The sequence below is a fragment of the Solanum stenotomum genome, chromosome 6 (genome assembly GCF_019186545.1).
Source record: "Solanum stenotomum isolate F172 chromosome 6, ASM1918654v1, whole genome shotgun sequence".
Lineage (NCBI taxonomy): Eukaryota > Viridiplantae > Streptophyta > Magnoliopsida > Solanales > Solanaceae > Solanum > Solanum stenotomum.
In genome coordinates, this window is record NC_064287.1 from 38,322,633 (window position 1) to 38,394,721 (window position 72,089).

General features: G+C 34.2%; 3 protein-coding genes, 1 long non-coding RNA gene and 1 pseudogene across 4 annotated transcripts; 2 read left to right on the forward strand and 3 right to left on the reverse strand.

Moving 5' to 3' along the window:
* Nucleotides 1-724: 724 nt before the first annotated feature.
* LOC125869330 (65-kDa microtubule-associated protein 8) lies at nt 725-5,869 on the reverse strand. The gene is made up of 11 exons (XM_049549904.1): nt 5,691-5,869; nt 5,401-5,604; nt 4,304-4,561; nt 3,955-4,167; nt 3,557-3,712; nt 3,314-3,473; nt 3,077-3,228; nt 2,906-2,993; nt 2,590-2,663; nt 1,541-1,615; nt 725-1,309 (listed from the first exon to the last, which is right to left on the reverse strand). The coding sequence occupies exons 1-11, from the start codon at nt 5,772-5,774 to the stop codon at nt 986-988; spliced, it is 1,788 nt and encodes a 595-aa protein (XP_049405861.1). The 5' UTR covers nt 5,775-5,869; the 3' UTR covers nt 725-985.
* A 5,857-nt stretch (nt 5,870-11,726) lies between these two features.
* On the reverse strand, nt 11,727-16,330 carry LOC125868267 (small ribosomal subunit biogenesis GTPase RsgA 1, mitochondrial). The gene is made up of 5 exons (XM_049548894.1): nt 15,548-16,330; nt 13,856-14,077; nt 13,564-13,758; nt 13,252-13,445; nt 11,727-12,358 (listed from the first exon to the last, which is right to left on the reverse strand). The coding sequence occupies exons 1-5, from the start codon at nt 16,211-16,213 to the stop codon at nt 12,181-12,183; spliced, it is 1,455 nt and encodes a 484-aa protein (XP_049404851.1). The 5' UTR covers nt 16,214-16,330; the 3' UTR covers nt 11,727-12,180.
* A 2,885-nt stretch (nt 16,331-19,215) lies between these two features.
* On the forward strand, nt 19,216-42,319 carry LOC125869447 (uncharacterized). The gene is made up of 3 exons (XR_007446823.1): nt 19,216-20,463; nt 34,092-34,339; nt 41,827-42,319. It is a non-coding gene; the product is annotated as an uncharacterized LOC125869447 (long non-coding RNA).
* A 7,140-nt stretch (nt 42,320-49,459) lies between these two features.
* On the reverse strand, nt 49,460-51,576 carry LOC125869334 (BURP domain protein RD22-like). The gene is made up of 3 exons (XM_049549907.1): nt 51,478-51,576; nt 50,593-50,707; nt 49,460-50,478 (listed from the first exon to the last, which is right to left on the reverse strand). Exons 1-3 carry the CDS (start codon nt 51,505-51,507, stop codon nt 49,604-49,606), a joined length of 1,020 nt encoding a protein of 339 aa, XP_049405864.1. The 5' UTR covers nt 51,508-51,576; the 3' UTR covers nt 49,460-49,603.
* Nucleotides 51,577-70,167: 18,591 nt separating this feature from the next.
* Nucleotides 70,168-72,089, forward strand: part of LOC125868715 (cytosolic sulfotransferase 5-like) — a 2,044-nt pseudogene continuing 122 nt past the window's right edge.

The following is a 72,089-nucleotide window of genomic DNA, read 5'->3' on the forward strand; positions in this document are numbered from 1 at the left end:
GATAATTATAATATGCCTTTATTAACATAATGATCCATCATGAGCATCCAGAACTTGAAAGTAGAATGAATTCCTTGTAAAATGAGGTTCATATAGAACTCTAAGACGTTCATGTATCCCATTAATTCATTCAACAATGCCTTCTAAAGATATTCTGGACTGGATGCTGCCAACTCTGTTTCACCTTCGTTACTTTTTGTTCTATCTTGCATTTCTCCATGGAATACTCGACCTTCCGGGACAATAAAGAAAGCTTGTAGCCATCATTAAATTACTTATGTAAGCGCTTGCCTAGATGTGGTGTTTATCTCTCAAAGGGATGGTCAAGACTAAGTTGAACTTTTGTAAGGCTAAAAGAGCCAAATGTTTTAATTGTTTTCTTATTTGATGAATGATTGCCTGATTTAAGTCTTCCTAATGCAGATTAAAATGTTGTAAATTTCGCAAATGTCACTTAAACAACTCCACTTCATCAATGACTAATGAATAAAAAATGGTCTTGTTATGCTTTTATCTGTTCAAAGTAAAATCTACCAAAGAAGGCAGGTTGTTCATTCATACTCATGCTGCTGATTATAAGATACAGGCTTTTGTGATCTTTCTGAAAAGATCTCATGGCGTAGAAGCCAAACTGCAGTATTCCCCTTGCATGAAACCTATTGTGTAAGATCATCTTTATGTGCTTGCTCTAAGAAATAAGCATAACGGGATTAACGAAGTAGCCTTTGAGCAAAAACAAACAAAGAGTGAATATATTGATGCTTGTAACCAGGGAACTAGACACTCTACTTGGGTTTTTATTTGTACATACTCGCAGAAACTGCCCTCACTGTCTATTTGTGTCCTTTCTGAATAAGGTGACACAATTGTAGAAAGTCTAGACAATGTAAATTATCTTTTGCATGATTTTACTTTCCTATTAAGGATTTATCTGAATTTATCAAATTAGTGAACTCAAATAAATTCAAAATCTAACACACAAACTCTAAGGTGAAAAGGGGCTTGAAAATGATGAGACTACTGAAGCTGAATCATCTCCTGGATGAAAAGCAAAGCGACTACGGGAGAGGATCTTTCTGTGGTCTTCTTTCTTGGATTTCTTTAAAAAAGAAATGCTTTGCTGTGGTGTGTTGATGGGAGTTGATCCCAGCTGTTGTATACCCAAAGAAGACTTTTTATTCACAGGTGTAGCATTGTTGAACCCTCCATTCAGGCTTCTATCCGAAAGACGTTTGCTGCTGGTGCTTGGCCTTAGGACAAAGAGATTCTCTTGCCCAACCGGCACCTGATTCTGCACTTTCTTCATTTCCTGAAAGAACAACATTACATCTTGTAAAAGGAGGTAATGATTAAGTTTTGAGGTACACATTGTTCATTTATTTTATGTGAATGTTGGATACATTGGAACATTTCCAATGTATCTTGGATTTGAGATTTTGTTGTTGTTGAAAAGATTGGAAGTTAAATAGTGTACATAGAAGCTGAGAAAAGTGAAACTGTGAATAACAAAGGAAATTCTTTATATGGTTGTGGTGCTTACCCGTTGTCTTTGTTTCTCTTCATCTCTTTCTTTCCTTAGCAAATTATACTCTTCCAACATTGCAAACAGCGGTACCTGGGGGTCAGGCACTTCTGTTATGTAAGATGTGACTAGGTAATAATTGAATTAACCTATAACTGGATGGCCAAAATGGTTTACTACTTTCATTGCTTTCTCAGAGTTCAATTCTATTGCATTCAGATATCCCGGCAGTTAGAATATGGCCAGGTCACTTTAATTCTGTTAGCTAACCTTCATCTAGTTATTCAACATTTGGAAAAGATTTGTATGCATTCCTTATGTCTCTGTTGCAACACCAAATTAAAGGGCAATGTTGTTTATGTCATCTTTTTCCATGACTTGTTGTTGCTGGTCCTCCCTAGTAGCATTTCAGTCTTAAGTTGATGTTGTTTCTATTGATGAACATGTCTTATAAATAGGCGCAGTTAGTAACATCAGTTCTTATTTTCACCCTTTTTCTGAAAATATATTCGATTAAATTCTGCAATCATTTTCATTGCATCACAAGTTTCTGGCCAAATTACTTTGTTATTTCTTTTGAACCCAACATGGTTAATGAGGTCTATAGTTAATTCATTAAGATGCTTATGTTTGATTCTACTTCTGTTACGTTTTCCAATGCTTCTTAGTGATTCTTTTCACATTTAGAAAATGTTAGAAAGCAGGCATACTTTTTGTAGGCCGTTTCTTGGTGTCTACCAAAAAGATTGTTTATATTCTCACCAGATAAAGGACCCCCTACCTCTCTTATTTACGTATGCAAAAAGCGTATATATAATGATGAAGTAGACTAGGATTGAAGATGTTACTGAACTGTCATGGTGTTCTATACTATCAGCATTAGCTTCTGCATGGTCTAAAGGGATGAAAACTTAAAAAAACCATGGATAAATCCAAATCAGTTTCTCTTAACTTCAAATGAATGAATGATAGACATAAGCCCAATACTTCATATGAAACTATGAGTAATTCTTTGTACTAACCAATAAAAGGATTTTATTTGGGGATATGAGTTACTAAGTTCTTACCTCATCGTATAGAAAAGGTTTCTTTCTTTCTTCTTCCCAGCTTTTAGTCTTGGCTATCAGCATATCCACCAAAGCTGCAAATAAAACAAATAAAGAAGGCAACAAAATTAACAAATCCTTGATCCAGAATCTAATCAAGTTTTCACCTTTTACTGGATAACACATAATGGATCTGTCTAACTTGTAGAAGCACAATTTGGTTAATTGATTTAGTCATATTTTCATTCAACAGGTAGTTGTTTAAGTCACAATTATGGCTGCCCATTACTAGGCTGATATTGGTGATGGCAAGCCATTAGCAGAAATATTTTGATACCTGGTATTTTGTTAACCATGACTCTGGCCCGTTCTGCTCTTCTCAAATTCTTGTGAGCACCTCTGCTTACAGAATACCGGTTGTCGTCCTGAAAATATGGATGTTTAAGATGAACAGAGGTGATGAAACAAAGTAAATGGGCTACTGAGTCTCATAGGTGAAGGAACTGACCCTACTATACTCTTCTAACCATAGCTCCTCATCACGAGCTAATATCCATTTTTCTACCTTCTCCATTATAGCCTTCCTGCTAGATGCCTCTTCTTGTGCTTGTGTTATCTGTTTATTCATGCTGGTGAGGAGATCAGCATGGTCAATCTCCCCTTTTGGAGGTTTTGGTCAGTATCAATTTCAAACATAGTATGTCACCTTAATAATTAAAAAATGGAACACTTAAATTGGACCAACCAGAGTTCATTAGTTTCATAATACTTTCCATCTCTAGCCGTGAGGGAATTTCCATGTGGGACCGTTTGCATATCTCCTCAAGATCTATTTGTTTTCTAAGGAAAAGCTCTTTCATCTTGCTTGCTTTTAGCTGATCCAGTCTCCTGACTTCTGTCTCAGCCTTGGAAATTTTAAAAAAATTCAAAATCTCTTACCTCGTAGTACTGGAGGATAAATAATTTGTAATTTTATTATGTCACTGACCTGCTGTATTATGTCCAGAGTAAGGCTTCCAGGAGTGGAGATATCTTTTGATGACAACGATATCAAAGCAGTGACATTGGAGAACCTTGCACGGTCTTTCTGGGGTGTGTCCATGAGATTCCACAAGTTTGTCAATGATTTCCCTAGTTGGTGAAGCTACAAATACACACAGCATAGTGAGGAGAGTAATTTTGCTGATTTTATTGATCGTTTTGCCTGTACTTACAAAACAAATAAAGGACAGAATTTGCCCCACTTGAATTATGTTTCTTTACAATTTGCTTAGTCAGTGGCTTTCGAATACTAAGTCTGCAATTGTCATGAGTTGTTGGCTACATGAACCAAAAAAGAGCATACTTGTTTTTAGATAAGAGAATGTGCAGAGTTGATGAGATTACCTTTTCAAGCCGTGCTTTCTTATCTGCTTCTAATGACCGAACTGTGCTGCCAAGTTTTTCCAATATACTGTCACTAATGTTTTTTGACAGTCCAGATAACTCATTCAGGCTTGGATGAACCTTTGTAATGATCAAAGAAGAATCTGTTCCCAGCATTGCTGCTAAGCTCCGGATCATGCTAATGTAGCTTTCAACCTTTTGAAGTCTCTCGATCTTCGATGCAAGAACAGAGTAGTAAAAGGCAAAAAAGGGAAGAAGATAAAGGGGTAAACAGGAAATTTCAAAACCTTTCAGTTGATGGCATCTTAGCTATAGTGCCAGGCACAAAGGTTGAGTATCTCATTCGTACCTTCTCATTTTGAAGCCGCTGAAGCTCGTTCTGGTACTCTTCTAGTTTTTTTAGTGATAGATCATTCCCATGTACTAAAACATTTGATGACAAATCATTGTACTCTGATTCACCTGCTATCTCAGCAGAAATCTTCTGAATTTGTCCTTGTACAGCTCTGAATTGTTTCTCCCTTTCTTCTTTTCTAATTCGCATTTCTCTCAGAGCAGGTGCAATCGACTCTAGCTGTTCTTTTAGTGTTCCAGTCATCTTTTCTGGCTGCCGAATACAAATTCATTCCTTGTTATGTAAGTTCAATCACTGAGTATCTCTTATGCAAAAGATCCAGTGGTGTGTTTCAATTTTTAAAAAAGAAAAAGCATGTATATCCTCTCAGGTCATTGATCTAACTAACATCCTAGTCATAGTCATGTCATTATGCTAACAGATAGTAATACTATCTGTGTGGGTGCGTGCTCCTCGTTAGGGAAAGAAGGGGAAGGTGATCTGTTGTCTCATTGATGTTTGTTTTTAGACTGGTCCACCTTTCACCATGAGCTTTTGTCAATATATACATTTTCATTCGGATACTTTAGGAACTGATGTCCATTAAGCCAGTAGAGGCAAGCTACATTGCATAGATTTAGAGTTCTTTGGTCATGTTCAGCTCATATACATTTTCATTCATTCCTCTGACTGTACATCTGTCCTCCACTTCTTGTTTATTTGTGTGATTTTAGTTTTATTAGCATTCTTGATTCTGTATCAACTTATGGAAATGAATTCGCAAAATTAAGGTTAGCACAATTACTGAAAACTCACATTCTCTTTAATTTGACAAGAAAATGTTAGTACATGTTACCAGCAGTGGGTAATGGAAAGAATCACGAGGGTCGAAGCTGATACAGTAGCTCTTTTATCTGTGAATTACTCAAATAGTCATAGCACAGAAATATATAGCACGACTTTTAAATATATTTCACTGCTTCAATTTTGCTGATGACATTTTTAGATAGATTCATTACTGTGCTATATATTTGCATGCATGTAGAGGTGATCTCACCCTCTAAGCATCAAAATTTGATTAGCATGCTGGAAAAGGGAATTCAGAAAGTTACCCTTCCGGGGAGTGATCTTTCATCCAGTAACAAAAGGAGATGGGTGAATTCAGCTTCTGAATCTGCCAATTCTTGATGCAGTTGAGCTCTGGATATGTTTGCATTGTCAACCTTCTTTCTGTAAACGTCCAGGCACTCCTGTTCAATGTTCAGTAAGACCTTTTCTCTCTCAAACTGATCATCTCCAACTTCATCCCAAATCATCTGTCTTACCAATAAAAAAAAAAGTTCCTTTAGTCCACAAATGCACTTAGTAACATAATGATGCACACTATAATTAGAGAACATGCCTGTAATTCTTGCAGTAAATATCCGCATGATGTCTCGAGCAATGCTGAACTTCTTATTCCAATTGGCGTTTGAACAGATCCCATATGAAAAGATTAGCTACCAAGTGGAGGGAACTCAACTCTGGAGCTCGTCTTTCTCTGGTAATCAATTAAATTTTTAATGTCCTATAGAATAGATTTATGAGGTAATAAAAAAATGAGACAATGATGAATTGGGATCTTTGAGGTATGAAATAGTTGCTTAAAAGAAAAGGTTGGCCAGGTTAGGTGATGATGAAGCTTTGAGTTCAAGGGTTCCCTATGTTGTTCTATTCTGAAAGTTGTTTGTTATCTTATTTTTTAACTTTAAGAAAACAATATGCATTTATGTCTTTATCTGTCAGATATAGTTTCTCATTCAGTTGCAGAGAACTTAGATTGCACTATGTTTGTTCCTCCTGGAAGCTTTATCCAAACTTCATTCCTAAGCAATCTTTATCCAAAATTTGTAATGTGCTTTATGCAGTGCTGCAGCATATATTCGTCTGTGTTGGAACATGGCTAACACACTTTTTTTTTTAATTAACAGTGGTATATGACCAAGTATACGCGCACTTCAAATATTTCATTATATACATATTACCTCACCAAAATAGGTATTATACTTTGCATGAACACCTTGACTTTTTTATTAGACTTAGTAGCTATTTTAATTAGACTGTTGTTATAGTGTGATTGATTTCCTTCTCTTGGTTAATATCATTTAGAAGTACCTCCAAGCTCTCAGGGGTACTATGACTCTTAAATCAAATTGAGTATTTCACAAGAAGTATTTGAATGGAAAATCACTAACAATAGCAGTTGTATCAAGAAAATTTGACCAAAGTTGTTGATTGTATGTGTTAGAATATATAGAAATATGACTTGTATATATATATCCTATTTGGAGAAACACTGCCATATTGTGTTTATAAATAAGGCTCAGTATTATAATAATGTAGGTAAATAATTCAACAACATTTTTCTTCTTTATTTTTCACATGATATTAGAGAATTAAAGGGAATTAATTGTTCTGCGAATTTTCAACAATTTTAGAAAAAGAAAATTAGGTACTGTGCTATTTTCTAGAAATGTACTTTTCATGCGCCATTAGAAGTGTTAGATTCAACAACGATTAAAGTTCATGCGTCGATGCAGGTTATTTTTCAGTGAGATCTAAATCTTTTAGACAATCAAATTTCTATTTCTTATTGTTTTCAAGTCAAATTTCATAAGATGTTAGATTTGTTTGGATGTGATAAATCTCTTTCCATATTTTCGTGTACAACCCTTCTCGAGAATTTGAATATTGAGTCCCATGATTAATTCAGAATTCTAATCAATCAACTGATTTATTTATGTAAAAAGGAATACAATCAATATTTTTAATACGAACAAGTAAGAAGACATCACTACAAATAGCCTCAGTCACATAGTCTCATACCCTTAGATGATAAATCACTTTTTGTCAAATATTAGTATTTATTTCTTCCGGCTATTATTTTAGCCAATGAAATTCAAACCAAAGCAAAAGGAGTTGTACAACCTAACATGTCCTCTATCAATTTAAATTTTGTTTTTTATGTCCCTAAGTGTCCTTTTAATTTTGCATCAGTCAATCATTTGACTTGTGCATATTATTTTTTGTGAACTCGTTTGCCATATAGGACCGCAATACAAGATAAAAAAAAAAAATTGGTGTAGAATATGAATTACACAACCTTAAATATTTTACTTTTCCTATAACTCTTCCATAACATGTCTAGTTACAAATCTTCTAAACTTAATTCACAAACATTTGGGATATTCAAGTTTGTTCAAACTATAAAAAATGGTGCCTAGTTTGCCTAATATGTCCACATAGTCGTACCAATGTAAAAAACACAGGCACACTATTTTAGTATCTTTTAGCATGGTGTTGAGAATCATGCATGATTTATTTTTTTCTCAGTCCACTATGATATTTGGGATCCTAGAAGATTCAGTTCAACATTAAAATTTTATTATTTTGTTAGCTTCATTAGTGATTATTCAAAATGTATTTCTTCATATATGCTAGCATGGACCATTTGTGAAGCTGTAGTTGCAACTACTTGATCAATAGTAATGTTCATAGCAATGTTAAGTTTGAAGTACCTCAAAGTGCATTCAATTTCAAGATTAAATAGAGTAATATGATTTTCTTGGCTCTGTTTATCGAGAATACACGGAAGATATAACCTGAGAAATAATGATCACTCAATAAAATTTTATAAATAGTAATTTCAAAATCATACTTTACGACAAGTACGTTAAAATTATACCTTTTAAATTGATATAAAACGATCACTTTCAAGCACAGAACCTAATAAAATTGAGGTCTAGTCCCACAAAAAAGCATGGTAAGTAATTATAATTTATGCAAAAACTTACGCTTATAATCACTATTTCAAATGGGGATGTGTTGACAATAATTAAAAAATATTTTTGATTCATGACTATGATACGTTATGTTGCCTCAATAAATGAACTACAATTGAAGTTCCCTGGGTGATGAAATTCAAGCAAGTATGTCACTACTCAACTCATTCAGATGTGTTCAGTGTTCACTATGCACTATTGATGAATCCATTCATCTTCAACGCAATTAGAAAAATTTCACCAGTAAGTCTTTCTGACACTTGAGTGTGTATTCATTGAGCATCATCATAGTTCTATTACTAGATAGTTATTAGATAGGGATCTAAAGGCCTAAATTCCTGTTAATGATATTTTTTATAATCTTAACTTCTTTTGTCAAGTAAATTTTGAATTCCGATAAGTTTCTCAATGTTTACAAACATCAAAAGCAATCTTTACAGAAAAATTATTAATGCACAAAGATCAACACTATATGAAGATATAATGTAAAAAAAATTCATCATCCTCATTTGTGTTTTAGGTTTCACAGCCCTAACTATAAAGTTCAGGTGCAAATAATTAAAAAAAAAATTGTAATAACTTCAGAAGATTAATATCAAGAGAAATAATATAAACCTTGAATTAAGATTCTCTGTTGGCAAGAATTTATGTTGTTTATGTAAAATTAAAAATTCAAAAGGTAAGGACCCTAATAATGATTTATTCTCTTTGTTACGTGGATCGCCAAAAATGATCAATAATCAAAAGGTGATCAACCCTAGAGAAGTCGTCCAAGATTTTATTTTTAGTGGTAGAAAATAACAACTACCCCTAGTTAGACTTGGTCTTTGTCTAGCAAAAATATGTACCTTGAAACCTTAATTCGCATTGTCATCTTCAACGATAGGTTTAAGGTCTGTGATGCTCTATCCAACGCGGAGCATGGGCTCCACGACGTTTAAGTCATCTGTTGGAATGTATGCGTCCACCAGTGACCACGGGACCAGGTCCCTCAGCAGAATAACAGTGCAGAAAGTAAATATCACAATATAAAACAGGCATAAGATTTTTACGTGGAAACCTCCTTACTCAAGGGAGTAAAACCATGACCTATCTCACAGGATTTTCCAAACTGTTTTTACTAATCTTCTCAAGCAAAATTAAAACACAGTTTACACCACAACAATGAGATTAACCTCCTAATCTCACACTAAGTAATACAACGATTACTTAACCGAGCCTAAGCATATACCACACTGCCCACTAAGCTACCTACCTCTAGATAACTTAGACTTCAACTAAGCAGATACAACACTGCCCACTAAATCACCTACCACTAGATGACTTAGAATTTTGACTAAGCAACAACAATGTTGCCCACTAAATTAGTTTACCTTAACTGACTTAGACTTTTGGTAGAACAGAACGAAGATCTAATTCCTTTATAGATTAGGAATAGATTTACAATATAAACACATGAGACACAAAACTCTAAATACAACAAAGACTCTTCAGTACTCCATCTGGTCCCTTGTTGATATGAGCAATGTTCTTCCTTGAAGATGACCTTCTTTTCAAGCTTATGAATTTTCAGAGAAAATCCAAGTTTTTGTTTGCCAAATCTTAAGTTTGTGTTTTGTTGGAAGAGACTATATTAAAATGAACACAAACTCCTTGGGACTGCCCATTGGCTGAGAACCTGCCTCTCTGGAAGGACATGCACCTATCACATCAGAAGTGGCAGTTTTTCTGACAGCTGTCTTGTCGTCCTTTCACATACACAATCTTGCAGGGACCAGGTCTCTTGCAAACTTTTCTTGGTGAGTTCTTGAGAAGACTTGTTGGCTCTCTCTCCTTTTGAATGAATGACTTAATTTGTTGTTTGTCATGTTGACTAAGTCAACCATAAAGAGTTATTGACCGTTGGACAAACAACTACGTCCATTCTGATTGGTGTAGTACGCTGACGCCTCACCAACCTTTGACACGACCGCTTTACAGCTGTACCCTATTATAGATCTGGACGAGAGAGCTCAGCCAAGGACCAGGTCCCTGCATTTGTGAGACACTGAAACAGTTAGTCTCGTCTGCTCTTCCTCTTGGTGCAGTACACTGCGCTTTTCACCTACCACCTGACATGACAACCTTATAGCTGTACCCCATTTGAATTTGGATGAGAGCACTCTGCCAATGACCAGGTTCCTGCATTTGTGAGGATCATCAAAACACCTAGAATATAACATTTTCCCCCCTTTTTGATGATTACACACAAATATTTCTCACACTGAATTTATTCATTCATTTCACTATTAGCAGTCCCAATAACAAGGATCTCATTGTTAGATCCCTAAGTTTGTTAAATCATCAAAACTTCATATCAACTTTGAAATAACACCATCATATAGGCATGTAATTTACACCTTCTCCAAAGTTTGGTGACAGTTGGCTCATGCTTATTGCGCACAACACATACTTTCTTTTTACATTGCCTTAATTATTTTTTCTATTCAAAATGCTTTGATTTGGATTTTTAAAATTATTTTGGATTGATTCTTGTTGTATTTTGACTTGAAATATGTCTTATCATATATATATTAGCTTACCACAATAATTATGCTCAAAATACATGAATATAAGTGAATTTATTCTCGAAATATGAACATGAGTAAAATACAATACTTGGATGTATACGCGGTTTAACCTTCGTATGTAGGCTCTGTACTAACAATTTCTCTGAAGTTTTTCACGATTGAAGATGCCCCCTGTCAAATGATTTGCAATATAACTGTAAATAATCTAAAATCTGATCATTTATTGTGTTTTCTGCTTTTTGATCATTTAGACATCAAAATAATTAACTAACATAAAAATACAAAAAAAACATAGTGAAACAAGTCAAAGAATATTCATAACTCTAAGAAAATGACATATAATATATGATATTTTCTAGGCACATCAAATTGTACTACGGGTTAGCCTGTAACTCATCATTGCTATTTGTTTTAGTGATGACTTCTCAAAACGTGAACATGAAATGCATTTTTGAGAATCACTACATCAATTAATAAAACAAAATTCCCTTGACGAAATCATTGCCCAGGCAACAATTTTAATTAATTATTTTAAAAAAAAAAGAAATCGCTGTTCGGGCAACAATTTTCTCAAGGAAATTTTATTGTTTGACGGCGTTAATGAGGTTAAAAGTGAGCAGAGTTATCACTGATGGGGCATCAATTTGTCCGATTTGTTACTAAAGAAAACAGTGGTCTTTTATGCATTTTGGAAGAAAAGAGTAGCCCTTTTGGCTTCGAACTCCCATTTATGATAGATAGAAGATATATTTGTCCTTTTTCCTTTTTAAAAAATATAAATCCAAACGAGACCAAAAAATATATTAATTTAATTAATCAATTTAGTTCAATTTTCAATTTGAATTGATTTTTAGATAAACCTTGAACAGTCCTATCCTATCCATTTGTACTACTGCAATGCAATACGATCACTAATCAATATCTCAAAATAAGATACTTATTTTTTGCTATTTTCCCCAATAGGATGCCCTGCAACACTTACCAAAACAATTATTAGTGAGTTTCCAACCCAACACCAAGGGAAGTAAAACTTATTTGTTCAACATCCATTTGCCCGCTCGTTAGGAAACAATATTCAATCGAAAAAGATGATAGAACTCCAATATAGGGCTTCGTAATATCCTGAAAGGGGTACGATCAGCAACTTCCAGACACGAATAAAGGGTACCGACTATCACTTTTGAATACCCGGCAAAATAGCATTGCCAAATAATCACAGAAAACATAGATGGAAAAAATTGAGGCAGAAGGAAATGCATATCACCTTTTTTATCAAATGTACTGCACTACGTCGTTGTGAGAGCTTCCAAAGCATTGAGACACAGCGCCAGCCAGAACATTTGTTATCTACAACATCTAGGCAATCCCGTCGATCACTCTCAGCTTATGAACAAGATGTTACAGTAAAGTCACTATTTACAAGCCAAGAAGGATTCAGGTGTAAAGGATGCATGCATGCCTACTGAAAATTTTCAGAATCTTTTCAACCGTTTAGCTTTTTCTATTTATTTTCTTCCCTCAATGCTCTTAGAATAGGATTGTCATCCTCTAGTGTATCGTCTTCGTCATCGAGTTCATCTAGTAATGACTGGTTCACTCTTTTACGAGATTGTCTCCTATATTTCTTGGGCTCCAGCCGCGGTTCTGCTTGCACAACTCCCTTGTCTCCTACTTTGCACCTGCAAGATGTTTTACATAAATATTTATGTTTCTTTAGGAAGGGGGGTTAGAATGATTTGCATCACCTCGCAGATGAAATATACTTGCTATTTCAGGCAAATGGATTAACAATAGGATTATAGAAAATAAAATAAACGATTGAGTAGGGAAATGGAGCACAAAAAAACCATAATAGTAGGCTAGTCACTAAATTACAATACTTAAGTTTTACAGTACTGATGGACAAGAGGTACCTTTCCATGAATCAAGTGTTCAAGTACTCTGATGAAAACAAGTTCCCTTACATGAATAAGGAAATGCCGAACAACAACAAGTTTAAGCTACCAGCACAAATTTTGCCGAGGAAAATGTCCTTTTATTTACCATCTTTGATTTGTGAAGAAATGTAATCCTTCTCATTGGATTATGTGGTGTAATAATTAAAGCATATGGAATCTCAGTGTCCAGAAAATAATAATCTCAAGAAAGTGTAAATCAGCACTTCATTCTAAAAGTAACATCAGCAAAAATACAAATATTAAAACAGCAGGAGATTCAAGGATGGCAACACACTTTAAGAGTTTTCAGTGTGAGTTTCCTTTAATGGAAAAGCTTTACAAACGCCAATGCCGAATTTAAGCAACCCGCTATAAGAATACTTGGTCATCAAACATACACAGAAAATTTTATATCTCACATTCAATACTATAATTTAAAAAAGATATATAACATACTTTAAAGAACTCAGAAACACAAAGAACCTGATTACCATACATCTCTTGTACTTGACCGACTCATAGTGTTATTATCTCCGACTTCTTACTTTGTGCAGAAATTTTTAAGTTATACCTTTAGTTGTGTACAAGTGAATTGATAAATATCTCATCAAAGTATAAAGGCATTCCGAACGTACCTAACATCACTTTCTCGTTTAGTTCCAATGGTCCTCAACTGAAACTCCTCCCTGATCTTAATTTCGTCAAGCAACTGAAGATAATATGGGTATCTTTCCCAATCACCTTTTATAAGGCACCCCGGTTCACCAAGATGCAAGCAATTATTGAATGCACACTTTGCAGGTTCATTATCTTTAAGCACTTTGCGGATCTGAATCCATAGTAATAAGATTGGAAGTTACTCATGAGATCCACATAGATAGATTGATTCAGATATTGTTCAACAAATAAACAAAATTTAGAGACGAAGCAGCGCCATCAGGACAGACCTCCGGAAAATGATGTGCAAGAGAATTCTTTGTCACTTTAAGCAAACTAGGCTGGTTAAATCCTGGAGTATCAGCAAGATACCCCCCATCAGGCAATGGAAGCAAAGACACGTGCCTCGTCGTATGTTTTCCTCTGCCACTTCTTACTGACACTTCCCCCACACGTTGCTCGTCATACCACTTGCTCCCTAGAATCTGCTATCATAATAAAGAAAAGGAAACACTAAACCACAGGATTCTAAACAAAATAATGTTATACATAATATAAAATGATGAAAAATGACAAACGCACAGGATCAAACGAGTTTTGCTCTTCGACTGCACCAAGAATGTGCTTATTGCCTCTCAAAGCATTGATCAGGCTGGATTTCCCCACGCCACTTGGACCAACAATGACAGATGTTTGTTCTCTCATAATAAACTGGAGTGTATCAAGTCCACGCTTGGAATCAACACTGCAAAAGATTGGTTCATAGGCCCAACTACGAAGCCTAGATTTCCATGCTTTTATTTCCTGCAGAAGTTGATCACTGGCTTTCAGCGTCTAGAGAAATGACCACAAAATATAAACAGGAAGGAGGAAAGTAGTATCAAAACTGAAGCACATAAAGAAGTTGTCAATAGTGCTTAGATGTTACATGATTTTCTCAGTCAAAACACATTTTCATAAATAGACAATCCAGAATCCTCCTTGTGTGTTCTAGTTTTTTTTTAAAAATAAAAAAATGATACTGTTAAAATTGTGTGTTCTATTCTTTTGCTTCTCTCTTTTGTCAGTTTGAGTTCACTCTTTGAAAATATAACAATCTGATATTGTATTTTTCACCTCACATCCTAGCCCATTACAAAGGTAATACAAAAGCAAAGACATGTGTATCCCATTCTAAGAAATGGTATATAAATCTAACGTCAAGCATTGCAACTAGTACTTAAGAAAATAAAAAAAGAAATGACAACAGACATGTACAAGGATGCATAAACAAATTAACAAGTAATCACTCACTAGGATCATCCCAAGGCATAGTGATGTGCTGATAAAGGACCTGAACTGTGAAATGGCAACACATAATTCATTTAACCAAACCAAACAAGTTCGGGATTGAGATGCAGTTAGTGGCAGAGCTACCCTATTGAGAGGGGGGCTCACGGGCACCCGCTAACCTCAGAAATTTCTTTGTATAAATCTGTATATACCATGAAAGAATGATCATATATCAAACCAGAACCTCTGAAGCACAAAAGCTAAATCGGCATGCTGGTGGCCCTCAACTGTGCCCCTTTACTCAGTTACTTGGGATCAATCTTAAGCTACAACATTCCATAATGTATTCTTTTTTATTTGGAGATTAACGTATGCCTTACTGTTATAAGGGCAAGGCCATAATCTTTTGACCTTTTCTACTAGGTCAATCTTAAATTGAAAATTCAATATTATAGAGAAAACTGTATATTTGGTCTCCAAATTAATGAAAATTTTGATTTTGGTCCTTGTGATGTATAATTCAACACATTTAACTTTCAATGAATCAAAATGTGTGTTTTTGGACATGGATGTAGGAAATATGCTATATTTGAACTATTTTTGAAAGTATATTACCCTCAAATATGATGATATTAGCATTAAGTAGGAATAAGTAGCGTTAAATCTCCTCTCTTTTTTCAGTTAGTCCTTTTCTAGATGGTTGGAGTATATTGTGACGGCATTTTGTTTATGTTGTTATTTATTAAAATAAAAAATGACTACGTCCATGGAAGCACGGGTGATTTTTTGCCGCAATATTGGTGCCCCCTCCACGCTCAAATCCTGGAGGTAGCTGATTGATATAACAATATGCTCATCTAACCTGTAGGTTACTATTCATCTACTAGTGGCAAATCAAAATTACTAGCAAGCAACTCAATTTATCCAAGTAATAAGTACTTGCCAACTAATCAAATGCTTGAATACATGTGGAGTGAATATCAGTGTTTGTGTAATTCTAACCTCTTGAGAAACAAGTTCTGATTTATTCAAGGCAAGAGTGAGAGGAATTCCGGTTGATTCAGCTTCTACGAGGAACCTAGTGAGTGAGAATGGCTCAATTTTTGGCTGATCCATAGAGAACAACACTAGCAAATGATCCACATTAGCTACAGGAGGATCCAAAATCTCTGTCTTCCTCTGAAACACATTCTCAATAGCTCCGCGTTTATCCACCCAATCAATTGAACCTACCAAAACCTTATCCCCAACCAAAACTCTCCTCTTAATCTTCTTCAACACAGCCTTCACCACACATAACAACTCAACTCCGATTTCCCCCGAACCCTTACTGAAGCTTCCAGAAGGATCCACAGAAGTTTCTGGAGGAATATGTTGGACTATAACGCGCATGAAATTCGCTTGTGCAGAGGCCACAGTTCCTACGGCTTGGTCGTGAGAGAGTTGAGGCTTGTCTTCCAGAGAAAGAATCGGTGCCAGAGTAGAGAAATGTTTATTGATAGTTTCACGAGCTTTGAGGAGATTTTTATTCGGTTGTTGGAGCTTCCTTGAGACATTGTTAGGGTTTTGGTGACGGCCGGCGGCGACGATGAAGGCGGAGAAGAAGCGATGGCGAGTGGCGGAGACGGTGAAAGGAAGCCGAAGAAGTGAAAACGAAGCAATCTTCATTTGTGTAGAAGGAAGAGTGAAGTGTTAGCAGAAAGAAGTTTTGTAGTGAAGCTCTGGAGAGTAGCTGGGTAGAATCCAGTGTGTTTAGACACACACCAACTATGCAGGTTTAATTTGGACACAAAAATGTGATTTTTTTTGGGTAACTAATTTGATTTTATTACCAAAGTGGAAGTTAAAGAGCATAAGAAACATGTAAAGGGTCACAATTACAACATGTAAAGGGCTAACTTATAATCTCCTAAGAATAATAGATAAGTGCATTTAGCTTTGATCTCGCAAGAGTGCTTCAGAATATCTTTGTTTCATCTGGAACATACTAGTATTCCTCTCTTTCCATATTGAATACGAGCAGTATGCTAGGGACAATCTATATAAGCTTGCATGTGATGATTTGCCTTTTGGATAAACAATTGCACAACTTAGTTCATCCTTCCAATCCATTCAGCATCTCTGGATGTTCATCCATTGTAGCACCTTGTCCCATATTGCAGCAAAAAAAAAAGGGCATTCGAAGAAAATGTGATGCAGAGTCTCGTCTACATTGGTACATAACACACATGAGGTATAAGTAATTAGGGTTGGACATTCGGTAATTCAATTCGGATTCAATTTTTTTTTTAATTTTTGGTTTTTGAAATTATTGTACCGAACACCGAACCAAATTAATTCAGTTCATTTCATTTTAAAAAAATTCAGTTTGGTTTGTTATAATTCGGTTCGGTTTATTAAATTCAGCTTTTTGTTATGGGCCTGCTTAGTGGGTTTTTTTAAAACTTCAATTTTTTACAATTTTTTGGTTTGATTTTTCAGCTTAAATGAGCGAAAAAGATTGATTTCCCACACTTAAGCGAAAATCAAACAAACAAAAAAGAAAACTAAAGAAGAAAACAAAAAATGATCAAATATAGATCGAATAACTGGAGGGTGGTCGTCGCGGTTGAAATCAATGGTTGTCGGTCACCTATCGCTGGTCGCGACACTACTGCGGAACTTGAACCGAAATAGTAACTTGTAAAGTTGGAAAAGAAGTAGAAGCTATTAGCGAAAACCTACCAAAAGTTGGAAGAGAAGCAAAAGCTTGGAAAGTGCGACGGAAATTGATGTCACGATCCGGGCCTACATCCTAGACATGGGCGACATTCGAGAACCATTACTGGCCCCAATCGAACCCTCATCATGGTTGACTACAAGCGGAAGACTAACTCATGCATACACAAACATCAAACTAAAAGAAATGTTAAATCAATAGTGTAATAAATCTCAAAACTCTCTAAATATACTGAGTATGAAATATAAGTTTTAAATAAAACATCTGAAACTGAAAGACTCTCTAAAATTGTCTATCTATGAATCCTCTACTGTACAAAGATGAGTGTTGGGACAAGACTCACGACGCCTCAAGAGAACTACTACTAACAACCCATAAAATCGAAGTCCTCTGGAAGCAAGAACGTTTCACTCAAAAGCTGACGAGCGGATGAAGTGATCGCAACAAACTCTTGCTGAGGATCCCAAGAATTTGTATATACATCATTAAAGATGCAGGTCGAATGACATCAGTACATTGAATGTACGAGTATGTAATATAGTTGTGTTGAAACCCAATTTTGGCCCTCCACTATTAAATTAATTTTCAAGCTTCTTAAATTTCAAACAACTTGAAGTAATTATTTTGAATAATAAAAAAAATTACTTTTGAAATCATTTTCAATGCAATTTCCCATTTTTCTATAAAATATATCTCTATATACTTAAAATATATAGATTTATATAATTTTCAATTTTTGAATAAATATTTAGAAAATCATTTTACTGAAAAATAGAGTTTTAATTAAATACTCATCTTATTTCCTTTAAAACTGATTAGTTCACAATTTAACTAAGAACTTTCTTTTCGAAACAATTATTTTGTGTTGTTAAAAGTTAAGAAGATTGAGCAATTAGTTGAGTTTATAATTCGTTTCGTTCCCGTTTTATCAATTTAAATTCGATGGATATATAAATCAAAGGACTTGTTCCCTTTGAAACCATCTTAATGGACTTAATTCACTCCAAATTTGGACCATCAAATAGCCTTTAACCAAACATTTTGTAGCGACCCGACCCATTCTTAAGCCCAGAATCCTCCATGCTCTTCTCCTCCTCATTCTCAATACAGAGATGCGAGAACAAAACAAACCAAAGAACGAACTTATTCCCAAATTTTCCGCTTTAAATTTCCCCTTTTTTACTTCATATTCGTACAATCTGCGTGCTTAGCACGAGCCTAAAGACATGCGGAGCTTCCGGAGGCAACCATGGTGTGGTCCATTCCAATTTCCTTTTTCTTTTCATTTTCATTTCAAATTCGTACACTCTCCAGCTCATACACCTTATCCACTGCGAAAATTGGAGATTTCGGCCTCTCCCACATCATTTCTCAAACGATTTTCAATTTGCAACAGTCCCATATCGAGATTTCTTCTATTTTGGGATTTATTTTGGTTTCTATATAAACCAACCCCATTTACTATTCAAATGGACGGTTTTTGGAGATTGAGAGTACCCATAAAGGGTTTGGAAATTCTCATCTCAATAGTTTAATGTTTTGTGGCTTTTGTGGTCGTTTGAGTTGAAAGAGGTGGTGGAACCGTCTCCGTCAAACTCGTCGTCCGGTTCGCTGCCCACAACCAGGTAATCTTCTCTTTATTTCAACATTTATGTTGGCTCTTAATTATGTCTTGTTCATTGAAATGTGTTTGGCATTAGCTGTTTAAGTATTTTTCTAATAGCTTAAAAAAAAAAGCAAAATTGATCATCTTTGAACTCGGTTAATTTATATGTAAGATAGTCATGCCTTAATTTCAGCATTTGCGATTGTCTTGGGATAAGTTTAATTAGTGTTGAATGGAGTTAGAGTTGTGATTTTCGTGTTCAAGCATTCCTAGCTGTTAGGTTGGAGTCTGTAACTTGTATTCATTTTGATTTGGAAAAGCTTTTGAAGTATCTAGTTTATCTTGATTGATTCACCTATCTAAGTGGTAACGAAAATCTGAAATATGGAGTTTAGTTTTATCAGTTTTAAGGTTTTCATCTTTTGTTTTTTTTTTTTCTTTGAAGCCTGTATTCGTTGCTGAAATGCCATCTATGTCTGTCCATTTTGTAAAATCTGTTGGTGTGATTTGTCAAATAACAGACCATTGGCTTTCAATGTCAATCGAGAGCCTGTTTGAGTGAGAAATTGCTTACCTTGGGGCTGCTCTTTAGCACTCTCCAAAGAGTTAGGTTGGGATAGATGAAAGCTCATATCATAGCTTTTATATGTCCTAAAATTTATTAGATTACTCTACTTAGATCTTTGTTTAAATCCTCTAAGTTATTTTATATCTCCTTGCTTTTTCTTGTTTGTCTTTCGTATATGCTAAATGAATTGGCTTAAAACTTTGATTAAGTTGAGTCTAAAGTTGTTTATCTTTAAACTATACTTGAATTTGTTTCGAACTCCTTTTTGGTTTGATCAAAGGTTGTGTTTAAGTAGGAGTAGGAAACCTCTGTTTAGTTGTTGTCATATTTAAGTTGTGGCTGCCTATTGTTGTTAAGTGCCTCCATCTTGGACAGGTTATTTTATACACTGATTCTGAATTGCTTATGAAATTATGTGATGTTTAAATAATTTTGACATTATTATAAATATGTTCTCGTGTTTATTTACTGATTTTAGGTGCAAATATACTAGTCTTTTCTTTACTGTTTGTAGTTAATCTAACCTCAACTGCCGTAAATCTTCAAGTGCTACCCTCGATTGCCCTTAGATGTTCTTTGCTGTAATTCTGGTTCAGTAACTCTAGATAGAGTTCTGCTTGCTTTTGATAGTTTTTTCTTCATTGCTGTGTTTGAATATGGCAATTTGTGTCATGTCTTAAATTAATTCATGTTGACATCAACTTGTTTCTTTAAGCAGTAAGTCCATGTTTACTTGATATCGTTCTTTTCTCTAATTTATATTTACTCTATCTTTGTTTTTTCTGTGATCGATAGTAGTATATGGTTAAGTTTGGTATAATTTCAAACATGATAAACATGTCATTTAGAGTTTTGAGCTCACATGACATTGTTTGTTTTAAGCTCAAGTTGATATCATCCAAATGTTGTTTTTAATCTTTTTCCCTTTTTTTCTTGGCATGACCTCTCCCATTTGAGTCAATTGGACTCCTACTCTTGCATACTCCTCTCCTCGAGTCAACCTCCTTTAAGCCAATTGAAAGGAGGTTAATATTACTGGGATAAAACCCAAGAGCCAGCCACTACAGCAGCCTTGAAAGGCTGAAAAACGAGAAGCGAAAATTGGGTTAAAAACCCAAAATCAAAAGCAACAATAGGGGCACAAAAGAGCTGAAATGAGAGGGTTTTGGGTTCAAATTGTCCGCAATTAGTTTACTTGGTTTTTGCACCAGTTTCAGCAGTCTCAAAAGGCTGGAAATAACATTTTTTGGACTTAAAAATGTTCGAAAATAGCACCAGCACCAGCAAATAAGAAGCAACAAGTGGACTTAAAATTGTCCAAGTTCTATTCGTCCTTTTATTCTTCTTATATTGTGATTTTGTGATAGTTGCTGTTAATTTCTAACATTTATTTTTTAATTTAGAAGAATCCTTGGGAGAGATATTTTTTATTTTGTTATTCAAGTTTTCAAATCCCAAAATCCATTTGAAGTTAGGTAATTTAGTGCCCGTTTGGATGACTTTTAAGTTGGTTAAACTGACTTAAAAGTCAGTTTTTGACTTGTGAGAGTGTTTGACAATCATAAGAACAATTTAAAATAAGTCAAAAGTGACTTAAAATAAGTCAAAAGTTAAAAGTAGGGTGATCCCTGTTTTTTTTTTTTTTAACTTAAAAGTCATTCTACTTTGACAAAATATATTACTTTTTTACCCTCAATTCTTTTAAACTATTCCCAAATTCTTTCATGTGATCTATTCAAATTATATATTTTTGAAATTTAAAATAAGTTGCACATTTAAATTAACTTAAATATTAAGTTATTGAAATTGAATTAAAATATAAATTGATTTTTAAAAATTTTTCTTAGAAATAAAAACCTTAGATTAATCAACTTTTTATTATGTTAGTAGTTTTAAGGGTATTTCAGACATTTTGATAAAACAAAGTGTTTAACAATACTTATTTGCCAAACACATCAACAACCTTTTTTCAACCGCAATACTTTTATCCAAATACATAACTACTTATTTTTAAAATAACTTTCAACACTTTAAAAAGTTACTTTTTAAAAATCAATCCAAACGGGCTCTTAAGCTAATAGAATGACTTAAAGAACCTTTAATGTTCTTTTATAGTTATTGAAAAACTTTGAATTCATGTTTATGAGTTTGAACTAACTATTTAGTTCAAATTTTTGAATAGGATAAAATTGTTAAGTTTCTTATGATAAATTAGTTGTCCTTTAATTTAACTTAGTACTTTGTATGAATGACTTAAGGATTTTTAATATCCTTTCATAGTTGTTAAGCAATGTCCTTTAATCCATGTTTATGAGTTTTAATTAATTGTATGGTTAAAAACATAATTATGGATAAAAGTTTTAAGTTAAAATTATTCTTGATATTTTTATAAGTAATCATTTTTTATAAAATTAGCCAACCTTTTAAATTCGTCGGTCAATCGCGTGATAGCAAATTCTCTAAGATGCCTAAACCCTTTCTTAGAAAATTATTTGAACCCTTACCGGACTCTGGTTTTATTTAAAATGTTTTCTCAAATATTCCCTTCTTAAATGATTTTCTTAATTTTTCCTAAAATTTAAGTGACGACTTCCAAATTATAAATTTTTCCAAAACTTAACAAAAATTGCCAAAGTTGTGAAAATAGTTTCGAAATCTTATGTCACGCCCCGAGCCTACACCCTGGGCGAGACCGGCACCCGGAGACTATTTCTGGCCCCAAGCCCCAAGCGAACCCTTGGCCTGACTTTCTTAACTCAGCGGAAACCTAACCCAACAAAATAACTCAATGCAAATGCAAAGTTACAAAACAACTTAACTTATAAAATCTGGCCACAAAGACAACTCAAATCTCAAAATAGAATATTTACATATATACATAGATGACAGACTCAAAACTAACTGACTAACTGTCTATGAAACCTCTAAAATACTGAGATAGATGTTGGGACAGACCCCGCAACACCCTAATAAAACAAAACTAAGAACACAAAATAATTGAGTCATCTGGAATGCAAGGAGGCTCACCACTAACTCTGGAGTGCTCAGCTGGATCAACTGCGTACTGGATGCTGATCCTGGGTACCTACGTCTGCATCATAATATGATGCAGGCCAACTGACATCAGTACATGGAATGTACGAGTATGCGAGTTGAAAAACTAAACCACAACTTAAGCTTGAAAAGAGTAGAAAAAAACTCTTACCCTGGCTCTGTTCGACTCATGAATAACTGAACTCAATATATAAAGCAATAAGACACATGCAATATATAAGACTTGTAAAACAGTATAAACAACTTAGCTTGTTAATGATAAAACAATAACAACTCAACTTTACTTATATAAAAGTAATATAACTTATGTGGGAGGTTCTTTAACCGACAACCACCACTATGAGCCCTAGTGATGATACAACGTTTTACCTCAAATTGTCCAAGGACCATCCTATACCTTGCCGTGATATAGGAAGCTAACTTTACTAAGTAGATCCACTGGCTTAACTTTTGTGATCATCTAAAAAGTATGACCCGAGAAATCCCATGTTGGCTCATGGTTCTCATGGAGAGTTGAGTTAATATAAACTCGTGTCCCCAATTCGGTGCTCAATACTACTCCCAAAAATACTTTGGCTCATAAGTGTCTTTAAACACATCTTTCTTTAGTTGAGATAATTACTCAAAACTTAGCCCAAAGGCTCTTTTGGAAAACATGTTTCCTCTCTTACTCAAATGTAAAAACATTTATAAACTTCTTTTGGAATACTTAGTTCCGTAATAGCTTTTGAGAAATGAACTCGACTTTAAACTCTTGACTTAACTTGGAACTCTACATTCTTTACTTAACGTGAAACTTGAGACTCTTTACTTAGCTTGAAACTCTTTACTTTTTACTCGACTTGAAACTTGAACCTTAAAATGAAGTTAAAACGTTCAGTATAGACTCTTGAACAACTTTGAAAACTTGCTTTGACTGACTTAACTTCTAAGCTTGGCTCTAACTTCACTTGACTTCTAACTTCACTTGACTTAGAAACTAACTCTCCTTGAATCGGATTATGAATTCAAGGTGTTTGATCACATGTTATGGATGAGTTTGGGATGTTAAGATGTACCTTAAAGTATTGGAAACAACTATAAAACATAAGTACTTTACCAAGGAACATGTATGAAAAAGTGGGGAATGAAGGTAACGGGAAAGATTGATGTCCTTGGCGCTCTAAAAGGTGCGGGGTGCCAGCCCTCAAACTTCAGAAGGGCCTACTGGGGGTTCTGCCCCAAGGGGAAAGTTCAGCGTCCCTTTTTGGGGTGCGCTGGCTGGCGCGACAGCCCAGCCCTTTTCCCCCAAAAATTTGACTTTTTTCCCTTGTTTCTTTCCAACTCTAAACCCTCTCAACCTCAAAGGTTCCAACAACAAAATCACAACCAAATCATGTCCCAAATCAACAAGGAACTTCAACACCACAATCAACAACACAACCAACAACTTCAACAACACTACCAATCTTTTTTTGAAAATAAAATGAATTTGGAATGTGGGGGAAAGGACCAACCCTAACACTAAGGATCATAAAATCTCTCAACATACAAGAGATTCAACTAAAAAACACAACCAAATTATGTCCCAAATCAACAAGGGACTTCAACAACACAATTAACAATATCAACAACACAACCAACAACTCCAAACAACACAACCAATCTTTTCTCAATAATAAAACGAGTTTGGTGTGTGGGGGAAAGAATCAACCCATCACTATGAACTCACATACCTAGTATGGATCACCCTGACGATATCCACGATGATCTCCTTGCTTGATCTTCCCTTTTTCCTCTTCTTCTTCTTCTCTTCTTTCTCTCTTATCTCCCAAGCCCTAACTCTCACTCTTTTAAAATGAGACAAACTGATCTAAAAATCAGTCTAACACAACAATATAACCAAAAGAATTGGTTAGGGAAAAGACAAAAATAACCTTAAAATTTTCGGACGAATTTCTCTGCCAACTGCCCAACTTCCAAAGGGCATAACTCCCTCATACGAACTCGAAATCGAGCAAACTCGGTGGTGTTGGAAAGATCATTCCACAAGCTTCGCAAACATAACTGGAACTACTCCTAACTCATCCTAAGCTAGGAATTATGACTATTCAAAGTTGGCCAAAAACTCACTTTTTCTGACACTTAACCAAATTTTCAGATTCTGAACTTAGCCAAATTTTCAGATTCTAAATTTTTTCAAAAAATGATTATTTCCAATTTCGAGCTTCTTCATATTCATTTTAAATTGTCGAATGTTACATCTTAGTTTTCAAAATCGGGTTGTAACAGATGGCGACTCCGCTGGGGATTCAACTAGGTTCTAACCAAAATGATTTTACCATTTGACTAACTATTATTGTATTATTTGTTACCTTATGCAATTATGTGTTTAAATTTTGAATATTCATTGTCATTGGATTCATGACATTTTCTAATGTATTTATAGACATTTTCTGATGTATTTATAATATATTAAAAACGGTTTATGCATAATCACAACTGGTCTTTTTTATATTAAATCCTTTTCTGGAATGATCGACAATTTATTGGTTCATCATGCATCCAATAGTTGTCGTGAGTTCCAGCCTAAGTTGTCTACTTGAGTTTTTGATCTTTCAAAAGCCACTCCTAGTCAACTAGCGTACAACGAGACCAAATCCCAAATTTAGCGCATTTTGAACTAAGTTGGCCTAACATCCAAGGTGTGTTGGGCCCATTAGAAGATCACTTTGTGTATAATTGACCCCCGATCAATACAAGACGATCATCCACTATTTGTTAAATTTGAAGGATATGTATGTCGATTTGTGCGTACCATTCTCCTTGTGGTAGAGTTTTTATTTTATAAGTAGTTTCTTTGTTAAGTCAAAGGAAGATTCCCTTCATTCGGAAGAAATTTCAAAGTATTAAGAAGTTCGAGAATGAAGATTTCATATGAAAGCTTAGTTTAGTTTATCATTGTGCCCTTGCGTGGGACTGTTATTTATTTTCCTCTCCTTTATTATGTATCCCATTTTGTTTTATTCATAAGGTTTGTGTATATATTTTGAGGCAATGGAACATTTCACAACCGATATACATATCCTTCAAACGTTACGCTTACCTTTGGTTTTAAAAGTCAATGTATGTTAGGAGGCGTTATATATTGTCTGTGTGTTAAATGTTACAACTTTTGTTTCGTTTGTGCTTGTTTGACCTATGCGTTTATATACATATGTTTTGCTTTAAACATAATTGGTCAATTATTTCATTCTAAAGTCTTAGAACGTCATTTAACATATAAACTCAATTTTCAAGCCTTTTAAAATACTTTTTAACTCCATTATCAAAATACGTTCAAAATTACTCAGGTTCTAAGTTTAATAGACCTTTAAAAAATTATTAGGTCATCATTCAAATTCACTTTGACCTCGTTGTTCACTTGAAAATTATTCTCAAAAGGGCTATTCAATTGAACCTTTCAAAAGATCAACATTTGAATTTTTACTCAAATCACATAGTTTTCTTTGTTCAAATTCCTTTCTTTCATTAAAGTTTTAGTTCACAAAAGGATCAATGTTTTTTCCATTTGGTCACCTTTTAGAGTCTCTCCCTCCTCGAATTTTGGACTAATTTATTTTGAGCAAAACAAATGTTATTTGTTTTATATGTTACTTTGGTTGATTATTATGATTAATGGACTAACTATCTTACTTTTTAAGTTTTTTTTTAGAAGGAGCGACTGATTTGTGTTGGTAATCAAAACTTGTTTACTTCACCAAAGCATCCGTTGATAAAACATCCATATTTTACACGGTCTAAGGTCAATGAAATTTTTACAGACTCTTCATTTCTTACTTGGACTACTAAGAGCACTCGTTCAAAATGGATTCCACTATCAACACATCTACTTCATCTGAAATGATCCCTACTTCATCTATCGCGGCCAATCCTAGTGCCTTAGTAGCAACAGAATCAACCATGGAAGTCATTGCTCATCTAGAGCGACAAATTGGTGAACTGAATCTTCTGGTAACACAATACCAAGATACTTCTCAGAACCTACTACCTAATGCTCGCCAAAAAGGGCTCAAAGTGTTTTGCTCATTCATTCAACTCAAGATACTCCTCTTGTGTACACATTTGCACCTCCAAAAGCTCCAACGGTAACACATCATGCTCCACTAGTGTACACTTATGTCACTGCTCCACCTGTTACCAAGGCTCAGGAGTTTCACCGCCAAGATGTTAATCACTATGTTGAAATTGAAAATGATACAAAATCAATTGATGCTGAAATGATAAATAGAAAGATGAAAAGCTTAGAAGATGCTATGAGAGGCCTTCATGGGTTTGAAAGTAGCCAGAGTGTGAGATATGAAGAGTTGTGCACATTCCCTGAAATTGAGCTTCCACTTGGTTACAAGATTCCAAAGTTTGAAAAGTTCAGTGGATCGGGAAATCCTTTCTTCCATTTGAAAATATACTGTGAAAAGTTGATTGACATTGGAAATAACGAAGGGATAAGAATCAAGCTATTCAATCAAAGTCTGACTGGAAAAGCCTTAGAGTGGTACTCAAAGCAAAATGTGACTAAATGGCGTACTTGGAATGATCTAGCGAATGTTTTTGTGGATCACTATAAGTTTAATGTTGAAATCGCTCCAGATAGGATCTTTATTACCAAGCTAAAACTAAAGTCGGTTGAATGCTTTCGAGAATATGTCATTCGTTGGAGGGAGGAAGCTGTTAGGGTGCACCTACCTATGGAGGAATAAAAAATGATCACCTATTTCATTCAAGCTCAAGACTCAGAATACTATGAGCGAATGGTGACAATGGGTGGAAAGACATTCGCTAAAGTTATCAAGGCTGGAGAAATGATTGAAGACGGTCTCAAGACTGGCAGAATAACAAGTTACACCTCATCTCAGTTTGCTAATAGGGGGTATTAAACTGGTTCCTTTGAAAAGAAAAAGGATAAAGAAGTCATGATGTTAACGACTTAGGGAGCTACCTTATATAACCGTCAACCACCTCCAGGCTATCTTAATTCACAATACTATGTTTGCAACAATCAAGCGACATTTTGTTCTCCATGACCAATGCAAAATCCTCGAAACAATACACCTCGTCCCAATTTTGAGAAAAAGCCTCCCTGAGTCTTCACACCATTGTGTGAGACACGACAACTTTTTGAGACATTGAAAGAGGCAAGAATATTGCAACTAGTGGAAGCCAAGACTGTGAATACTTCAGCCGATTGGTATAACCCAAATAAGCGTTGTGCTTATCACTCAGGAGTTATTGGGCACGATGCCGAGAAGTGTATCACTCTCAAGCACAAAATTCAAGATCTGATTGACAACGAGGTGGTAAAACTTGCACATGCTCCACCGAATGTGAACATCAATCCACTACCCAAGCACAAAGAGTAGTCATTGTCGTAACTAGTTGCGAAGAAGAAGCAAATTTTTCTAAAAGTCATACTTTTGGCGTCTTTTAGTCTTGCATTTGAAGTTTATTTTTTTATTTCCATGTAATTGCATTTCTATCTCTTTGTTTCTTTTGTATTCGTTTGTTTGGATTTTATTTGTAAGCGTTTCTCATCTGTAATGAACTACGTCTGACCTGATTCCTGCTCAGCGGGATACGTAGGCGTCACACCGGCTTGGTCATATTCCTCGTAAGTTTTTCATTTCCCTTTATGATGAAAATTGGGGAAGAATTTTGAGAGGATCTCAAAATTTGTTAGAAGGGGAATTTTTCCAACAAATCAGAATCAAAGATCATTTCAGAGTTGCAACTGGGGCAGAATTTTTGAGATTCACTAAAAAATTCAACTAAAAACTACAGAAAGTTCAAAGTTATGTTATGATTTAAGCCGGGACAGAATTTTTGAAGAGGATCCTTAAAAATTCCATCAAACGAGATTTTGAGATCTGACAAGCTTATAAACCAGATGTCAAAAGAGCATCAGGATGGCAAGGCAAAACCAACATAAATCAGTCTCTCAAAACTAAGAATTTTTCTTTGGATGCAGGAACTTAAAGTCACAGGACATCGTTAGATCCATTGTGGCCTCGTCATAGCTCAGATGATTTCTACTCTTACTCATCTTCTAAATGTTTTCCTTTTAATTTATTGTGACTACACATTCTCAATTTTACAGATGAAGTAGCTTGACACAATGACAAAGACCATAAGACGTTATCCAGACCAATATAAGTTGAACAACTTCATCTGAAAATTTATCTTCTAATTTAATAATTTTATCTTTGTTAACTAATTACATTTGAACTCTGCAGGTGTCGTTAGAATCAGAGTCAGAATTTCAAGAGATTCTTCTAAAGTTTTGAAGGATCAAGCGAGACACCCACAGAAAAAGAACGTTGGTCAATCCTTTTCAAATATGCTATTATCAAAGATTTTGCACCAAGGATCCAATCCAACAAGCTTACTCTTATCCTCTATTTTTACGTTGACGAGTTTTGCCCTCTATTATTTATAATCCCTTGACTTTTCTCTGACAAATTTTTCATTCTCTTTGAATTTCGTTAAGCTTCAGGTTCGAACTACGTCAGACCTGATTTTTTGTTCCAGCAAGATACGTAGGCAATCCTATATAAGGATTCGGTCTTCCTACTATTTCAAATTACAGACCTTAGAGGAAACTGGGGCATGTTTTTGAATCAGTCATTCTTCATTTTTTGAATCAGTTAAGCACTCTTGGACTAGAAACATGGGCAACATTTTGAAATAGTTCAAAGTTCTCAAAATCTTCGTTCAAATTCAAGTTTCAGATATTCTTTTTCGAGAAAATTCTCTCTTTAATAAGAGATTCCAGACTAAACATAGGGACTCACTTTATGTGACATCCCTAATTGGCCATTATTACCTTGTTTCAACATTAAAAGTTCTCAAAACATTATTCCAGAATCCCGCGTTCTCTATGGTTACCAGATCATCATGACATGTTCAAAAGTCTTAACATGTGTTAATTCTTGTTATCTGTTAACAAATTCTTTATGAGTGCGGGAACAACCCTTTTTAGACAATCACAGATCTTACCAGCTTCAGAAATTACAAGAGACAAACCACATTACTATGTTATAACCTTACTCCTTATTTTTAAGATTTGTTCTTTATCATTAGGGTATTATTATTGGAGTGTCACTTCCTTCAACGTGATATATTATTATATTGGAGCGTCACGTCCTTCAATGTGACACATTATTATTAGAGCAACACTTCCTTCAACATGATACATTATTATATTGGAGTGTCACTTCCTTCAACGTGACACATTGAATTATTATTGGAGCATCACTCCCTTCAACGTGACACGTTATATTATTGGACCGTCACTTCATTCAACATGAAATATTATATTATTGGAGTGTCACTTCCTTCAACGTGACACACTGAATTATTATTGGAGCGTCACTCCCTTCAACGTGACACGTTATATTATTGGACCGTCACTTCCTTCAATGTGATACGTTAAATTATTATTGGAGTGTCACTTCCTTCAACGTGACACATTATATTATTGGAGTGCCGCTTCCTTCAACGTGACACGTTATATTATTGGAGTGCCACTTCCTTCAACGTGACATATTATATTATTGGAGCGTCACTTCCTTCAATGTGATACGTTAAATTAGTATTGGAACATCACTTCCTTCAACGTGACATATTATATTATTGGAGCGTCACTTCCTTCAACGTGATACATTATATTATTGGAGCGTCACTTTCTTCAACGTGACACGTTATATTATTGGAGCGTCACTTCCTTCAATGTGACACGTTATATTATATTGAACAATCACTTCCCTCAAAGTGACACATTATTATAATATTGGGACATTACCTCCTTTAAGCATAAGGTTATATTATATTGGGAAATCACCTCCCTAAAAAATGACATGTCGGGACATCACCTCCCTAAAAAGTGACATGTTGGGACGTCACCTCCCTAAAAAGTGACACGTTATATCATGCTATTGAATCATCACCTCGTTCAAATCGACACATCACTTTGGATCACCACTTTCTTCGTGAGTAGTACATTTTAAATTGGGTCATCATCTCCGACATGTTAAATCAGGTTTGCACAAATTATATTTGTGTTTATGTTACATTTTTCTACTGACAATTGTTTTCCAGACTTTTCAATACACAAAGTTGACTAAGTCAAATAGAACACAACACAACGTGAAACTTTTTCTTAGTAGCAAACTGGACAAAGTCCAAAGAGGAGTATCAAACTCTTAGGACGCGAGTTGAGGAACAACTTCCACCACAATCAAACCACATCCCTATCATAAGGTGTGCAAGTATTTCTCGGGGTTTAACGTTTCAGTTTCGCATTCAGTGAAAATTTCAACTCTTACTGAAGGCAAATTTTCAAATTCGAGTGACAATACACATAGATCTTTGAAAGTTTGTCCATGTAAGTTCTTACATATGGGTGTGAAGGGCCCCACATTTATTAGTGAGATGTTTGCAAGCCTCTTTTCTGCGCTCAATTAATTGTCACTCATCCTTAAGCTAAAGGTTAAATCCGCATAAGAGATTTCCTTTTCAACCGATTGATTCGAACTACAAGCAGTCTGATTACAAAAGTTTAAGGATATGTAGGCGGACTTAGTGTTGAAAACTTGACTATACTCCAACAATTCTATCATCACTCCATTCTTGAGCTTTTCGGTCTCTCCATACTTCGACATCGGAATAACTTTTGGAATTCTTTGAAAATCGTGCTTAAAATCAATCGTTTCAAACTACTAGTAGCCTGAGTTCACATGTAACCTGAGATAAGTAGGAAACCCAGTACCAGGGCCCGGCCATAATTCTTCAAAAAAAAAATAGATATCCTTACTATTCACCATTCCGAAGAAATGAATTAGTGGTCGGACAAAATTGGATTTGTTAATTTTGTTTTTCTCGGATCTCTTCCATCCATCCCAATCAAACGAGGGGCAGTTGTTGACACCCAATTTTGGACCTCCACTATTAAATTAATTTTCAAGCTTCTTAAATTTCAAACAACTTGAAGTAATTATTTTGAATAATAAAAAAATTACTTTTGAAATCATTTTTCAATGCAATTTCCAATATTTTCTATAAAATATATCTCTATATACTTAAAATATATAGATTTATATAATTTTCAATTTTGGAATACATATTTAGAAAATCATTTTACCAAAAAATAGAGTTCTAATTAAATACTCATCTTATTTCCTTTAAAACTGATTAGTTCACAATTTAACTAAGATCTTTCTTTTCAAAATAATTATATTGTGTTGTTAAAAGTTAAGAAGATTGAGTAATTAGTCGAGTTTATAATTCATTTCGTTCTCGTTTTATCAACTTAAATTCAATGGATATAGAAATCAAAGGACTTGTTCCCTTTGAAACCAGCTTAATAGACTTTATTCACTTCAAATTTGGACCATCAAATAGCCTTTCACCAAACATTTTTTAGCGACCCGGCCCATTCTTAAGCCCAAAATCCTCCATGCTCTTCTCCTTCTCATTCTCAATACAAATACGCGAGAACAAAACAAACCAAAGAACGAACCCATTCCCAAATTTGCCGCATCAAATTTCCCCTACTTTACTTTATATTCGTACAATCTGCGTGCTTGGCACGAGCCTAAAGATACGCGGAGCTTCCAGAGGCAACCATGGTGTGGTCCATTCCAATTTCCTTTTCTCTTCATTTTCGTTTCAAATTCGTACACTCTCCAGCTCATACACCTTATCCACTGCGAAAATTGGAGACTTCGGCCTCTTCCACATCATTTCTCAAACGATTTTCAATTTGCAACAGTCCCACATCCAGATTTCTTCCGTTTTGGGATTTTTTTTCGTTTCTATGTAAACCCACCCCATTCACTATTCAAAGGGACGATTTTTGGAGACTGGAGAGTACCCCTTAAGGGTTTGGGAATTCTCGGCTCAATAGTTTAAAATTTTGTGGCTTTTGTGGTCGTTCGAGTTGAAAGAGGTGGGGGAATCGTCTACATTAAACTCGTCATCCGGTTCGCTGCCCACAACCATGTAATCTTCTCTTTATTTCAGCATTTATGTTGGCTCTTAATTATGTCTTGTTCATTGAAATGTGTTTGGCATTAGCTGTTTAAGTATTTTTCCAATAGCTTAAAAAAATAGTAAAATTGCTCATCTCGGTTAATTTATATGTAAGATAGTCATGCCTTAATTTCAGCATTTGCTATTGTCTTGGGGATAAGTTTAATCAGTGTTGAATGGAGTTAGAGTTGTGATTTTCATGTTCAAGCATTCCTAGTTGTTAGGTTGGAGTCTGTAACTTGTATTCATTTTGATTTGGAAAAGCTTTTGAAGTATCTAGTTTCTTTTGATTGATTCACCAATCTAAGTGGTAATGAAAATCTGAAATATGGAGTTTAGTTTTATCAGTTTTAAGGTTTTCATCTTCTATTTTTTTTTCTTTGAAGCCTGTATTCGTTGCTGAAATGCCATCTATGTCTGTCCATTTTGTAAAATCTGTTGGTGTGATTTATCAAATAACAGACCATTGGCACTTAATGACAATCGAGAGCCTGTCTGAGTGAGAAATTGCTTACATTTGGGGCTGCTCTTTAGCACTCTCCAAAGAGTTAGGTTGGGATGGATGAAAGCTCATATTATAGCTTTTATACTCCTAAAATTTATTAGATTACTCTACTTAGATCCTTGTTTAAATTCTATAAGTTATTTTATATCTCCCTGCTCTTTCTTGTTTGTCTTTCGTATATGCTAAATGAATTGGCTTAAAACTTTGATCAAGTTGAGTCTAAAGTTGTTTATCTTTAAAATATACTTAAATCTGTTTTGAACTCCTTTTTGGTTTGATCAAAGGTTGTGTTTAAGTAGGAGTAGGAAACCTCTGTTTAGTTGTTGTCATATTTAAGTTGTGGCTGTCTATTGTTGTTAAGTGCCTCCATATTGGACATGTTATTTTATACATTGATTCTGAATCTCTTATGAAACCATGTGGTGTTCAAATAATTTTGACATTATTATAAATATGTTCTCGTGTTCATTTACTGATTTTAGGTGCAAATATACCACTCTTTTTTTTAGTGTTTGTAGTTAATCTAACCTCAACTGCCGTAAATCTTCAAGTGCTACCCTCGATTGCCCTTAGATGTTCTTTGCTGTAATTCTGGTTCAGTAACTCTATATAGAGTTCTGCTTGCTTTTGGTAGTTGTTTCTTCATTGTTGTGTTTGAATATGGCTATATGTGTCATGTCTAAATTAATTCATGTTGACATCAGCTTGTTTCCTTAACCAGTAAGTCCATATTTACTTGATATAGTTCTTTTCTCTAATTTATATTTGCTTTATCTTTATTTTTTTTGTGATCGATAGTAGTATATGGTTAAGTTTGGTATAATTTCAGACATGATAAACATGCCATTTGGAGTTTTGAGCTCACATGACATTGTTTGTTTTAAGCTCAAGTTTATATCATCCAAATGTTGTTGTTAATCTTTTTCCCTCTTTTTCTTGGCATGAATTCTCTCGTTTGAGTCCAATTGGACTACTACTCTTGCATACTCCTCTCCTCGGGTCAACCTCCTTTAAGAAAATTGAAAGGAGGTTAATATTACTGGGATAAAACCCAAGAGCCAGCCACTGCAGCAGCTTTGAAAGGCTGAGAAACGAGAAGCGAAAATTGGGTTAAAAGCCCAAAATCTGAAGCCGCAACATGGGTACAAAAGAGTTGAAATGAGAGTGTTTTGGGTTCAAATTGGCCGAAATTAAAACACCTGGTTTTTGCATCAGTTTCAGCAGTCTCAAAAGGCTGGAAATATCATTTTAGCACTAGCAGCAAGAAATAAGAAGCAGTAAGTGGACTTAAAATTATCCAAGTTCTATTCGCCCTTTTATTCTCCTTATATTGTGATTTTGTGATAATTGTTGTTAATTGATACGCTCAAATTACACCTCTTTTCAGTTGCATAAGCTATCGTTATCACGTAAAGAACCCAACTTGTAGGTTGGGGTCGATTCCACGAGGAATATGGTTTAGACTTAAGTTCAATAACTATTATATTTGTTTAGCGAATGTATTTCCGAGACAAATAAGTAAAAGGGAGGGGGGGATTTGTGTAACAAATTTTGGAAGTTATGAAATTAATTAGTAAGCAAGATTTAAACTTTTGTTGTTATCAAATTGAGAAAGAAACTAGGGAGTACGTGTTCCCCATAAGCTCATAACTCTGTAATCCTAGTAATAGCAATCCCTTCCTAGTGTATTAAATGCAAAGCGATAAGTTATGTCTTGGTCCGACATCTAGAGAATTTGACCCCGCACCTTGGTTCGGCTACGTGTGTATAATTTACTAACCTTTACCATTACCTCATATTAGTCGTCACATTGATGTATGACTTAGTTTTCACCCTTGCACCAATCGACATTAATTCTATTAGATAGTATCATACTAAATCTATGTTGATAATTCTTTTCTAATTAACTACCTCCTTGGTCCGGCAAGTAGCAACAAGGCGAGTTCTAACGCGTGCACTCGTTAAAAAGACTTCTAAACGAAAGAATTACTAATGCATGCAAATACACTATTCAAGAATTGCTTAGTTAATATTCATACTTTGTTAATCGCTCATGGTTCCACAACCCTAGTTGTGGATTTAGTTACCCATATTAGTAAGAACACGATTCATAGTTTTAGAAGAAGAAATCATGAACTTATGTAAGAAGAATAATAAACCCAGATTTCAAGTTGAATTTCAACACCAAAATCTTCAAAACGAACTTAGGAAATTAAGAATTGCTAAAGTTGCAAGTTGATCTCCCAAGTCAAGAACTAGAATAAAAGTAATAAAGTCTAACCCCAAAAACGAGGTTTACATACCCTATTTATAGGAAAACAAGTCCTAACTAAAAAGGAAATAAAGTTTACAGGACGTGTCTTCAATCTACTACACTGACTTACGGTCCGTAGGTCCTTTCTGTGGCTCAGGACTTGGGCAATTTTTCAATCTTCAAAATCTTCCAAACTTTTGGCATATTCGATGGTTCAACAGTACGGACTATAAGTTAATCTACGGTCCGTAACTCTTCTCCATAGCTCCACACTTAGACTTTTCAGCATCAGGTGCTGGAACCAAATTTCTGTCACATTTTACGGAGCAACAGTACGATCCGTAGATCAATCTACGGTTCGTAAGTTGCAACCGTGGTTCCACACTTAGTCAAGAATTCCCTGATATTCAACCATGCCTTGCCTACCCATTGACATCCATCATCTACGGGGCGTAACTGGACCTATGGTTCGTAGGTTGCCTCCGTAGATGCCCTTTTTTGCACGTCTTTCAGCTGTGTCTTCAAATCTCCACGCCTGAACTTATTTCCTGAAAACATGAGAAAACACATAAGAGCTAATACAAAATGGCCCTAGACACACACAACTCTCAAGTGAAATGTATTAACAATACCGTAAACTCACGGTATATCATTAATTTCTAACATTTATTTTGTTAATTTAGATGGATCCTTGGGAGAAATATTTTTTATTTTGTTATTCAAGTTTTCAATCCCAAAACCCATTTTAAGTTAGGTAATTTAAGCTTATAGAATGACTTAAAGAACCTTTCATGTTCTTTCATAGTTATTGAAAAGCTTTGAATCCATGTTTATGAGTTTGAACTAACTATTTAGTTCAAATTTTTGAATAGGATAAAATTGTTAAGTTTCTTAAGATAAATTAGTTGTCCTTTAATTTAACTTAGTACTTTGTATGAATGACTTAAGGATCCTTAATATCCTTTCATAGTTGTTAAGCAAGGTCCTTTAATCCATGTTTATGAGTTTGAATTAATTGTATGGTTCAAAACATGACTATGGATAAAAGTTTTAAGTTAAGATTATTCTTGAGATTTTTAGAAGTATCAAGATATTTTTATAAGTAACCCTTTTTTTTTATAAAATTAGCCAAGCTTTTAAATCCATCAGTCAATCGCGTGTTAGCAAATTCTCTAAGATGCTTAAACCCTTCCTTAGAGAATTATTTGAACCCTTACCCGAGTTTGATTTTATTTAAAATGTTTTCTTTCAAATATTCCCTTGTTATTCTTAATTTTTCCTAAAAATTAAGTGGCCACTTCCAAATTGTTATTTTTCCCAAAAATCAATAAACTTACAAAAGTTATGAAATGGTTTCGAAACCTTTAGTTTTTGAAATCGGGTTGTAACAAGCTGGATAACAAATAACTAAATGAAAGGAGTGCAATAGATATAGATATATACTCAACTAAATGTAAAGAAATAAAGAGGTGAAATTATTAAAACTTTACAAAAATACTTACTTATTTTTGAACTCAACATATTAAATGATATAATAAAAATACTATTTTAACTCTATTTGGGAGATTCTCTTACCGATAACTATCACTATGAGCTACGTGATGATACAAAGTCTTGTCCACCCTGCCATAACTGTCCTATACCTTGCCAGGGTATAGAACACCTCAACTAAGTGGATCCACTAAGCAATAAGGATTCATCTAAAAAGTATGATCCTTGACTCATGTTGACATGCATGGTTTATGAGGATTTTGAGTTGTCTGAACTCATCCTCGTATCGATGATTAAACTACTCCCAATAATATACTCATGCTCAAATGTATAAAATATACTTTTTCTCTGTTTTGAGGTAATTACACAAAATAACCTCTTTAAAAGAGGTAACTGCTCTGAAATATCTTTGATCTCATTAACTCATTTAGAAATCAACGTTTCTCTTTTCTCAATGTAAAAACTGATACCTTTGGGAATACTTAGTTCCCTTATACTCTAACTCAATTCATATTTGAAAACTCTTTCTCAAAACTATATAAAAAATCATATTGTGGTCTGATACTTGATGACTCGGGAAGTCATACTGCATAAACATTAATGGTATATCTAGATACCATACTGCTTAAACATTGATGGCATACTCGATTGTCATACTAATCATGTTTTAAAACTCTTTCTCAAAACTCATCTTTGTTTTCTCAGAAAATCAGTATAAGGCATAAATATTTGTTTTAAAAGATTTTCAAAATTTTAAACTTAAAATAGGGTTCATCCTGAAATATAGACATGAACAAATCAACTCAATGATCTCAATAATAATATGAAAGACTCAATACTCAGAAATCAAGAACTCAAAACTCAACTATACTACTCATCTCAAGAATACTCAATTCATAGGGTTCATGTTGTAATATTGACATGAACGAATCAACTCAAGAATCTTAATGCCTAACAAATAGCAATTCAATAATTAGGAACAGAATTTCAAAAGAATCAAGAACTCAAGAACTCAAAATCATCTCATCTCAAGAATACTCAAATCTAGGGATAAAATCCTAGATTACTCTTTTACTGATTTGAAAGTAGATGTAGGGCGTAAAGAAGAACTAGTCCAACACTATGATAAACTTACATACTCGGAAGAACAAGGTTCTTGAATAATCTTGAAGAAGAACTAGATTAGAAGCCTTGAAACCCTAGCTTGAAGGAGAACACTCAAAAGATCCTTTCTTGAATTAGTTTCTTGAAATCTCTATGGCCAAGAATTATAATTTTTATTAGTGATTCATAATTGTATGGAAGAATTTGAATTGGAAAGAATGAAATTCTTGGAGAAGGACTTACCTTGAAAAAGAATCTTGAAAAAGATTGAAAGAATCTTAAAAAAGATTGAAAGAATCTTGAATGGAAGTCTACTTTGATCTTTCCTTAGGGTTTGAGAGAGAAGAAAATGAGGGATTAAGAGATGAAAATATGATTTTTTGGGCCTTTAATTAGTTAAGAAATTCATTTAGGGTTTTCTTAGAGGTAAAAAGACAAAAACAACCCTTTTTAATGTTTTCCCGTCGGCTAATTCATCACTCACTGTATCAGGTTACTAAAATTGTCATAACATTTTACTGAAAACTTAGATTGTTGTGAAATTGGTGGCGTTGGAAAGAATATTCAAATACATTTAATATAATAGGTTATGGTCCACGTAACCCTATATATTCTAAGAGATATGGTTGTTTGAAGTTGACCCAAGTAGAATCTTACATCAAAACTTAATTGGTATAGAAGCGTTCAACCCAACTTTGTGCTAGGGGATTCTAGTGACCTAACTCATATCCAAATTCATTTCCACATTAAATAATTGACCTTTACATACATGAGAAATTTAAGAATCATCCGGTACAATCTTATTTACAAATGAAGAATGATTTGGGTCTTAACTTAGAAATTTTTGGGGTGTTACAATTGAAAAGTGAAATATACATGTATATTTCGGTTAAACCAAAAATACAAAAACACATACCGAAACCGAACTGAAATGCTGAAAACACAAAAACACATACCAAAAAGCGAAATACCAAAAAAATTTGATTCAGTTTGATATTTTGATTTTTCGATATTTATGCCCAACCCCATCAGTAATAGTCTTCCATTTGGCTAGTCTATCGCTGGTCAACAATCTCCTCGAAGTAACTAAGAACAATATAAACTTCCATTTTGGGGCACCATGATTGTTACATACTATTCTTGTCAAGTGTACTTTGGTATAAGTTCCCCTTAACTAAGAGTATATTAGCTTTGTACTCTACTTATTTATAGCAACCACTTCCTACTCATTATATCCAGTAGCTTCAAAACTATCATTGGCCTTAAGAATCTTCTTTATCATCCAAGATGCGTGGGGGCATTTGTATGCTAGATCAGCCCCCTTTGATATAATATGCATGAATCCATTGGATCCATAGTCTATATTTCTTCAAGAAAAAGTTACATAGATGTTTGCAAATTGCAGCTCTATTCCAGTTTGTAATATCCAGGAATCCCATTCCCCTTGCTGCTTTTAGATTGCATAATTTCTTTCATGCTATTATTGATGTCTTTATAGTGTCAGCTCCACCAAACCACAAGAACTTTTTACACAATGATGTTGCCACTTGGATCACCTTTTGTGGAAGGATGAAAACTTGCGACCAAAATACTTGGATAGAAAATAGGATATTTTTTTATCATTTGCACCCGACCTGCATATGACAAAAATCTAGATGTCCAGAATTTTATCCTATCCAACATCTTATCTAGTAGTGATTTATATTGGATAATGATTGTCTTATTTGATGTGAGAGGGGTGCCAAGATATTTGAAATGAAGGATACCTTTGGCAAATACCAAACTCTGTAATATTGCTTCTTGCTTAGCCATTGGTACACCTCCAAATTAAATAGAGCTTTTCTCAATGTCTGTTACCAGACCAAATGCATTAGAGAATACATTAAAATATTCATAGATCATACAAACAAATGTTAGATCACCTCTACTGAAAAGTAGTAAGTCGTCAGCAAAGCCAAGATGTGTGATGGGCAACTTCCCACACTTGGGATGAATGTTAAAATCAAGTTGGTTTTTCAAAGCTTGTAGTTGTCTATTCAAGTATTCCATAGACAACACAAAGAAATAAGGGGACAAGGGATTACCCTGTCTAAGGTCCCTATTTGCATTGAATGGGACAATAGGCACACCATTAATGAGTATAGAGTAAGACACTGTGGTAACACATGTCATAATCCAATTCACAAATAGAGGTGGAAAATTGATAATTTTCAATACCTGCTTTAGTAAAGGTCATTCAATAGAATCATAAGCTTTCTTCATGTCGATCTTCATCTTGCATATTCATCATGCATATAGGGGATATATGTTTCCTTCCGTAGCACTTGATGATATCATGGCTCATGATAATGTTATCAGTGATCACTCTCCCTTGAACAAACACAGATTTGCTAGCAGGCACTAGCCCATCCATTGTCACTCTCATCCTAGCAGTTAAAACCTTTGAGATGGGATTATAGAGAATAGTACAACATGATATTGGCATGTATTCAATGATCTTAGTTGGGTTCTTGACTTTAGGAATCAGTGTTATAGTTGTTTAGTTTATGTCCTTAAACATTTTTCAGTTGAGAAGTATTCCAAGATAGCATTTGTGACCTCCTCGCCTATGACACTCTATGCTTTCTTAAAGAAATAAGTGTTGTAACCATTACATCCTGGTGCTTTTGAGTCCTCTATCCCTTTAAGTGCATTTAGGACTTCTTTCTTAGTAACAAATTCAATGAGTTTCAATTGATGTTGTCTATCCAGCATAGGGCCATTTCTCATCACATTTGGATTTACGGTAGGTAAGTGTGTAGCTGCAGTTCCCAACAGACCTCTGTAGAAGTTGATTATCTCATTTTTTACCTCATCTTGTATGAGTAGGACAATACCAGCAGATGTAGTAAGACTCTTAATTCTGCTATGGGATAATCTAGAATTTATTCTAGCAAAAAAAAGGATCTATTTGCGTCTCCTAATTTTAGCCAAGTCATTCTAGATTTCTTCTTTAAGATACTCTCAACAATGTTGTCCCATTTTTGTAGTTATAGCTTAATGCCAATCTTTTTTTGAGTCTTCGTTATCATTGGCTAGATGGATAGCTAGTAGTTATGAGCAGCATTAATCCTCTAACTATAGCTATGAAAAGATGTAGAGGTGTGTTCTCCTGTCTAAAAATATCATGATCATGTTCAGGATGTCTCATGGTGGTTTGGATATCGTCCAACTGTTGTCTTAGAGTGTTAAGTTGATATCAATTTAAGACTCTTCCAAACACTTTTCATATACCCTTCTCTTCTACTATGAAGCCACACTCTCTGCACAACCCCAAAAACTCTTCATGATCGACAATACAATTCAAGAATCTATAAGGTTTTGGGTATTCATAGTTTTCCATAGCAATCTGGACTCTAACTGGAGAATGGTCTGAAAATTTTGGGTCCATAACGTGGACTTCTAGTTGTGGGAACATTAACATCCACTCCCCATTGACTAGACTCTATCGATCTTGCTAGAAACATGTTTATTAGTCCAAGTGAAACTTCTACCACTTGATCGCATTTCAGTTATACTACTATCAAGTAGGAATTCATTAAAGTCCACAATTTCCATTTCTCTAACTAGATTTCCTCTTATTCAGTCTTCAGAATCAAGTATAACATTATAATCTCCCAGTGCTAGCCAAGCCCCTTGTTGATTCATATGTTTCTCCTTGGGATCCTGCCATAGCATTTTCCTATCCTCCATCGTATGAAGCCCATATACTTCAGTTAAGTTGAACACAATTTGAGAGCTTTCCACACATACTCTATGATGTGAGGCAAAATTACATATTTTAAATCATTATTTGCCTCACATTTATTATTTTTATTTGTTCTTTTTGGGCATGAATTTTTGTGAATTGTACTTAATAGTATATTTTATTTGTAGGATTAAATTGGTGTGAAGATGGAGAAGTTTGGAGCTAAAACGAATTAAAAATGAAAGGTTGAAGAAGGAAAGCAGACAATTTGATGCATTAAATTGAACATTATATTAATATTTATATACATTCAAATGTACGCAGAATTGAAAGGAAGCGGATTTTGATAGACAATTATCTTGTTGCCACATGGCACTGAATGAAGGCACCTCCAATTTCATGTAGGTTTTGGTTTCCCAATTTGTTTGGACTCTATCATTTTATTTAGGGTTTTCTACATTTATAAATAGGCCATAAGAATAATTATTGGGGGATATACGGAGACTTTGGAAGGAAAAGTTGTCGATACTTTTTAGGATTCTTTTCTTCTTTTTTCTCTTCTTAGACATTAGTAACTAAAGACCTTTGTTCTAGGGTTGTGGCTACATGATGATTGTATAGTATTGAATTTTATGTATTAAAAATTGTTATCGCATAAAGTGCTCTTTTGTTCTTATTTTAGTATTTTTTGAGTGACCACCATTGAAATAGATATATTGTCTGAATTGAACTAGGGAGAGGAATAGGATGATAGAACATGGGACAAAAAGAGCACGATCTTCTCTAGAATTAGGGTTGATTTGTATCTAGGATAGGGATATACCTAGAGACCTTGCTTGGTTACTAAACAAGATAAAAACTTAATGCCCCACAATTGATTCAGTTTATCCCTGATCAACGATGTAGTTAGACTGCCAAGAGGTCGAGGGACCATGATCATACATTTAACCTTGTAAATCAGCGATTTTGATAACTAACTGAAGTCCATAGAAGAAGATACCATGCATGAATTCTAAGTAAGTTGTTGCTCTGAAATTTCCCCAATCATTAGTATACGTCTTTTATTCTTGCATTCTAATAAGGTAAATTCTTTTAGTACGCTTGAATAAATAATCAAGATTAGTATAATTTAGTAAATAGTTAATTGAAAAGTCCATTGGGTTCGATAATCTAACTCTTTTAGGGCCACTATATTACTTGCGCGACCACGTACACTTGCGTGTGCATTTGGAAGCAACAAGTTTTTGGCGCTGCTGCTGAGGACTTAGAAATTAATTATTCTTCTAGGTTATACTTTTTATTTTTATTTATTTAAGCTTTTTGGTTTTTCATTAGTTTTTTCTAAAAAAATAATATATTTTTCTTTGAATAATTTGGTGCTCTTATTGATATGGATGATTGGGATAAATGGTGGTTGGATGATGGTTATCCTTGTAAGTATTGAGATGGACCCCACTTGGATATTGAGAGTCCTATATGTCTTATATGTGGTGGTCAATATGGTCATTGGAAATGTTGTCCTAACTCTTATTCCCCTCTCTGAACCCCTATTATGAATGTTCTGTCATTTGTGATGTTGGCGGGGATGATGAAGTGGAGAATGATGAACAAGAGGCACTTAATATTTATTTGAAGCAAATTATAGACTTGTTGGACAAAAATAATTTAACACTCATGGAACTAGAATTAATATTCCCGAAACAATGAGCAAAAACCATGGAACTGTAGGAAAAATTCATGGAACTGCAAGCTAAGGTTGACCCTGATCAATTGTAAGTTATAGACCTAGGTAATTCTCAATTAGAGGAGCAGATTGAATGCCAGCAAGAAGAAAGTTGTGAAGAAGCAGAGATAGTGAGCCAATCTTGGATACAAGAACAAACTCAACTTCTAAAATTTTAAGAGTCTATCTGTGATGGTCTGACATACATGACAACCCAACTTATAGATTGAAGAGTTGAACTCACACAAAAAATAGATTAAGTTGGGTCCGATATTTATGACTTGAAGGCTCACTTGAACAAAAAAGTTGAGATGTCTAATGTCCAATCACCAATTGTCATGGATGATGACCAACTAGTGGAGAATAAAGAGGAATTCCAACCATTCAACTATATCTTATTCCTTAATGTCGATGTTTAGAAAGAGTAAAAAAGTGTGAATGTTGTAAATAATGCAACTTTGAAGTTGAGGCATCTTGGACCTCATTCAAAATATTTTTCTACATTATGCTTGGATGACGACATGAAATTCGAGTCATCTGAATTAATGGAGAAGTGTATAGATGAGGAGCAAGGCCCCTACATCCTAAAGTTCTCTAGTCCACGAAGAGAAAACGAGATTCCTCACATAAGGGCCAAGAAGTGCAAGATGCGACATGTATTACTTGGTTCTTTTATCTTTATACCACCGCCTCTAGAGTGGAAAAAAATAATGCAAAGTTAGGGGTGCGATTCATAAGTTCAAAGTGGAAAGAAAAGTAGTGAACTTAATTAGGTCGTGCCGCAACGTTAAATCATACACTTTTTGGGAGGCAACCCAATTTATAGTGTAACATCTTATTTTATTTTTAGTGTCTTTTTTGTGTTGTTTTTACAGAATAAGGGGAAGTCTGAGTACCCAAGAATTTGAAGCAAAGGAGCACGTTTAAGCTTAAGTGTAGGGTGCATATGACCCTTGATGACAATTAAAAGAACATGCGACTAGCTACGCCTAAAGGTCTTAGGGATTTTTCCTAACCCTTGTTTTAAATATTTTAATTGATGTTTTGGGAACATATCATCTTTTCAAGTGTGGGGTAGGGATTCTTTCGCATATGTTAGTTAGGGTGAAGTGTGGTTTAGAGTTATTTAATATTAATTTTTTAAAAAAAAAAGATTTTTTTTGGATAGTGAAGTTTGTATCCGTGCCGTGTCGCGGACCTGAATACGAAAACAATTTTCGCAAAAAAAAAGAAGAAATTTTAAAAAATAATATTATTTGTTAGTAGAAGCACACTTAGCTCAACCCAAAAAAATCTTTCTTTCACTCTTAGCTTATGTTGTTGCACTGGGGACAATGCCATGTTTTAAGTGTGGGGTGGAGAAATAAATTTCTAGTTTTTACTGTTTTATTGAGTCTCTTTTTAGGATGGGTTCCTTGAGTTTTGGTTTCGGTTATTTTCCTGAGGATAGTCCCTTTGAACCGATTATCTTATATATTATTTTAGGAAGTACATATTATTTTTTTAATTTTTTTTGGAGAGAAAAGAAAAGACCCTTTTGAGTTGTGTGACACTTGCTATTTGGGCCTAATTTTGAGTAGTACTTTCTTGTGAATGATTGATTGCTAGTGAAATTGCAAACTCTTTGACATCTATGCTCATGGTTGAGACTTTGTATATAGCTTATTTTATTTTGTAGTTTGTTATGATCTTCTCTCTCTTAAAAGTGAAATTGATCCATCTTGATTGATACTTGTGTCATGTGTGGTAAGAATTTATTTATTTCATGTTTTGCATCTTAGTCTAGAACTTGCCCTGCATGTTATTCAAGCGAAACAAAAAGTGTTGCTTTGTTTAGGGGATGATAATAGACTTTCTTTGATTTATCTCGTAAATTTTTGTCTTTTCAGATATTATATCACTTGTTAGCCCTTTTGAGCTTGTAGCCTTTTGTTGGTAGCCATATTTTTGCCTTGACTCTTTTGTTGAATTCCTAGTTTTTGCACCTTGCTAAGCACTGTAACATAGACTTATTATAATTGTTAATGTTGAGAATTTTCCCGGTTTCTCTGTTGGTGGTACAACAATTCGGGTTGGTGTAGCAACAACCACCGTAACATTATTTGTCATTTCTGATAAACAAAAATCGATACAGACTTAGTAAGCAATAACTTAAATTGCACACCTAATAGGAGTATAAAACCACGAAGGTTTTTGTCTCCATGAGAAACACAGACTAAAAAATAAATAATAATTTTCTTAAGAGTGTTGCCAATCTGTGTTTAAAAAACAGTAATACTGATTACCAGAAACTTTGCAGAAACACGAAGTTACCAAAGTTTCCAATGAACCAATGAAGAACAAAAATTAATTAACAAAACTAAAATCTGTAAAAACGTACCATAATCTGGAAAAACAAAATAGGAAGAAGATCAAGTCCACTGAATGCACAGTGTCCCCTTAAGGAAATTATTCTTCTCTAGTATCCGAGGTTTGATTTGGAACATGTCCTCCCAGGATAGAATGATCTCAATCACCAGTGTATTGATACCCAAAACTCTGTTGGGTTATGAAGGGTGATTAGGGCGTCATGCGGAAGCTTACAATTTGCAAATCATATAGTTGATAAATCAGCTAACAAAAAAAACTTATACTAAAAATCAAAATATTATTATATCAAAACTAATATAAAGAAAACATTGAAACTTTAGAGAGAATAAATCTCCCCATAAACAAGACTCTTAAACGACTACATTGTGGATGTTATTGTTTTGTGTTAGAAGAAACAAACATATATTTATAGAGTCCTAAAACATTTCCTACTAGAAAAGAACTAGCTACTCCAAAACCTTTTTCTAAGAGGAAAGAATAAACCAAATATGAAAGAATATTATATTTTCCTTTCAGGAAAAGTAAAAACATTTATGGTAATAAACCTTAAATTATGGTAAGAAAATCAGGGCAAAACCCTAACAAATCTACCCTTTTGACTGAATTTTCTTGACAAAACTTGATATGTCTTCTTCATATGCTTGATAATCTTGTTCTTCACAAAATCTTCATGTATCACTGCTGTTTACCATGATTTAAAAATTGATATGGGTTAAAAAATTGGAGTCCTGTGTTAAAAGTTATAAGCAGGGTTGAAAGTGGAGCTCATGCGTTAAAAGTAAGTTAAAAGTGGAGCTCATGCGTTAAAAGTAAGATGCATGAGTTAAAAGTGGAGTTCATGCGTTAAAAGTGAAATGCATGAGTTAAAAGTGGAGCCCCAACATTAAAAATTGCTGAGGTTGAAAGTTGGAGCCCATGTATTAAAGCAAAGATGGGTTGAAAATTGATTTTGTTTTTAAGGATGAGGCAGCAAGATATTGTTGAAAATATATTTGAAATTTTTTTCTCCACATGTAGTAGCAAAAAAAAAATCTTCATTATTATCAAATTTGTTGCAAATTGATTTGAAATCACTTGAACATTTCTTCAATCTTGTTGAACCATTGGATCATTGAACCATGTGCTCTGATACCACTTGTTGGGTTATAAATGATTGGTGTCAGCGAGTCACTCAACGGCCGTAAAGTACACGAAAAATATTTGTGTAGAAGAAGAAGAAATAAAAAGTTTTCGTAAGTAAAAAAACTGAAGAATCAATGGTATTTATAGTCAAGATGCACTGGTTCTGAAAGGTTGCAACCTTTTAGAAACCACACTACCATTCCAGAAAGTTTGCAACCTTTCAAACGGTCATGATTGTTCTTGAAAGTTCCAATCTTTCAGAAAAGTCATCTCCAACGGCGGGAAATTCAAATGGGAAAGTATTTTAAATAAAACGGGTCGCGCGGATCCGAGTCAGGTCGGAACGTTTCTGTTAATTAACTAAATAATTGAATGTTTTATCCATTTAATTTAATTTTATTAAATAAATAAATAAATAATTAAAACAAACTTTGTCCAAAAAATAATCTCTCGATCGATCATTTTCCAAAGCCGAAGCCAAGCAAGCGACGACGACGCGAGGGGGATTCCTCTTTCCAACCCTTTTAATAACTAATAGAAGTGTTTCTCTATTTAAACCCTTATATTTTTCTTTCCTCCACCAATGAGGGAGAAATGCCTTTTTACTAAAGCATAAGAGAACTTTTCAAGTTCCTCTCTTTTCATCTTCCCTCTATTTCCCATTAAATCTTGCTATATACCCAACAAAATACTATAGGTTGTTGACATTGCTCCAAAGGGATTAAAACCGTCACTAGCTAAACCTAGTCGTACATTTCGAGGATCTACAACAAATTCAGGATGAATCAAGTAAAACGTTTTCCAAGACTGAGAATCCCTAGGATGCCTCATCAATCCATCTTGTTTACACCCCAATAAATTCCATCCCATAGATTCAGCAATTTTAGAGCACATGTACAACCTTTGAAGCCTCGATTTTAGTGGAAAGTAACACAAAATCTTTTGCAGGTTGTTTTCTTATTATCCTTCCACCTAGAAATACCTATTAGAGATTTTACGTGATTATGTTTAGCTTTTTTCATCGTAATCATGTGAGAAGTGTAGCTAGGCATTGGCGATCCATGTGTTATTATTTTATATTGTTATGACAAAGAGTCTATGTATTCATGATTGTTGTATATGTGATTGGCATATGTTCATGGCATTGTGGGTTGTGCATATAAATCCAAGGTGAGGAATGGGAGTTCGAATTACGTTATACTCGTGACTATAATTCTTTAAATACTGGATTGAGTTAATGGGGACTCAATCCTTTAGTTGTTTCTAAGTTGGGTTTCTAATTATCATGATGATATAGGTTCATTAAAGTGGTGGTTGTTGAGTGAGACAGATGACCAGGGGTCTGGTGTATGATTAAGTGTTGGGACTGCTATGGTTGTCCATTAGTTTTAGGACATACATGATAAAGTTAAGATGGATAAGTTGGTCTAAGGCTCTAGTTTCATGTATTGTTCCAAAAGGGCCAGGATAGTAGGTTGGTTAATCAAATTAAGAGTGCTCTCGTACTCAGGAATCTCAAGGTAATAGAAGAGTTAGGATAGGGTTTAGGCATTGTGGTTGCATAACATGTAGGCTTAGGGAGCCATGGAGTGGCATTTTTGCGGTACTTAGTCATAGTAGTTACCTAGGAAGGGTGAAAGTAAGGGAATAGAGAAGTGGGGTGGTGTAACCTTTATATTGCATGACTTTCTAATTATCCACATTATATTATGCAGTAGGTTTGGGTCAACCGATGATGCCTACCAGTACGTGTTGTTTGTACTGATATTGCTCTTGCTATGCCACTTGACATAGTCAGATGTAGGGTTAGTGATGTTACACATAGTTGCAGACGACGATGATCGCTGACAGCTTCCATGTTTCCTTTCTTTACGGTGGGAGTTGTGTCCTATTTTCTTGTATAGAATGTACTTCCTTAGTAGCTCTTGTATCTGTTTAGACTAGTTCCTTGAGGGTTGTTTCATGGTATTTTGTAAAAAGAGTTTATTTAAAGTTTTGTTCTTCTCACGGTTTATGAGCTTTGTAGTAGTTAGTTTATTCTTCCACTTGTTTAATCTGGTTTGGATGGTAAGGATTCTCCTGTCTAGGGTGTTAGAATAGGTGCCCGGTGAGTTGGGTCATGACAGAGGATAAAAGTCAATGAGTTCACTCTATGTTGGGAAAATAGAGCCAATCATGTCCTTATAAACAGGATAGGACTGATTTCACTCAAGTTTGATGTGGTTCCAATAGAATGCTGCTACATATGACCTATGATTACTTCAAGAAGTGAGTTGTGGACTTCATTGGTGGCTTTACTTTATCCTTTGCTGCTGCTACTCTGCCAAGTGAGTTGGAGAGCTTTAATTCCTTTTATTAATTTCCAACAAAATTAAAGGAATGAAAAGCCAGTTACAATTGACTGGTATTATAATGACTTTTGTATCTAAAGATTTGTTGACAATGGAAGGTTAGTAGTACATAATATTAGTTTATATTATTTGTAGGTTATCAATGTCATTTTTTGGTTGTGAAATATAAACTAATTGTGACATATCTTTCATTATTAATTAGTAAGTTTAGCAACGAATAACTATCAATGATATCATTGGGGATCATACAAAAAATAACATGAAGCAAAGGATCATTTCCATTTATTTATAAAGATAAAGATACATTACCCATGAAACACAGAAAAGGTAAACGACTACTCTTAGAGGACGATTTAGGATGGCGTCTGAACGCTTATTTCATAACTCCAAGTAGCCTATTTAGATAGGTACAAAGACTATTTGATCATCTTGAAGAAAATGACAAATTGGCGTAGTTCCAGGCTTAACGTTGAGAACTACAAAAGGGATGGCGTGTGCATTCCAAAAAGATGTATCTTTGTGGCACACTGATACTGCTTTCACTTTTGTTCCATCAACACCGACCATAGATACCATATATGTTCTTGTACTTCCTCCAACATGACAATAATGTAGTGCATACGCGTAGTTAAGCTTGTGGCAAACCATGTTATCCCCATCAGATATTTGTTGAACTTGTTCAATTGTGTATCGTTGGGATGCTTGAGTTTCCCCTTGTACCTCTGAAGTAATCGCGAGGATATTGTTTGTCCCAAGTACAGATAACCCGAAATCTACCATAGACTCCAAAGAAGTCACACAAGTTTTCTTCTCTTTATGTTTCACTTCTGACTCTTCACAAAGTTCGATTGTTTTTTTAATCGTTTGAGCATCCTTTGATTTACTATCGATTGAGAAATGGTTGAGGATCTCTGGGAATTTCTCCATCGACAAGGGAATTGATTCAACAAAATGTCTAGGTAAAAATGGTGCTTCGTTTTTATTTAGGAGAGAGGGAAACTCCATAACTTTCCCGTTCTCCAAGTCCTTCTCTAAAAAGAAGTATTGTTTCAAAGTATCATAATTTACTTTAAGATCAGTCTTGAAACTACTTCCTTCAGTTACTTGTTTGATCAAATTCTCGTTAGTAGCATGATTCGTGCTGGGGTTTTTCAGCACGAAACGTTGAAACTCCGAATTAGCAGCATGATGCCAGCTAATGGGAATATATCCACCTAAACCATAGTACACTTTCTTTTTAGTGTTTTCTTCTTTAAGCTCAGGAACAACGCCGCCTGTAAAATCACAATCACAATAAATTGTTGAAAATCATGAGAATTCTCATAGTTTGAGGTATGCCCGTAATGCTATCCTTAAAATATAAACACACAATAAATTATTTTGTATACCTGATTGAGGAAGGAAATCTTTGATGACTTTGGGGATTTGAGTATTGGGCAATTTTATTTTCCAATAAACCTCCGAAGGTATCGCTGCATAAGTACTTGCTAATACAAAAGCAAGCTACATATATATATTTGAAAATGAAGTCAGTTATTATTATATATATATTAACTTGAAATTGTTATAAAAATTCATATATTAAATTTAAATTTGATTTCGTGTCTATATATCTTTAGCTCAACAAAATATGAAAGTTCAAGGAAGTTGTCCTTCAAAGATATTGGAATTTAATTTGTCAAAGAGTAACATATGAGCATACAATATATAGATTGTCCGACCAAACTTCTAAAAAGTTCATCAAGTTTTTTACTGAGTTGAGATTATTTCTTTTTTGGTTAAAACAAGGTACTTATATTAATTAATACTAATAAATATGCATCGGTACATAAGAGTGACATGACTGCACGCCTGCTAGTATCATTAGGGGGAGGGGTAGAACATAGTCATTACTATGACATGCATTTACATCAAAAGGGGGCTTCACGAACCTAACAAAATGAGTTCCCGCTTTGTTTGCTTCTAATTTCTTGAAGACTAACAAGGATTGATCAAGTAATAAAAGTTATTTTTCAAAAGCTAAAAAAAAGTATTTCATCCCAAAAAACACTTAAAAAATCTTGGTTAATCACAAAATGCTACAAATTGTTACCCTCAAGTCACCTTCTTTTTCCTCTTCAAAATAAGCAAATTTTAATAATTTAGTGAAATATACTACTTCCTAAGTATGATAATATTTTCAAAATCAAATGATAACCTAGAAAAGGACCAAACTTAAATAAGTTGTAAAATGATAAGATAAAACTAGTATATAAATAAAAATGCTACTTTACCAAGAAAATGGTAAGGGCCTGCAACTTCATTGGAAAATTATTTGCTATAGATGTATTGTAGAAATAGCTAAACTTGGATGGAATTCAGAAACAGAAATTATCCTTTTTTATAGGCATAAAATTGCAATATGTACCACTTAATGATAATATAAACTAATTTATATTATATTATATTGTAAATAAAAAAATATGAGTGGATTATTTACTGGAATATTTATATAGTGGATCAATGCTCACTATACACGTACAGATCTCAATAAATGGAACAATTAAAGTTTGCTATAATTCAATATTGTTTGATTTTGTAAGTAAGATTTCACTAAATTAATACTCTGTAAATTAATAATTTGATTAGGCACGAAATTTAAGAAAAGAATAAAGATTTTTGAAACTTATGATCTAAAATAAGTTGTCATGGATGTTTATGTGACTATAAATCATCTCAATAAGTGTAAAATGAGTATTTTTAATGTTAAATTATTACTTTTAAATATGAAAGTGTATCATTCTTTTTTGAACTGACCAATAAGGAGAATGTGTCATATGAATTGAGACAAAGAAAATACGTAGTATTTTCATTTTAGGATAACTATGAAGGTCAATGATCAGTAAATTAAGTATTCGAGTAAAAATATTCAAAAGATAAAATAAAAAGAAAAAAGTATTTTATAACTTAAGGCTTAGGTAGGGGTGTACCTGGCCGGCTTGGTTCGGGTTTTTCAAATATCAAACCAAACCATTTGTGTCGGATTTTTAAATTCATAAACCAAACCAAACCAATAAAACTCGGGTTTTTCAACCTCGGGTTTTTTCGGGTTTTTTGGTTTTTCCAGTAAAGTATTCATACAAACATATAATTTACTTGCACTTCAAATATTTCTTTAGTCCTACCAAAATGATATGATTAATGACACTAAAATATCCAACAAAAATAATAATAATGAAATCGCGTAAAACAAATATTGCAAATTAACAAGTCATAATGAAAATGATCATAATTTAAAAGTACTAAATCATGCTAAAATTAAGCTTAATAAGTATTAGTTACATGACTAAATATTAAAGGAAATTAAAATTAGATTATGTATTTTAATTGTCTAAACCAATGTAAAACTAAAGAACAAATATTCAATATTATTGCCATTCTTAGTGTTGAATTGATTTTCTTTTTTGCATTAGTATTAATTTGATTTTGATTTAAGCTTTATTATAATTACCAACATCTGTGGACTATAATTTTTATTGGCTCATTCATAATTCTAAGTTGTGGACTATAATTTTTGTTGGCTCATTCATAATTCTAAGTTTCAAACTTGAAATAATATATTAAAAGATAAAAACTATGAAAATGTATAAGAAATATTTAAAAATTATATCAAAGTAAATATTTTAATGTATAAAATAAAATTTTAAAATTATATATATAATGTCGGGTTGGTTTGGTCTCGGGTTGGTTTTTTTTAGTTAAAACCAAACCAACCCAAATATAGTCGGGGTTTTTCTTTTCAAAACCTAACCAAGTCAAACCAAACCACTAATCGGGTTTTTTTTCGGGTTGACTCGATTTACGGTTTGATTAGGTTTTCAGTTCGATTTTGTAAAGCCTAGACCCCTAGGCTTTGGCGTACAAGTAACATTAGTCTTTCCAAATATTTTATATTTAGTACTAATAATTGCACACTTATATATTAAAATATCTATATATAGAAAAAGACTTGTGTATAACTTAATTAGACTACTAGGGACATTGGCGTACAAGTAACGTTAGTGTTTCCATGTGAATTTCTAATTTCAACTTATTAGATATGACTTTTTTAAAAAAATTATAAACTTGAATGCGGTATCTAAAGTTTCAAAAATAGGTTTTGAAAAATGATCCAATTTTTTTAAAATCAATTTTGCTGCAAAAATAAAGTATTTTAACTAATAATTACTGCAAATAAAAAGGGCCGAAATGAAATAATTCAATCTCTAAAATTAGGGATATCCAATAAATTGTGTTTGTTTGTTAGGTTGTGTTATTCAATTGTTAATTTGATTTGATTATTGTTAGTTAGGTATAGATAATTGAAGATTTTTATTTTAGGGCTTTTTTAAAAAAAATTGGGCATTGTTAATTAGTGAAGAATTAGCATTTTTGTATTTTAGGACTAGTTTAAACTTGAGAATATGTAATTGGGATTTTTTTGGATTTGATTTTATGACTAGTTAGTAAAGTGTTAATAATTTGAAGTTAGAAATTAGTAATTGAAGTGTTATGGGTAGATGATGAATGTTTGAATGTCATGAATTTAGATGATGAATGTTTGAATGTCATGAATTTAGAACTTGAACTTGAACTTAGAATTTGAACTTGAACTTGAACTTAGAACTTGAACTTGAAATTAGAACTTGAACTTGAACTTGAACTTAGAATTTGAAGTTGTTTAAATAAGTTAAATACATAATGTGGTTTAGTTGGTGGATTTAGTTGTTGTATTAAGTCGAAACCAAACTAGTTAAAGTTGTTAAGTTGTTTAAATAAGTTAAAATTAATAATGTGGTTAAGTCAATACTAAACTAGTTTTAGGACTACTACTAGTAAAATTATTATTAAATTTTATTTATAATATAATTGAATATCTATATTTTTGTATATGGATCATCATTTGTGGATGTATAATATGCATTATGAAACTGGTGCTGGTTTGAAACCTGAGTTTATTGACGATGTTAGAAATTTTATTGAACATACAACAAGTTGATGTTGAATTGGAAACCACACTACAACATCCTCAACACATATTAGAAGAAGTATATGATGATGAGATACTGAATGTTGAGGAAGAAATATCTGAGAATGAGGAAAATGAATCATTTGATGACGAAGAATGGGACGATTCTAAAAATGAAACAACTGAGGAGGAAGAATGGGAGAATGATGGAATTGAAACAAGCAAGGAGGAATAGTGTAGAATGAAAGCTAGCTAGTATATATGTAAGTGTATTTTGCTAATTTTATTTAATTTGTGATTTTTATATATATTATACATGTAAATTTGCATACAGATGTCATCAGGCGGTGACGATGATAGACATCGCGAGCATCTTGGAGTTAGCCAGACTAAACAGGCTAAGAAGAAGAAGTCCAGGAGACCGATAGATCCTAAGGATATTGCAGGATTTATTTCTTCTGCGCCAGAGCGCATCAGCCATGATACTCATTTATTTGCTGTTCCGTTTGGTACAGCGGATCCTCGGCAATATTGTCTTAATTACGGTCGACCAGTCGGTGCTGCATCTACTTCATAGGCATTGCCTTCACGACGCTACGAGGACCTACCTTTACATGTTATTCGTCGAGCATGACCTTTATCGGCAGGTACTCCATCTCCCACATGTATATATCCTCAGTTATCTGCTATGAGGCTTGGAGATTCTAGTAGCGAGCAGTCAGATGCTATGGCCGGTACGCCTCCATTGACTCAGTGTTTTGTGCATCCTGATGTATCACCCTCATTTAAAGCTACACCTAGTGCTACACCACATGATACGATGTCTACTCTAGCTCCTGGTCAGAATAATAGACATGGTAGAGTCATGATTGAGCCGGATGAATCATCGTAAGTTTGTTTTGTTATCTATTTGTTAGTTTATTTTGTTTATTTCTTATACTTTAATATATTATTCATGAACTAACATATTTATTATGTGTTTTGTAGGTGGCATCCTGCAAAGGATGCTGCCCAGGCTTTAAAAAACTGTGTTAGAAGACTCTATACACATGCTTATCACTCTTGGACCGAGATTCCAAACAGTATACGCCAGGTGATGTTTAATAACTTTAAGGTATATATTTTTTAGTTAAGTTTAGTATACTTTACTTTTTTTTTACTATCGATTTAATTAACGTTATTCAAATTTTTTTCAGACTATGTGTACTTGAGAGTCGAGGTACAATTTGGTAATTGGGACCACATTTGAGAGGAAGGCATCCGCCAGACTGTCTAGCTGGCTAAAGAAAGTTCGGGATAGTGGTGAACGTCCCGGTTGGATATTGCCTCATGTTTTTGATGAATTTGGTCAGTATTGGAACATAGACAAGTTTAAGGCAATATCAGATCAAGCCAAAATGGCTAGAGGCAGTCTTAAAGGTGGTTCATTGCACACCGGAGGTGCAAAGACGGTTGGAATAGTTGCACGAGAGATGGTAAGTTCTAATTCAAACTTTTAAATAAATAATTAGTTGATTCATATATATCGTTATAAATTTCAGTTTTTATTTATAGGAAAAAGAATTGGGACGCACTCCCATTGAACTAGAGGTTTTCAATAAAACTCATGTCAGGAAGAAAGAAAATGAGTCGGATCCGGATATGTGGGTGGAGGAAATGGCCGAACGAACTTTTATAAGTTATTTAATATGAATAATATATATTAATAGTGAATATATTTATGAAATGTATATATATTGATGTCAATTTTTATATTTAATATGCAGAATGACTTTCATCAGTACGTCGCTGAGAATCTAGTTAGTTCGGTCCAATTGACACCTGAACTTTCCACCTAGATTTGGAAAGGAAAAGTGGTAGCGGAGACACACAAGGGTAGATGTTATGGTCTAGGTTCTCGAAACGATGTTAGACGATTTCAGTGAGGCATAGAAGGTATTGGATTGTCACGTCAAGCCGAGGCACTTAACGGTGTTCAAATTGCTGCTACGTAGGATCAAATAGCTAAACTTACAGCGGCACTAGCAGAGTTGGAGCGGAGAAGAGTAACTGAACAACAAAGCTTGGGTGAGACCATTCAGCAAATCAAAGAACAAGTGATGAACCTCGCTCGTGGACCTACTACTTCGGCTCCCGATGACACCGACGACGAGAGTGATGAGGATGATTATGTAGATCTCACTCCCTAATTTGGATCTCTGGACATTTATGAACTTTTTGAAATTTTGAAAGACTTTATAAGTCTTTAATTTATGATTTAGATACTTTTGAATATTATTTTAAGTTTGTTGTTTTATGTTTTGTTTAGATTGTTTATAATTGTGTGTGTTTGATTGGGCCGAATAGTGTAGAATTGAATTGAATTGCATTTGCAGGTGGACAATAGAAACTGCCAACTGCTGCTGTCAAAAATATTGCAGAAAAAGCGACGGACAGCATGGTTTAGTCCGTCGCTTTTTTGGGATTTTCAAAAATAAAATTTTCAAAAAAGCGACGGACTACATCGCCTTTTAGAAATAAAAAAAATTAAAATAAAAATAAAGCGACGGGGTCCGTCGCTTTTGTTAAAAAATTCAAAAAATAAAAATAAAAATGCAACGCAGTCTGTCGCTTTTAGAAAACTGACGTTGTCCGTCGCTTTTTAGCGACGCTGTCCGTCGCTTTTTGAAAAGCGTCGAGTTAAAAGGCGATGGAGGTGACTGCGTTGCTTTTCCGTCGATTTTGACCAAAAAAGCGACACAGTCCGTCGCTCTTTGCCGTCGTTTTTTGGCAATTTTTTAGTAGTGTGTGGCTCCCTTAGAATTCCTTCATACTTGTAGGTTTTTTGTAATGAACCTGTCAGTCATTTTTGAAAGTTTTATGAATTTACCATTTTTCTCCTTCCGATATCGACCCCGAGTCTTTCATGCTTGAGTTTGAAAAGTTGATTTCGAACTTTGAGCTAAAAGTTGAGAATTTTGTAAGTTAGTTTGAAAGGCTTATATTGTAAAGAAAGTGGTTTTCTTTGCCTTTTGGAATTTTGAGTGTTGAAATAGAATTTTGTTGATTACATCAGTCCCGAAATGTGAAATCTAATCGATGAGAGTTGTCAGTTTCTGATTCTGAGTCTTCTTGAGGATTTGGGGTCTTCAGTTGTGAAATTATGAAAATTTAGCCTTTGGGTTGACTTTGGTCAACATTTGAGATTTGGATGCTTGGATCGGAATTCCGAGAGTTTCGTTGAATTTGGAGGTGATTTTAGGCCTAGGTGAAGTCTTGATGGATTTTTGAGAGTACCCGAGCTTATTTTAGCCTTTTTAGGCATTGAGTTAGTTTCTTGTAGTTTTCATTGATGTCGGGTCAAGGAGACCTCAAATTCGTACATTGACGATTTCATTGAGTTAGAAATGTCGAGTATAATTGATTTGTATATGTGATTTGTGTGCACGGCGTTTCAAACGAATCCCGAGGGTCCTTTCGATGTTTTGAGTCTTGGCTGTTTTTCTGGTGCCTGAGTTCTGTACCCTTCGCTTTTGTGATAGGCCTTCCACTTAAGTGAGCTTCGCTTAAGCGAAGACATGATCGCTTATTAAGAGAAGTCTAGACCTTTCGAGGGGTTCACTTGAGAGAACTATGGCTCGCTTTAGCGATGGTTGCTTAAGCGGAGTCTGGTTTGAAAAAGCGAGACCCCCACTTTTTGCGGGGTTCGCTTAAGCGACATCAGAGGGGGGTTTTGACCTACAAATTTTAGTGTTTAAGCCCCATTTTTCATTTTTGATCTAGGGGAATCCTTGGTGGTGATTTTCGAAAGGTTTTCCTGTGCTAAATCATTTGGGTAAGCTTTAAAGATCCTAAACCTACACTTTCCTTTGGTTATTTGGGAATTCTTACATCAAAATTTGGGATTTTGATTGGAAAATGGTAAGGTTTTGAAAATCTCAAGTTCTTAACTAAAATGGAGATTGTGAATTATTTTTGAGTCTTTTCTCAAAATGATTTTCCCCAATGAATTCTTAAAACCTTCAGTAATGTTTTCAGGTATTAAATTTCAAATTCAAACATTAATTTCGGAATGGAGTATTGAGTTGATTGACCCATTTTTTCAAAGTAATTGATGTGGGTATTGTTGTTTCCAGATTGTGATGGTGATTACTTGCTTGTATATAGATTGTGGCTTTGGAAGTGATTCGGAAGGGGAAGACTCAACTCTTGGAGTGATTATTGATTGATTTAAGGCAAGTGATCTCATAAACCTTGTATTCTAGTAGAATTCGTGTATTTTCTTCATTGGTTGTGTGTTGGGAGTAATAGGAATGAGGTGAAGGGTTAATTTTACACTAAAGGTTATGTGATAAACATGATGATGTGAATTGCCTTGTTGTAACCTTTGTTGATTGATTGATGAAATGCTTGATAGCATGAATGTGGACTTGAATTGTATGAATTGTTGTCTCTTCTGTGTAATGTGATATTTTTTGTGTGCATTGATTATTTAACATCGTGATGAGACATGTGATAGCTTGATGTCGATATCATTTCTGGCAAGTGTTTATGATGTCAAGGTCATTGTCAGTGAGTGATATAAAGGCGATGGAAAATGGTTCCGGCTAGTGATATAAAGTCGATGGAAAATGATTTCAGGTAGTGATTTGATATAAAGCCGATGAGAAATGGTTCCGACTAGTGATTTGATATAAAGCCAATGGTAAATAGTTTCGACTAGTGACTTGATATAAAGACGATAGAAAATGGTTCCGGTTAGTGATATTGTGCCGATGGGTTTTAGTTATGGTGAAAGATTGATTGTTGTGACTTCATGCATTTGATGCTTATATGTGACTTCTTGTAATTGTGATTGATGTACTTGTTGCGTGTGACTGATCTACTTGACATTGAGATTGACTTACTTGATTCGTTTGATTATTGATTTGTGACTATTGGACTGCAATTATTGGCCTTGTGAGGCGTGTATTTTAGAACAGTTAGGTTGGGCTAATTTATGCGCAGGTTATAGTTTGAGGAGGTTCGGTTGGAGTGTAATGAGTACTCGATTTCTAGCTAGATGTCTTGTTTATTGGATTTCTTGTTGGGTACCATGTTGTTGGTACTCACCCCTTGCCTCTACAAAAAATATATTGTAATTAATATAAAAATATAAGATGAAACTAATGATATTAATAAATATCAAATTTTGTATGGAATATATTTTAATTCTTATCAAATTTAGAAAGTAGTTTTCTAAAATTATTTGACTTAACTATGGTTATGGTATTTGTTAATATAATATAATCTTGACCTTTAAACTTTAAATAAGACACATGTCTCTCATCTAGATGTGCAAGTGACGAAATGGAGGGGAGCCGAAATTGTGTGTTTTCAATATTCCCATGTTTGATTGGCTTAAATGACTTGGAAAATGTTTATCAAATCAACTTATTTTCCTCAAATTTAAGGAGAATGACTTTCCCTTCAAAAATTAAGGAAATCATTTTTCAAAGCTCTACGTCATCTTTAAATTATATTTTTTTTTCTTACCCTATCCCATACTCCGTACCCGACCCTCTCCATCCAAAATATAATTAAAATTTTTAAATTTCAAATATTGTTTTACCCCTACTCCCAGACCAGCTCCTCCCCCGCTCACCCCCAAACAAAAAAATTACAAAATTATTTTTTAAAAATATTTCAAATTTTAAAATTTTCTCTTACCTCACCCTGCCCCTATCACCCCTGCCCGCTTTCCCTACAAAAAAATATTTTGAAAAAATATTTAAATTTTTAAAATTTCCTTTTTTTTATCCCACCCCATAACCTGACCTGCAACCCCCCCCCCCCACAATTTTTTTTAAAATTCTTCAAATTTAAATTACATTTTTTACACCACCTCCCACCCCCCAACCCCCCCCCCCCCCCCCCCCCCCCCCCCCCATCAAGTTTTTTCAAATAAAAATTGTTTTTGCAAATACTTCAAATTGTTCGAGCGACTCGGGCTTGTCTAGAGATTTACATAATGAAGCTAGTCGAGACTCAAGGACTTCAGTCAAGGTTAAGTTCAAATAGAAAAAGACCTTGGCAATGATGTGGCTAAGGCATGCAAGGCAAGGCGTGACTACGACATGACAAGGGGTGAAAAAGCAAAGGCATGTGAGGCAAAGGCATGACTAAGGCATGAAAAAGGCTGGATAGGCTAAGACAAGACAAGGCAGGGTTGTGATCATAACAGGGTCGTGGCTAAACAAGTTTGAAGACTAAGTGCTTGGAATGGAAAGTTGGGCAACGAAGAACCAACACACATGGCTAGCACGTGGACAAGTGAGAGATTAGGCGGCTGAAAGGTGATTTTGGCACTAAGGCTGAAGGTTGCTTGCGTCTCCCTCACAGATGCATGGGAAATTCGGCGAATTTGGTTGTTTCTAGCCGTTGGAGACTTGTCAGCATTGTAGATAAGACTTGTTGTTTGAATTTTGAATTCGGCTTATCCGTTGGGCTTGTCAACTGAAGTTGTGGGCACGTGTCTGGCATGTGACTAGGCGATGGGCCTATTTAAAGGCACAAGCAGACCAGTCTTAGGCAAAATGTCTTTTGGTCGAATTTTGTAAGGCCAGACAATTTGTGTGCTTCTTTGTTGCGTGAGTTTACTACAAAGTTGGGACTTGTTCTTGTAACGAGCTTATGTGTTTTACTTCTGTATGTTTTTCTAGAGTTAATCTAGAACATGAGTGTAAAAAATGTTTGCTGAGTCGAAGTATCTTAGACTGCCTAAATTGGTTAGATCGACTTGAGGCTTGACCCCCTTACATCATGTTGCATTTGAAAGCATGAAGTTGAATCCTGCGGAGCAAGGGTATTTTGTACACAAAAAGGAAATGGTGGAAACACTCCATTGTCTTCAAATATGGATGGTATATCTACTTGGGACGAAGTTTGTTGTCAAGACAGACAATGTGGTTAATACATCAAAACTAAGCAAAAACTGAGTTTGTAGCAGGCTAAATGGCAAGAGATATTGAATGATTATGACTTCGTGTGGATACATAAGTCGCGCAAGCAAAACCAAGTGGCTGATGCATTGAGTCACAAAGAGGTATTTGTTACGGTTTATGCAATTACTAGACTTGAATTTGATTTACTTGATAAGATTAAGTTTAGTGCTGCCTTTGATTCATTATATGTTAAGTTAATAGATCAAGTAAAAGAGGATATAGTTAGACGGTATTGGATCGAGGACGATTTGTTTTATTTCAAAGATAGGAGAATCGTAGTTCCTCAGGATGATGGGTTGCGAAGAAAAATCCTAAAAGAAACACATGATAATGTTTATGATAGGCATCCATGTGCTGAAAGAAAAATGACACTATTGTCCCAAAATTATTTCTGGACGAAAATGGAGGATGACATTGAGACCTATGTAAAGTCATGTTTAGTATGTCAACTAGATAAGACATAACAGAAGAAGGAAGTTGGGTTAATGTAGTCTCTACCTGTAACACCCCGGAAACTAGTAAGTTGAACTAGTGAGTTCTAGTGCCTTTTGTAAGAGGTTTGAGTGTGGTATGAGGATTAAAAGTTGTAAAAATGATTCCCGTACATAGAATAGGGGTTTAAGGGTTAGGGCGTCAAGGTACGACCCCCAAGAACCACCCAAGGGGTCCTTGAGGAGGACCTTTGGATCAGCCCAAAAGCTGTAAAGAAAACAGCATGGTCCATGGATAGGCACCCACATACCGTGGGTGGACCCACGCCCCGTAAGTGGGGGTTGTGAGTCGAGGATTGGCCTCCCCTGATCTCCCTAGTTCCAGTAAGGAACCACGAAGTAACCAGAACGACCCGTCAACCCACCCACGGTCCGTGGGTGAGGGTTCCGTAGGTCCCTTCAGTTTTCAGCTTTTAGTTTTTAAGTTGGGACTTAGGAAGTTAATTAGTAATTAATTAGGGGTTAAGGGAGGTCGGTTAGTTTTAGCCACCTATAAATACCTAATAAGACCCTAAACTAAGTCATTAACACATTCATCTAAAGAACCCACTTCCTCTCAAATATTTCTCTCTCTAGAAGCAAAGAAGAAGAAGAGGGGGAGCAACTAGGTCGAACTCACCATTGAAGCAAGATTTCTTTAGGGATTTGAGTTGAGGTATGTTTAGCTTATTCAATCTATGGGTTCTTCCACCCATAGAGTCCCCTAGGTTTCCCCTAATTTGTGAAGAAGAACCCCAATCTAAGCTAGGGTTACTTCCAATGTGTGGGTTTTAGATGAGTATGATTCCAATTGGTTGGATAATACTTATATATGATGAATATAGTGTTGATTCATGATATTATGAAGAATCTATGTGAATTCCATGATTAACCCTAGAAATCAAGTATGTGGGTTTATGTCTTATGAAGTGAAATTGAAGATTCTTGATAGATTCTCTAGAATTGTTATCATGTATATAACTTATTCAAGTATTAGAATATGAAAACATGAATTGATACCAGGTTTATGAATGTATGATAGATCATGAATTGTAATGATTGAATTTAGGACATTATAATGAAGTATGCTTAGAATTGCCTATGATTAAGGCTTGTGACTAATAGGTCTTATGATCTAGTATAGTATGATGAATGTAGAGTAAAGCTTGAAAGTAGGGCTTGAAGTCATAATGTTGATCACTAGGGCTTATAGAGTAAGTCTAATATGATGAGATAGCTTGCATGAAATTGGTATACAAAATAGATAGTGTTGTGGTGGAAGGATTTTACCCACATGACCTACCTAGAACTATATGAATGTATGTATGTAGAATGTGAAGGGTCTTCTCACATAGAATGGTTCTAATTGAAAGGTTAATCACCTAAAATGAATCAAAGCATGTTAGAATATGATAGCTTGAAGTTGTAACATATGATCCCTTCATGTAGAGCTTGTTTAGGTAGCTTGAGTTAGTAGTTCTCATGGTAGCTTGGGATTGATGAATTACACTCTCCTAAGGTTAGCTTGAATTAGCATTGGTAGGAATGCTTTTCATGGTAGCTTTCATTAGTATAGGCATGGTAGCCTAGGATTGAGGAACTATACTCTCATAAGGGAAGCTTGAACTAGCATTGTTAGAATGCCTTCATGGTAGCATGACTTGGTTAGGCCATGACCATTTCATGGTAGCTTAGGATTGAAGATTTATACTTTCCTAAGGATAGCTTAGGAATGAGACACCATACTCTCCTAAGGGTAGCTTAGGGTTGAGTATTCATACTCCCCTAAGGGTAGCATGTATTAAATTGAATGTTTGCATGGTAGCTAGGTTGTGGTACTTGTACTTTTCCTTGTATAGCTTGGTTTGCATGATAGTGTGTCTTACCATGGTAGTTAGGTCTAGCCTAGTAGTGTGTTATTCTTTGATAGTCTAGAATGATAAATAGTAAGCATTGAGTAAGCTAGCCTAAATAAGTACTTAGTGTGAGTGGTAGTATGGGATGACATTCATACATGGCACAACTATTACTTGAAGCTACTTATGAAGTGTTCTCTTATGTGATGTATGCTTAGCTTGGGTTGTTGCTATAGTTGTCTTCCATGATATGATTGACTTAAGATGATAGTTCCTTCTCTATATGAAGTAGGTCAATAGTGACCCCTTTGAATAGTAAGCAAGACTAAAGTGACTTCAAAGATATGCTTAGTGTGGGTGGTATTATGGGATGCCACTCATGCATTGCACAAGTGTGCCTTGGGGTTACTTAGGAGTATAAGTGCTCTTATGACATGAAAACCTAGGTCTTAACTATGAATGTGGACAATTCCAAGAATGACCAAAGAGAGATACTTAGCTTGGATGGTATTATGGATGTTATTCTTGCCTTGCACACGTATACTTTGAGGTGGCTTGTGAAGTAATTCTTTTGTAATATGAAAGGCTAAGGGTTGAAGTATGTAAATATGAAAGTTTAAGTTAAGACTATGCCATGAATATGATTTATCTCCTATGCTCATTAACTATATCTTATGTTGACTTGTGATGATATGATACTTATGTTGGAGATTATGCTATGCTTATGTTATTATCTCTTATGCTTATGTCTTATGTTGACTAACCACTTTGAGATGCTCTTATGATTTTGTGCTAGCTTTCAAACTTGGTACATTTTGTACTAACGCATATTGCCTACATTCTAATCAAATGTAGGGTTTCGGAGATTGAGTTCCTTGAAGGCTAGGTTTCCAAGAAGCAAGAAGAGTTGAAGAATTGGTGAGTCCTCATAGCTTCGAGGACAAACCCATTATGTTCCCTTTATGCCATTTCTTTATGTTTTCGACATTTGAATGGGATGCATCTCAAGACTTTTATTCAAGAGTTTAATAGATGGTTTGAGAAAAAGTTTAGAAAAAGACTTCCGCTTGCTTTATAAAAGAATGTTTTCGATTGTATGGATAAAGTTTTTAAATTTCCGTACTTTTCTATTATCTTATGTAATGATTATGCAAAGGGCTTGTATGAGACCCCTTCGGGGTCAAGTATGCCATGTGACGTCTAGGGGGTAACCCTAGGTCATGACACTACCCATTGTGGAGTGTCTGTTGACTTCTCTATCAATGGACTTCATTAGTGGATTTCCAAAAGTGGAGGGTAAAGCGTCAATTATGGTTGTGGTCGACAAATTCTCAAAATATGGTATCTTTATTGTTGCCCCTACCTTATGTTCTTCTGAAATAGTTGTTAAGTTGTTTTATAAGCATGTTGTGAAGAATTTTGGTGTTTCATTAGATATTATGAGTGATTGTGATGCTAGTTCACTAGCTGATTTTGGATTGCCATATTTAACATGATAGGCATTAATTTGAAGTTCTCAATGGAAAATAATCCACAAACTGATAGACAGACTGAAAGAGTCAATCATTTGCTTGAAAAATACCTTAGACAATATGTGACAACAAGTAAAAGGAATTGGATGGAATTACCTGACAATGCACAACTTTGTTACAACTTGCACATATTGTCGGCAATGAAAAAAAGCCCGTTTGAGTTAGTGTTGGGTGTTCAACCTAACACTCCACTGTAACTCGCTAAATCTAAGTCCCAAGGTAATTATCATGTTGCTTATAAGTATGCGCGAGATAAGAAAGAGATGCTAGATGAAGCGCAAGATAGCTTTAGAAAAGTAGCAAAGAGGATGAAAAAGTATGCTGACCAACATCAACGTGCTTTAGAATTTTAGGTTAGAGATAAGGTGTAGCTGAAACTTAGTCCCCAAATCTGGAAAAAAATCAGCAGCAAAACGATTCATCGTGGGTTGATTTCAAAATATGATGGACCGTTTGAAGTCTTAGAGAGAGTTGGTGAAGTTGCATATAGGTTGAATTTGCTGGAAAGATTGAAGATTTACCCTACATTTCATGTGAGTTTTATGAAACCTTTTCATGGGATACTGAGGATCCAACAAGGTCAGCTACTAGACGTGCTCCTCTTGTTGTACGAACGCAGTTCGAGGAACAAGTTGAGAAGATTATAGATCATCAGACTTTGGGACAAGCAAAATGAATCGAAGAATAAAGTTTCTGATTCAATGGAAAGGAAGGCAAGTGTGTGATGAGACATGAAAAAAAGGAACATCTCTATGGCAGTTCGAAGAAGAGATTCAAGCTTACCAAGATTTTGTCTCATTGAGGACGATGAACTCATCTGGTTGGGGGGGGGAATATGTTAGACCCTCAACTTAATAGTTCGAGCGGCTCTGGCTTGGCTAATGATTTACATGATTAAACTAGTCGAGGCCCAATGACTTCCGTCAAGGTTAAGTTCAAATAAAAGAAGACCTTGCCAATGGTGTGGCTAAGTCATGCAAGGCAAGTCATGGCGAAGACATGATAAGGGCGAGAAAAGTTAAGGCATGTGAGGTAAGGCATGACGAGGGCTGGACAGGCTAAGGCAAGTGTGGGCAAGGGAGACGACTAAGGAGATTGGACTCCAATGACAAGCTAGGTGAGGCAGGACCAACATACATGGCTTGCACGTGGGCGGGCACGAGATTGGGCGGCTAAAGGTGATTTTGGCGCCAAGGCTGAAGGTTGCTTGTGTGTGCCTCGCACATGCATGGGAAGCTGGGCAAATTTGGCAATTTATAGCCGTTGGAGACTTTTCAGCATTGTAGATAAGACTAGTTGTTTGAATTTTGAATTTGGCTTATTAGTTGGGCTTGTCAACTGAATTTGTGGGCATGTGTCTGGCATGTGACTGAGTGTTGTAGACTAGTCTTAGGCAAAATATCTTTTGGTCAAATTTTGTAAGGCTAAACTATTTGTATGCTTCTTTGTGGCACGAGTTTTATACAAAGTTAGGACTTGTTCCTGTACTTCCTAAGTGGGTTAGATCGACTTGAGTTGACCCCTTTACATATAGATATATAGATTGATAGATGTTATCACATATTTTTCACATTTTGCTTCTTAACCTTTCACATTCTTTATTCAGAAAAGTTTAAATATTTCAATTACTACTTTTCTATTCTTTGTTAATAGTTAATACATGAAAAGGTTGGAGAATCTCAATTATTAAACTACTGGTACTTGCAACCTTAATTGATTCTCCTGTATAATTACGTGTAATTATTTTATTTCCTATATTTTCCCTAGTTGGTGCCCTCCAAAATAACAAACGTGCGACTTGGTTTGTTCATAATTCTTTAGTTTTTTTTTTCAAAAATAATGTATTTCAAAATATTTCAATTTTTAAAATACGATTTAAAAAGTTTTGAAAAACTCAATGGGATATTTTTATGATATACTAGTTCTAAAATTATCAAGTAGCACATATTTGAGAATATGAGGGGCTGATATATTTCACGTGATAAATTTATTATGGCATATTTAGGGGTGTTTACGCACAATGACATGGAAGAACAAGAAAAACTAGTTGCTACTGGCAAAAGATGAATAATAGGCCGTCAAATTGAGTATCTTATACTTTTCATGCACATGTACCAAACAATAGAGAAAGTGATAATTGATTAATCTATGAAAATCATTCAATATTGGGAAGCCAATTATATCACAGAAAAAAAATATTATAATTGAAAATATAAGAGTAAGAACTTTTCAATCTTTCAAGTTCTTAATATATGTGACAATACCGAATTTCTAATATTCAGAGATTAAAAAATGGTCATTCATAATCTTAACGAGGTCATGATTACTGTGCGAAGTGCGGGTAAGTTATCCAGTACTACTATAACAAAGAGGAAATTAAAATAAAAAATAGGGATAATTTCAAAGACCTCCCTCCAGGTTTCGCTCTATAACACTCACCTCCCCTGTGGTTTACTATATTATAGATTTATATCTACCTCCCTTATTTTCATTTTCTTGTAACCATTCTTTAAACCTATTTAAAATAAATACAAATTAATTTAGATCTGACAATTTTACCCTTCTATATATTAATTTCTTCATATTAATAAATATTATATATAAAAAATAACTCATTTAACAAATACTTTAAAACTAAATCAGCACAAATAAATTTTCTTAAGAATTAAAAGTCCTCTTCTATTCAAACTTCCAATTTATCAGTCTTGTTCAATTTTTCTCCATTCTTCTTCGCAAGAGTTAGCCATCTTCCCTGCAAAAGCAAGCAAATTAGGTATTCTTCTTCAAATATCATATCATTGCTAATGTAGACTAAGTATTCTTATTTTGTGGATTTTGATTCTACATCACATATAAAATACTCCTATACTCCTTTTGTCTACTGGATAATTATGTTTTTCACCCTAAGTATTTAGTTTAGATCTTATGGTTTGATGTGATATAAAAATCGAGTATAGTTAATATTTGGTGGAAATGGTGGGTCAGCTTGAATGAAGACTTTGATCTTTGTTTGATAAAAAAAACACGCGTATATATATTATTTGTTAAATGAGTTTTTTTTTATATAATATTTATTAATATGAAGAAATTAATATATAGAAGGGTAAAAATGTCAAATCTAAATTAATTTATATTTATTTTAAATAGGTTTAAAGAATGGTCACAAGAAAATGAAAATAAGGGAGGTAAATGTAATATCGTAAACCACAGGGGAGATCAGTGTTATAGAGAAACCTGAAAATGCAGTTTCGAAGACTATTTTCTTATTTCATTTACTTCATCACTTATTCACCCTAAAAATTTAGTTCTACTTTATTCGTATGAAAGGTCTATGCTTAAAAAGAAGTAAAGAATTTCTATTTTGTATATAGGAAAAGATGGAAGAACAAATTGAAAATTTATATTGTCATCTCCATAATTGACACTTTAGTGTCTTCATCATTAAAATAAGAAACTATTTAATCTATAGAATTTAATTTGAAAAATTTGTATATAACCTGAAAAAATTTGATATAAGATATTTAGTTAGTTTATATAGAATTTTTAAAGAAATTTTTTATAAAGAATCTAATTTTTGTATAAAGTGGATATTTGAAAGAAAAAAACTTATACTCCCTCTGTCCCAATTTATATGACTCACTTTCCTTTTTAGTCAGTCCCAAAAAGAATGACACATTTCTATATTTAGTAACAATTTAACTATAAAATGTCTATTTTACCCTTAATAAAATGATTTACAACCACACAAATTTCTATCATTCATTTTGGACCACAAGTTTTAAAAGTCTTCCTTTCTTTCTTAAACTCCGTGCCGAGTCAAACTACATCACATAAAATGGGACGGAGGGAGTAACTGTGTGAAGCGCGGACAAATTCACTAATTATAATTCTAATTCTAATGTTCCATAAGTTTTGCTTTCTGAAATTAACTATGGATTTATTAGCTTCTTTCTGCTATCATGGCATATTAAATACAACTATAATTGGATAAGGAATTGGCGAAAATTCATACATGTCAAAAACACACCTACTACAAAAGATCAAAATTTTAAGGTTTTCCATAAATTATAACATCAAGTTTTTCAGTTACACCATCTCAATCAAATAAGTATCATGAATAAAATAATAATACTAATACTAATAATAATAATAATAATAATAAAATATAGTGCAAATTTAAAAATATATATCATAAGTGAAATAGTTACGTGAAATAATGTGAAAAGATAATCTCACTCATTGTATTTTTATTAAATTCAATTCCACGACCATGTCCTAGAATTCAAATAAACATTGCTACAAATTTTATAGAAACTAATACTCTAGGACCTTACCTAGAATTTATCTAGATATCCCTTTATTCATACCAAAGGAAAAAAGACATACAAAGACAACACTAAACATAGTAGTGTTGATGGGAAAAGGTACAAAGACGAAACTTCCAATAGAGATATATATATAGATAGATAGATAGCTTATTGATATTGTTTAGGGTAACACGGTACATGAATGATATGTTGAACCATCGAAGAGCAGGGCCGGAGCCAGCCTTCTGTTAGGGGTTCATCCGAATCCCCTCGGCGGAAAATTTTACTATTTGTACATGGTTAAAATTATTTTTTATGTTTATATAATAGATGTCAAACCCTCTTCGATTAGTTCGTGTGTTTAGTTCTTCAGATATTGAACCCCCTTATTAAAAATTTTAGCTTCGCCACTGTCAGTGTAGAAATTTGAGAATGAATATAAAATTGTTGCTGGCACGGCCAACACTCACTATATGATCTCTTTTGGTTATCCTATAGATTATAGACTATAAAGTCAATTAGGATGACTTTACATTCAATCGATTTTTCATTGCTAATTAAATCATAAATCAACTCGTGATGGAATTTTTTTCAAATCTGTCTTTACAAAGTCCAAGAAGAAATTTATACTATATGATCTTTTTTGGTTATCCTATAGATTATAGAGTATGCTAGAATCACTAAATGCAAGATGTCATAGATCTCTTATAATTGCATCACATTAACAATTACGCTTAAGTAATGTAAATATTATTTACACTCCTCCTTCCCCTATATATAGACGCACATATCATTTGGCCAATTAAACTATATGAACTACCACTAATTTTTAACAATTCCATTCCTAAAATGAGTGAGAAAAAATCATCACCAATTGTGAATAATGAAGAAATAGAGAGAATATAGAGCAACTGCCCAAAACTGATTATTTTTTGAATAACTTTCAACTTTATCAGTGGGAAGGTTTTTGGTCCAATCTTACCATTTTAAAGGCAGCCATATGGTCTTCAAGGCAACCTTCAAATCAAAACCTAATAATGTTCTCTTGGCATCTTCCATAAAAACAGGTTTTTATTAATCAATTGGTTTGAGTTTGATTAATGAATTCATCAACTATTTTATGTTCTTGTGGAAAAATATATGTGTTTCATATTTAAGGTTGTGTATTTGGTATGAAGGAAAATGTGTCCCTAATTTTCTCTGATGTTAAATATTATCACAATAGCATTTATATATGGGCGGTGGAAATGACGGTTGGGGAGGAAGTTTTGAGGGTGGGGGAGGAAGTCGTGTGTGTGTGGGGGGGCGGGGTGGAATATTTGAGCGTTGGCAGGAGACGATTGGTGTGGGATTCTCATTATGGAACTTACTTTCCTATTTTCGTTACGGAAATCATTTTTTTTAATCATCAAAACCTAACCGACACACTCTTAGAATGTGGTCTTTCCGTATAATTTTTTTGTTGCGTGTATATATTTAAAAATTAGAATGCCTTATATTTTCGTCAAGTCCAATTTGTAACTTTTTACACGTCAATGATCAACGGAAACAAAATACTAACTTATAAAAAAACCTATATATTTTCATTCTAATGTCCGATATTTGTCTTACAGGTTCAACATGGCTCAAGGCCATATGTGTATCCATCATGCAAGCAGAGGCGAAAAAATATATTTTAAATATAAATTTGATCAATTTGACTTTTAGTTCGTATATGAACCATTAAATTTTAAAAATTATAGGTTCAAAATGTATAATACTAATAGTTTTAAATTTTAATGTACACATTTGATTTAATTATATAAAAAATTTACAATGTTAAATTTTTTAGGAATTTTCAATGTAACACACTTGAAAATTTTGAAAGATTAAAGGAAATAAACAAAAGCAAAATTAGCTGAAACGTCAAAAGTGTAACCGATAACCACTTGGAAAGGTGTTACTCACAGAGACAAGATAGATATAAGATTTAAATTTATATCCTCACTTAGAGAGGTGCACCAATCATCATCACATTAATATATGATATACTTTGAACATGGGTTCACACATCTATATTTAAATATTTTTTAAAAAAACATAACACTACTATACATGATCTAGAGAGGGGAGCATGGGTTCACGTGAACCCACGGCACCCCCTCTAGATACGCCTCTGCATGCAAGGTAATAAAGAGGAAGAAGAAAACATTTTAGTGAAGGATAATCCTCATTTTCATGTTCCAACAATAGAGGGCATGGATTATTATTCAAAACCTCCAACTCATGATCTATACACCATGCCCTCTCTAAGATTATTTCACACTCATTTACCTTATAGAGTTTTGCCAGACTCAATAAAAAATTCGGATAATTACAAGATTATATACATAACAAGAAATCCTAAAGATACCTTAATTTCTATGTGGCATTTCTTCAACTATAACAGTAAGCATTTAGAAGATTTAATATTTCCTTTAAAAGAACTTGTGGAGTATTTTTGCAATGGGGTTCATCCGTATGGACCATTTTTTGAACATGTTCTTAAATATTGGGAAGAAAGTAAAAAAAGGCCTCAAAAAATATTATTCTTGAAGTATGAAGACTTGAAGATAGACCCTAAGAAAGAGGTGGCAAAAATAGCCTTGTTTCTTGGAAAGCCTTTTGATAATGAAGAGGATTTGGAGATAGTTTTGAAGAAGTGTAGCTTGGAGAGGCTTAAGAATTTGGAGGTTAATAAGAGTGGATCAATCGCCTCTTATATCCACAATAGTGCATTTTTCAGAAAAGGA

What these genes read in the sequence shown, in the direction of transcription:
- LOC125869330 (XM_049549904.1), bottom strand. Translation starts at nt 5,774, where the DNA reads ATGGGATCTGTTCAAACGCCAATTGGAATAAGAAGTTCAGCATTGCTC. An exon ending in AAAGATCACTCCCCGGAAGG is followed by an intron (nt 4,562 to 5,400) that starts GTAACTTTCTGA and finishes TGTATTCGGCAG; the next exon opens with CCAGAAAAGATGACTGGAAC. An exon ending in GGTTAGAAGAGTATAGTAGG is followed by an intron (nt 2,994 to 3,076) that starts GTCAGTTCCTTC and finishes CCATATTTTCAG; the next exon opens with GACGACAACCGGTATTCTGT.
- LOC125868267 (XM_049548894.1), bottom strand. Translation starts at nt 16,213, where the DNA reads ATGAAGATTGCTTCGTTTTCACTTCTTCGGCTTCCTTTCACCGTCTCC. An exon ending in CAGAACTTGTTTCTCAAGAG is followed by an intron (nt 14,078 to 15,547) that starts GTTAGAATTACA and finishes CAACTTCTGCAG; the next exon opens with GAAATAAAAGCATGGAAATC. An exon ending in AGCAAAACTCGTTTGATCCT is followed by an intron (nt 13,759 to 13,855) that starts GTGCGTTTGTCA and finishes TTATGATAGCAG; the next exon opens with ATTCTAGGGAGCAAGTGGTA.
- LOC125869334 (XM_049549907.1), bottom strand. Translation starts at nt 51,507, where the DNA reads ATGAAGTTGCAGGCCCTTACCATTTTCTTG. An exon ending in AGGCCCTTACCATTTTCTTG is followed by an intron (nt 50,708 to 51,477) that starts GTAAAGTAGCAT and finishes ATATATATGTAG; the next exon opens with CTTGCTTTTGTATTAGCAAG. An exon ending in AGATTTCCTTCCTCAATCAG is followed by an intron (nt 50,479 to 50,592) that starts GTATACAAAATA and finishes GTGATTTTACAG; the next exon opens with GCGGCGTTGTTCCTGAGCTT.